The sequence below is a fragment of the Schistocerca nitens genome, chromosome 2 (genome assembly GCF_023898315.1).
Source record: "Schistocerca nitens isolate TAMUIC-IGC-003100 chromosome 2, iqSchNite1.1, whole genome shotgun sequence".
Classification (NCBI taxonomy): domain Eukaryota; kingdom Metazoa; phylum Arthropoda; class Insecta; order Orthoptera; family Acrididae; genus Schistocerca; species Schistocerca nitens.
The window spans coordinates 251,375,748-251,447,836 of record NC_064615.1 but is presented as its reverse complement, the minus strand read 5'-3'; the positions used below and the strand labels follow the sequence as shown (position 1 = coordinate 251,447,836).

At 40.7% G+C, this 72,089-nt stretch overlaps 1 protein-coding gene across 1 annotated transcript; it reads right to left on the bottom strand.

Moving 5' to 3' along the window:
* Nucleotides 1-21,903: 21,903 nt before the first annotated feature.
* LOC126234958 (juvenile hormone acid O-methyltransferase-like) lies at nucleotides 21,904-65,929 on the bottom strand. Its single transcript, XM_049943696.1, has 5 exons — nucleotides 65,747-65,929; nucleotides 48,504-48,724; nucleotides 40,937-41,069; nucleotides 26,613-26,760; nucleotides 21,904-22,010 (listed from the first exon to the last, which is right to left on the bottom strand). The coding sequence occupies exons 1-5, from the start codon at nucleotides 65,927-65,929 to the stop codon at nucleotides 21,904-21,906; spliced, it is 792 nt and encodes a 263-aa protein (XP_049799653.1).
* Between the last annotated feature and the right edge of the window lie 6,160 nt (nucleotides 65,930-72,089).

Genomic DNA, 72,089 nt, shown 5'->3' with positions numbered 1-72,089 from the left:
GTTTATAGATCAAAGACTACCCTTTCCTTGCTTGCTGTTTGTCGTTAACTTTGTTTCGATATAATCAGCAGTTCGTGAACTGTTAAGAATGTCCACATTATGCAAGAAGTCCTGCATATTTCGATACAATGGTGACCAGATATCCTAAGGTGGTGTCCGGCAAAACCAAAACTCATGCCATTCAGCACAATATAAAAAAGCCTTCTTTCAGGCAATGACTAGCATTACTCAAATTACACAGAAATACTAATTAAATTAACAAAGAACTAAATACAGCATGAATAACGACATTATTATGGCAAAGGATAGATTGCTACTCACTATATAGAGGAGACGTTGAGTCGCAGACAGGCGCTACAAAAGGACTGCTTCAGCCTCCTTCCAGGTCACCATGACCAACAATATCCTCACCCACAATTGCTTCACCTTTGAGGGCATGACAAAAATAAGTACGGGATACAGCGATGGGAACCCACATGGCAACATCATATGCCAACCTATTCATGGACCATCTAGAGGAATCCTTCCTAACCACAGAGAATCTCAAATCCTTCACCTGGTTCATATTCATTGATGACATCTTTCTAATCTGGACTGAGGGCGAGGATACCCTGTCCACATTCCTCCAGAATATCAACATCCTCTGCCCAATTTTCTTCACCTGATTCTCCTTAACAAGCCACCTCCCTTGATGTTGACCTCCGCCTCAACGATGGCTACATCCCTACCTCCATCTGTATCAAACCTACCAACATCAGCGATACCTTCACTTCGACAGCTGCCACCCATTCCGTACCAAAAAAGTTCCTTGTATTCAGCTAGCCACCTGTGGCAGTCGCATCTGTAGTAATAGTAGGGTCTCACTAAGGCCCTGACACACCAGAATTGCCCTCCCAACCTTGTACAGAAACAGATCTCCAGTGCCCTGTCTGTCTAGTCACCTACCACCTCCTACATTACCACATATGGCCACAAAGTAATACTCAGGACCGATTGTCCTCAGCAATTCGGTCCCATAGAACATATTACAATTAAAAAAAAAGAAGCACTCACCTCACGACTCAGTACTACCCAGGACTGGAGCAACTGAATAAAATTCTACATCAGGGTTTCAAAGACCTCTCATCATGCCCTGAAATGAGGAATATGCTACCCAACATCATTCCCAACTGTCCCACAGTGGTATCCCGCCATCCACTGAATCCACATAATATCGTTGTCCGTTCCTTTTCTACCTCTGCTCTCAATCTCATGCTTAATGGCTCATATCTTTGCAATAGACCTAGATGCAAGAGCTGTCCCATACATCCTCTTACAATCATCTACTCCAGTCCAGACACAAGCATAACTTACCCCATCAAAGGCAAGGCTACTTATGAAAGCACTAAAGTAATTTACAAACTAAGGTACACACCAATGTGCTGCTAGTTCTAAGTAGACATGACTACCAATAAATCGTCTGTCAGCATGAGCGGCCACTGACAAACATCCAGCCCAACAAAATATGCGCCCATTTCAACGACTACTTCACAGTCCTTCCTCCCAACACCAGGTTTCTGAATTGCACAGATGTGAACTCTCACTGCAACATATCCCACGTTCTTGTAACCCCCCTGGCCTCAACTTAACCAGTCTCTGTCCCTGACTCACCTCTACCCCTTCCCTACTCCCACTACCGTGTTTTATATTCCACCAATATATCCACTTCTCTTTCTTTCCTTTACTTCTCTCCTTTTCTGCTCACTTCCCCGCCACCCTCAAACCTCCCAACTGCACATAGTAGCCCTACCCTGTCCCCACCATGTCCTGTATGCTCCTACAAACAACACTACATCCTCGTCACCCTTAACCTGCTATCCCTAACCTGCTTGTTACCCCCATAACCACAGATTGTTTCTCCCATCTGGTTTCAGTGCCTAGAGACATTGGCCTGTAAGTGTGAGTTTGCTTGTGTAAATGTTTTTGTGTTTTCTATTTTAGAAGAATGCTTCTGTCTGAAAGCACAAATGTGTAGCAGTCTTTTTGTTGTGCCCATCTGCGATTCAACATATCCTCTATATGGTGTCAAACTCTCAATTCTCATAATAAAGAGTTAAATACCATGCACTGTATTGCATCCAAAAAGGCTTAAGTTTTCCATAGTTGATATGATGTACAATTCTCAATCTCAATTTCCTCAGAATACAACTTACATTATGGTGATAATACTACAGAAAGTTTAAAATTTGTCTCGTTTCCGTTTTATTGCTGGGTTTCATATAGCCTCAGTGTATTGCTCCACAGGTTTCGTGTTAGATTTGCTTTTAAGATTGCTGACACATTGGATTAATTACTTGCACATAATATTAAAACTAACAACAACAAGTTTGTATCTAATGTTACACATAAAATCTTTTGGACTGACTTCAAAGCTTTTTATACCGACCAACCAGCTACAAACTTCAAAACTAAATACAAATTATATACAGAGACAGGAAGGAAAACGCAGATTATAAATGCACCTTCGCTTCCCACCTAATTGCAAAAAGACTCAGTGTTACTAATAATGACAATAACCTCACGATTTTGTTCAAAACGGAGAAGGGTACCCATGGGCATCCTGGAAGAAATTGAAATATGTAAATATGTGCGGAAGCATACGAACAAAAATCTTAATAAGCAAAAAGCTTTAAAAACATTGTTTTTCTTGACGGTTTCCAGAACATGTTCGATGTGTTGAAATGTAACTGAAAGTATTAAACAAACAGAATTGTGACCTTCCCCCCCCCTCCCTCCCCCTTGTTGCAAACAACAGGTCGTGTAGACATCTTGCTTTTGTGCAAAGATGCACTTCCATTTGTTTAATATCGATAGGTTTCCAAACACGACTCTTAGGTTCTTTGCTTGTCGCCTGCTGTCTAAGCTCTTTGTACATTATTACCTCGTATGTGTCATTCTCTTATGTATCTTTGTAAAGCTCTTATATGTCATATATTTCCGTTTTTTTTTCACTTTTAAAGCAATGTATTTATGTCCTTATTTCTATCTGGCTCCCCTGTCCACCTTGTCTGCTCTCTACATGCCCTCCCTGAAAACGGCTACACCTCCTACTTAAGTATCGCCATTTAACGTGTCTCATCAGTTTGTATGTGTGTTCTCACGACGATAGACATGTAAGTTCACTTTATACGTATAATGTCCTTAAATTGTAGACGAGTGGACATGGAACATTATTTATTTTACGATTTTGTTTTGATGATCGTTGTGGATGATTTGTTATACAACATTATTTACTTTCTATGTTTGTTTTGACCATGTTTGTTCGAAGTTTCCTAGTTATATGAGTTAATTCATTGTACTTTGTTTTTCAGTATTGTTCAGATAGCCACTGGAAAACGGTATTGGAGCAGAAACCAGTCGTGGTGATTAAAAGAGAAAGAAGGTGCAACTAATGCTTTCATTTGATTGTTTAGAAGACCTGTTTGCTCCTTGCATTTTATCCCTGCTACCTAGAATATTTCAAAATGTGTATACCATTCAACATTGTCAAAAGCATTCTCTAAATACACAAAATGTTGGCTTGTCTTTCTTTAACTTATCTTCTAAGACAAGTCGTAAGGATCTGTATTGCCTCGGATTTCCCTACATTTCTCCAGAAGTCAAAGTGATCTACCACGAGGTCGACTTCTATCAGTTTCTCCATCGTTCTGCAAATAATTTGTTTCATTTTATCGCAATCATGACTCACTAAGCCAATGTTTCGTTAACATTCACACTTGTTACCGTTTGGGTTCTTTGTAATAGGTATTATTGCATTATTCTTGAAATCTGAACATATTTCACCTGTCTGTTATGTCTTGCGTACCAGAGGGAATAGTTTCGTCATGGCTGGCTCTCCTGAGGTCTCAGAAAATCTGAGGGACTGTCATCTGCTACAGTGGCCTTGTTTTGACTTAGATCTCTCAGTGCTCCGTCAAATTCTTCTCATACTATCATATCTCCCATTTCATCTTCAACTAAATCCTATTCCCTTGTTAAGATACTGTCTTCCATAAATCCCTGTCACATTTCAGTTTTCTCTCCTTAATATTTCCCCAAGTCATGCTTGCCTTCACAGCCTTGCATATTTCATAGAACCACTCCTTCATTGCTATTTTTCACTTCTTGTCAGTCTCATTTTTCGGTACCCTTTTGTCTATTTCACTTCCTGCATTTTATGTTTTCTTTCTCCTTTCGTCAGTTAGGTTCTTTGCATCATGTGTTACATTTCTACTGGGCCTTACGTTTCTGTCTATTTGATCCTCTTCTGCCTTCACTACTTCACCTCTCAAAGCTACTCGGTTGTCTTAACCTCCCTTTGAAACTGTCAGCAACTTCTGGTTCTTGCAACTTACTAAGTCCCTAATCCTTTAATTTCATACACTTTTTCACTTTCCCCAGTTTTAGTCTACAATTCATAACCAATAAATTGTGGTTATGAAATTCTCTCGAGCTTCTAGCTGTATCACGTGGTTTAAAAACCATGGCTTGCCGCTAAGCAAAGTTAGGATCCGGCCACTGTCTCGCGAAGAGACCATGAGGATAAAATCCGAGAGATTAGAGATTAGAGCCCGCACAGAAGCGTACCGACAATCCTTCTTTCCACGAACAATACGAGACTGGAATAGAAGGGAGAACCGATAGAGGTACTCAAGGTACCCTCCGCCACACACCGTCAGGTGGCTTGTGGAGTATGGATGTAGATGTAGATGTAGATTGAAGCATGTACAACTGGCATGCAACTGAAACATTAGGTCTGTGGTGCTAGAACAAGCAACTGTCATGTCACAGAAAGGTAGCGTGGCTATATAAGGCCGTCAGTAGCAACCTTAAGGCTGCGTTTGTGCTGCCATCTCAGTGTTCACTTCTCGCTGGCATGGCCCAGCGTTGATGAAACAGCTCTCTGTGTTTAGCGATCCACTTAACTCGCATCATCGCTGCTCGCCCTACTGCTGACAACGATTCTCGCCAGGCGATGACATGAAATTGGTTTATGTTTGGTGCTGCATCACAGCCTTATGTCCTGAAACTTGGGCTGTGATTGGCTGCTTCAAGGTCATTTCAGCAGGGCCGCGTTTGACGCTGGTAGCACTCTGCCCAGCACATGAACAGCTGCAGGGTAATTACTTCCAGTGGGCAGCCGACTGGATGGCAGCAGCATAAGTGCAACAACGCTACTGGCTAGAAGCAAGGTGTGATGTGCCAGCAGCGAGCTGTGAGGTGCCAGCGGCAAGGATGTAGCATAAACGTACCTTTAGACAGTCACCACTCGACAAAGGTCAGCGAGTACTCAGCCGAAAGCTTGTGGATTTTAAAACCACTTGATAGGGTTGGAAGCTCAAGAGATTTTCATCAATATATATCGCCACAAAACCTGTTATGTTTCTTTGCACACTGCTGTGTGGTTCTTTTGGCTTGGCTCTGAGCACTATGCGACTCAACTGCTGTGGTCATTAGTCCCCTAGAACTTAGAACTACTTAAATCTAACTAACCTAAGGACATCACACACATCCATGCCCGAGGCAGGATTCGAACCTGCGACTGTAGCAGTCGCACGGTTCCGGACTGCGCGCCTAGAACCGCGAGACCACCGCGGCCGGCTGTGGTTCTTTAGTGGGGACAGGTGCGAGGGACAGAGGCTGTTCATGAACTGAAAATTCAGATGAAATTTATTCAATATCTAATATCAAACAGTAAAGGATCTTTGCATCGTGTGTTAGATTTCTACTGGGCCTTACGTTTCTGTCTATTTGATCCTCTTCTGCCTTCACTACTTCATCTCTCAAAGCAACTCGGTTGTCTTAGCCTTGTATCTTCAGATACAAAAGATTTATAAATCTGCCACTATCCAGTACAAAGTCTGTTCAGAAGGTGTCGAGCCTCGGGCACTGTGCATGTCGGTAATTGCTATTCTAAAGGTAAACACACAAAACATGCTCAGCCTATGAATGTTCCAAGTTACGTACAGCTGCCGCTGGAGCTCTGGAGAGGGGATGCTTGCATCTCATTGGCAGCAGCGTAATCGTTTGAGGCAGCGTCCTCGTACCAAGGTGGCGGCTGTAGGAAGCGCGGCGACGTAACTGGCAGTGTGGGTATTTGAAATTGTGGCCAACGGTAAACCGGACGATACCGCAAACGCATGCAATCGTAAATTGTGGTTAGAGTGTACATCTAGCCAGGGAAATGTTTTGAAGTTTAAAATCTGGTTTCGGAATCTCTGTTTTACAGTTATATGGGCTAACTGAAACCTCCCAGTGTCTTTCGGTTTCTCCAACGTATACAACTACCTTTCATGATTTTTTTCGAGTCTTACATTCTCGCTCTTCAGCTGCATTAATTACAGACGCTGTGTATCACATCGGTACTTTTCATTTTGCTAACATTAGTACTTCATACTATTCATTTGACGTACTTTACAATTTCACCACAACACACATATGCTCCCATTCCATAGACCTCACATTACAGACGGAATAAATTTAATGTCTCGTCTTGAGTATAATTGTGGTTGACATTATGAACATCTTCAGTTCACTACAATTTCCAAGAGCTTATGTTTGTTGCATAATATTCTGCATTTCCATACTGTTATATACGTTTGGAACACGTAATGTCTAACGTGTACAAACTCCATGCATTACTACCGAAACCATATGACCTGTATTTCAGTAATGCGCAAGCCAAGGTATGAGTTTTTGTCAATTAATAATCCTAGTTCTACATCCTCTCCCATGACATATATGGTCGTTTTTTAGTGTGCTCACATATTCACTTCAAGCTAGATTGTTACATGGTTCGCTACTATTCAGTTACACTTTTTTATAAAATTAATTTTTAAATTTTAAATCTTTTTAATTGTATCATTAGCTTCTATTTTAATTCAAGTTTTTGACACTCATCTAGGTATGCCTAAATGGCTCTGTTGTAAGTCAGCTACCATGTTCGATTATTCTAAATCGACTTCAGTTCGTCATACTCACGTAATATTTTAGCTTGTGATGGCCGTTTATTTTTAACCGCTAGACATTATTATGATTCAGTGTTATACCATTATGCATTAAGAAACTAAATCATTTCAACTGTAACATTAGCTTCAATTTAATTTCAAGTTGTTGCCACTCAGCCAGGCTAACGTAAATGGTTCTGTTATTGTATGTTCGATTATTGTATTATAACTACACTGGTCATATCCATTTTAGGTTGCGATGTCTGCAAACATATTCTTTCACAACTTACATTTTATTTTGTGATTTAGATCGTTTTCATGTTTACATTGTACTACACAAGTTAATGGTTGCAAATATGCTCTCTGTTTTGTTATTGACTAACTAGTATCTCTGTTGCGTCATACACGATGTTGCCTCATGAAGCACATTTCATACTATGTAAAACATTTTATGTAATGTCAATACGAGTTTCTTCTCCATATAAGTAGCATAAATATATCTTTGTCAAGTTATCCATGATATTCGGGCATGTAGGTCATCACTATGAATGGTTTCTTTGTAAAGTTGCTCTTTGACTTCATTTCTATGGTCAGTGCTAGCACCAACTATGGGTCTTCGTTTCCTTCTTCGGTAGCATAATCGCCTCGGTCAGTTGGCACAGTTTTTCTTCGAACACACAACAGCACTGTCAAGTATGCCTACATGAGATGAGACCTGTATAATATTCAGTCAGTGTCCTCACTTTCGTGAGCGTTTTACTAAAATTAGATATAAAGGTATGATGTTGACTGAAAATTCCGTTATGGATCACTAATATACAAACTTATTTTAATACACTTTATCCCGGAGCTTCTGTCTGATGATGAAATTTTGACACGCGTAACGGTTAAAACAAAAGTTGTGCGATCAAGACCTTTCCATATGTCATAGTTGTGCCAAATCTAAAGCGTCGCCTGCCTCAATCATGGATGCATTTCTCCGTCACGTAATGGAATCGGTCGAACAAGCACCCTGTAAGCTGCCTCTTTCGTGGATGAGTTACATTGCCTTAACCCTCTATTGCACAAGAACAGTAAAACTAAGAATTTTCCAATAACAACTTTGGATTTATACTTCATACTGCCCATGAATGAAAAATAGATGATGATAAACTTTCTAGTATATATATTTTGGAAAATATCACTCTGTATGTTCAAATATACACTGCGCAAATACGGATGTAATGAGTTCGTACATATTAGTTCGTATAAGGTACTACATTTTTGGAGAACAGAGTTCAAAATTTATGGTACATCGACAAATTAAGACTTTAAATTAAATTTTATTTAAAAAACGAAAATAAAAAACATTATAAAAGTTGGGTATACATCAGTTAGCAAAATGTCACTACTATGCAGTTACATATTTCCAGAATTTATACATTGTGAAAATTGTAGAAACAATTTCTATCTGGTACAAAACACAAATAGGTGTTACATTTGGTACACATTACTTTTGTTATTTTTTGACATTTATTATATTTACATCTGGCAGATTTTTCACAGTAGTTAGGCCAGTGATCGATTCTCTCCTTCCTGATGTCAGCATTTGCTGTATTTGGCTGCCTTCTATTTTTGGTGCCACTGCCTGGTGAGCTATCCAGCGATTGTCTCTTGGATGGTTTTCCTGACCAGCATAAGGATTCAGCAATATCAAGCTTGAAATCAAACAAAGCCATCTGGGTTTTCTCTTCAATACTATTTTCATGACAGGCTCTCTTGTAAAGTAGCCAAGCAACAACACAACTCATGTCTAATAAATGGAAGAACAGTCTCATGTAATATTTCTTTGACCTGATTTTCGTTCTGTACAGAGCTAATAAGGAGTCAATAGTGTCAACACCTCCCATAAACTTGTTGTACTCCTTCACAATCTTTGGGCATTTTATTTCGATATGTTGCTTTGTTTTTTTGTCATATCTTGCAACCTGGCTTTCTGGGTGAGTGCCTGAAAAGGTGCCCAGAAGGCTGACACACCTGTTGTCTTGCCATTACACAAGAATCAGGTCATATCCAGAAACAGATGCAGTGGATTCAACAGATGTGCCTCTTCCCTGCTTTTTCATTTCAGCATCAGATGGCATCTTATTGTTTCTCACTCTATTCAACTGTACTGTTCCCAGACAGTGAATACCACATTTTACCAGCTCAACTTGAAGCTCTGGACTGGAGAACCAGTTATCACAGAACAGTTTATGATTTTTGTACTTTGGTATTCTTTCAGCCAATCTGAGCACTACATTTCCACTGGCGTTTACATTAGGAAGATGACTGGGTTGATTGACGGGTCCAGAATAGATTTCGAAATCATAAATAATACCACTGGCACCTGCTATGCAATATATTTTGTAGCCCCACTTTTTTGGTTTCTTGGGATTATACTGTTTCAAGCTACTGTGACCTTTGAATGGCACAGTTTGTTCGTCCACTGCAAGGTGTTCTTCAATTGGTATTTTTGACAATTTTTTTCGCAGCATATCTGAGTATACTGTGCACGTCAGTGGCACAGTTACATCACATGAGCCAGTACAGAGTTCTGAAAATATGTATATTTAAATATACACAGTGCAATAGAGGGTTAAGATTATTCCTATGAAAGTCAGTCTATCAACTGCTTTTCCTGCTATTTGTTTTTTGTGGCCGTTCCATGTAAGGTCGCTCTGGATAGCTGCTACTCGCAGATATTTTAGGGTAGATGCTCTCTCCAGCAATTTGCCATCAACAGTGTAGTTGCGCAGTAGTGCATTTCTTTTCCCATGTATGCACAATATATTCCATTTATCTACGTTCAGGGTCAACTGCCAGAGCCTGCACCATTCATCATTCCTCTATAGGGAAATCTGCAAAGCGAGACTGTCTTCTGGCTTTGCTACTTTATTGTAGACAACTGCATCATCTCCGATCAGTCTCACAGAGTTTCCGACACTTTCTATTAGATCGTTTATAAACACTGTAAATAAGAATTGTTCTGTCAACTTCCTTGGCGTACCCTGGCCTTAACAAGCGTCGATTTTGTTCCGTTAAGAGTGGCGTAATGAGTTCTGTCACCAAGGAACTCTTTAATCCAGTCGCAAATCTCGTTAAGAGTGGCGTAATGAGTTCTGTCACCAAGGAACTCTTTAATCCAGTCGCAAATCTGGTCCGATATTCGATAAGTTCGTTTTGTTTTTTTCAATAATGGCCGTTAGGGACGTTGTCGAATGCCTTTCTAAACTGAAGGAAGACGGCATCAACGTAAGCACCGTTGTCTACAGCGCTATTAATCTCGTGGCGCAACAGAGCGAACTTAGTTTCGCAAGATCTGCGAAATCCATGTTGATATTTACAGAGGAGATTTTCGTTCTCTCAATATGTCACAATTCCTCAGCTTAAAACGTGTTCCATAATTCTAAAATAGATTGATGTCGAAGATATAGGCCTATAATTATATGCATCGGTCCTAAGACTCTTCTTGGAAACGGGAATCCCCTGGTTTTTTTTTTTTTCAGTCGCTAGGTGCCTTCGTTTCTCCAGAGATATACGATAAACTGCTGCTAGAAGAGGAACAATTTCTGTCGCATAATCTTTGTACAGTCTTACAGGACTGGTCCTGATGCCTTTCGCAGTGGTTAACAGACAGAACTCGCATACGGTACAAACCTGCGACGCGCCATCGAGATCTAGGTGTTCCGTAATTTTCCCAAATCGCTCCAGGCAGCTGCCGGGTGGTTTCCTTTGAAAGAGCACGGCCGATTTCCTTCCCTATCCTTCACACAGCCAGAGCTTCTGCTCCGCCCCTAATGACCCCGATGTCGACGGGTCGTTAAACCCAATTTTCCTTCCACTACTAAGCGACTGTAACTGTTTTTTTACTCCGGTATCGGTCACCTCCATATTTGCCATTTCGACGTTCGTACGATGATTTAAAGGAGGGACATCATTACTTTCGTCCGCAGTGGAAAAATCTCGGGGGGTCGAATCAGTATTTCGATCCTCTTGATCTTTCGTTTCCATGCCAGCATGATGTCTGAGTGACTGGATAGATGATTTCTAACAGCTTACTGATTTTACGCAATATTGAAACATCTTAGTGTTTTTAATCAGATCGTTTGACAATACTTTACTTTCAAAGTCATTGAACAACTGTCTCATTGCTCTCTTTACGCTCCTTTTCACTTCCTTCAGGTTTTGTTTGTCAGTAAGTTTTTTACTTTTCTCGAATCTGTGATGAAGCTCTCTTTGTTTACGTAGCACTGTTCAAACACGCCTATTAAACCCAAGATGATCTTTCCCGTTCCTTAAGACCTTGCTCGGAACATTCTTGTCTAAAGCGTAGTGAACAATGCTTTTGAATTTCTTCCATTTGTGATCCACAACTTCATCCGTAGCCGTGAATAATTGATGTTGACTACTCACACACTCTGCAATTTGTATGCTACCACTCTTGCTAAGCAAAACTATTTTTCTTTTTTTTATGTCACCAGTCTTCTGAATGGTTTGATGCGGCCCGCCACGAATTCCTTTCCTATGGCAACATTTTCATCTCAGAGTAGCACTTACAACCAACGTCCTCAATTATTTCCTGGATGAATTGCAATCTCTGTCTTGCTCTACAGTTTTTAGACTCTGCAGCTCCCCATTGTACGATGGAAGTTACTGCCTGTTGACTTAACTGATGTCTTACTATTCTGTCCCTTCTTCTTGTCAGTGTTTTCAATGTGATGAAGTGATAGTCGGGAAAAAACCTCCAGCTGCAACGCTAACAGCAGCTCACTCAAAGGTAGTGTGCCGAACCTCCTCAACTGCCACATGCTTTCACCGCAGCGTCCTGCAAACTTGGGGGACTAGTGTAGCATGTTTTTAATGGCACAAGTGCACCTGTGCTACTCATGACATTGAGTTGTGTCTGAAATGAGGTGAAATTGAAACTAGTAGTGGAACTGAGACGAACACACCTAAGGCCATCTTGGTCCTTACGAAGACCACACGCCATTTGAATAACAAATAGTTAGCACAATGGAAAAGAAGCCAAAAGGTCTTGAATCGTACACTGCACTCTACATGTAGGCTTAGAATTGTTGGCAGACCATGCATGCTAGTGAAGCAGCTCTACAGCGGATTCTTGTGAAGCTATCTTGCATCACAGTTTTACACAAAACTCCCGTACATTATGGGTGCACACCTGACGTCCAATAACATGCCAGATGCGTTCAGATCAAACTAATTTTGTGACAATGATACCAACATAAGTGCTCCTCAAACCACTACAGCATGATTTGAGCTCTATACCACAGATAACTAACTATAAGGGCACTTGTGCTAGAGGTCTATTGCCACTCATTATAACGAGTGTCAGAAAATGTGATATGAAACAAAGCACAATGGGCTTCAGGATATCTAAAAGCCTGCCAGGTTGCTACATAACATTTCACCAAATGCTTCTACATGATACAGCAAAACTGTAATAAACAGCTTCCATGTTGCAGTGAAATTGTAACAAAATACCACTGTTACATGGAAATTGTAGCAGAATACTCCAGTTACAGCAAAACTGGTAATAAATTGAGCCATGTTCCTGTGGACTTCCAACAAATTAATACTTGTTTTAACAAACTCAGTAACAAATCGCTGCAGCTACAGGAAAAATGATATTAAACTACCTCATATAACAATGAAATTGTAACACAATACCCCATGTTACACCAAAATTGTATTAAAATGCCCCATTTTACAGCAATAATTATAATCAGTTACCCCATGTTACAGTGAACTCTTAACAAATTACCCCATATTATAGAAAACTGTAACAAAACTCCTCATGATTCACTAAAACTAGTAACAAATTATCCAATACACCTCTGTAGTGCAGCAAAAATCGCTGAACACAACTAGCAGAGTTATATAATAGCTGTAGGACAGATCACAGACCCTACACAATAAGTCAATACAGGTTTTGCTTCACTCACATACCAGTCGTTCTGATACGGGACTATTAATAGATGAGACGTCATAGCTTTCGCAGGTATTTGTTGTCATTGCCAAAGACTTCTTAGGTCCAACACAAATGTATCTACTAGGTTTTTTTCCTGACTTCATTCAGTATAATTGTTGTGGGACGATTTATAGCTCACAGACATTCCATAAGTGATGCAGTCTGCATTCCTGCCAAATTTCGCTTTTCCTACCGGATTACCCCATGATACCACAGCGCAAGTAAGTCTCTTGTGCTAAGCATGTAGTCCACGTTGGACACTTATAAAAATTCTAGATGGCAATCCATGGTGGCAGACCTTAGAGCAGCCATGTTATGACTCAGTCCAAGACAGCAATGGAGGGCATCTTTGGTGATGGCTGACCTGGGGCTACAGACATATTTTGTGTTGTTACCAGTTCAAACTGGTTGTTGTAATTTCCCTGGCATCACATTCTTATGCTTCCATCACTCATTTACAGTGTCTAGGCATACTGTGCACCATACTGAGAGGCTGATCATCATAAAGCACTATCAGAGATTCACAACCCTCAAGGAGAGTAAAAAATGGACTTGCACAGTTGATTTTACATACTAACCTCACTCATTGTTTATTATTACTATTATTCTATGTGTGTGTGTGTGTGTGTGTGTGTGTGTGTGTGTGTGTGTGTGTGTGTGTGTGTGTGTATTGTCACAGTTTTCATTTATTGTTTCTCCATCACACAACAGTCCTCATATTGAACATGCAGTGCCCAATAAATTGGAGCAGCTCCAGAAATCAAGTCAGCATGCAGATAGAGATCCTGATATAGTGCTTGATATATCAAAACAGCACACAGAGTTGTTTCCAAACTTAAAGTTTCCTGTGTATCCAACGTCTGCATTGAATGTTGAGCCACCAGCATTGTATAATGCACTTGGCACATGTGAGCAGAAATCATGTCAGCATGCACAATCTTTTACAAACATTGAGTTTCCACTGACACCAGTGTCTGCATCACCCGCCAAGACACAGTGTCCCTATGAAAATAATGTTACTCTTTTCAGTCTGCAAGCTGAATGCAGGTGACAGTAAATGTTTTGTTGCAGGTTTGTCCTCAGACCATGAGGTCCACAGTAGTAATTTTTGAAAATCCACGATTTATTGACATGGGAGTAGTGCTTTCAGACTGTGAATGATATCGATTATGTAATAATTTAAGAGAAATGACTGTAGAGTTCAATGGCCAAACTTCTGAAGTGTTGCTGGAGTGACATTTAATGTGTGTTGAGGACTATCTAAGAACAGTGAAAACATAAAACAACGAGAATAGCACACAGTGCACTCCCTTTCAGAAATCTACATTCAGAAACTTGATTTGTACTAGCTTAGTCATCCTATATATTGTGCACAAATATCTTGGTTGGTGGCCTTATGTGTGTGGATTTTGTGGAAATCTGTGGGATGCAGTTACAGAGCAGGCCTGTTAGAACACTTCAGAGGAAGCCTTTGCTACAATTTTTGATGGGAATGGTGCTTCAGTATGCAGTGTGTATGATGCATCAGTATCATTACCCAATGATGGTGCAGAATTTCATACAAATTTGTACTTATTTGTGTATCCTGTCACGCTAGTTCCAATTAAGCTAAGTGAAAATAAATGGTCGACTACATTCCAAAACTGTGTTTCATTTCATCAAAAGCCTCAAACACACTGAATAAAGTATGCAGTTCAGATTATTTACGTACAATTAGCAGAACAGAACCATTTACATGTTTAGTCATCTACATAGAGAAGCATTCGAGACGTATCTCACGGAGGAGCTGGTTGTACATAGAGGCAGGAGCATGTAGAAGAAGTGTAGCTCAAGTTTAAACGAATAGAGTCCCAAGAGCAGAGTACATATTTACCTAGTAGAACAGTTTTTAATATGACAGACTATGACTTTACAGTACAGTTATTAATATATCGAAGAGCCGTAGCACAATTTTAAATGAGACGAAACTTAACTTAGTGATGACATCGGGCTATTAAATCGTTGTTTGTTCAAGGTTCCAAACTCTTCAAGTTCTCCACGTAAGACGCGAGTAATGGTTCGAATCCTCGTTCGGCACAAAAATTTTCATAATATCCTTTCAGGCTTTAGCATGAGCATACCTGACTGTTGATGGAAATTTATTTTGATTTTTAACTTCTCTTCATTCGTTGTCAATAGCGATATGTGACGGTTTCTACTCCCAGTGAAACACGCATCTTTTCGTCACATAATGTCAGGTTCAAACATGCCACTCCTACCTACTCGCGAAAAAGAATTCGATAGCTAACGTGTCTTCGTGTGTAGTAAACAACGGTATATGTGGGGTTCGATGCCCAGTTATCACTGTATTCTTCGTCCCATCTAGTTCAAAACTGCGCACATCCCGCTCCTGGTGAAAGAGACCGATTTTACGATTCGTGGATAGAAAACAACGGCTATAAGTGTCGGATTCGAAATCCCGGATGGCAGAAATTATTCATTTTTCCCGTCATTACAGTTTCAAACATCTCGCTACTGCTGAGAAAATTTCATATCTGGAATTTGACTGTGCGTCTATAACAATCAGATTCGGTGCTGGGTTCGAATCGCCATCTAATACACACATTACGTCATTTCAAATTTGTTACTTGGGGATGAAACCCGTATAACATATTTCGTGGTTTTTTTACAGGGACAACTGTCCAATACCAAAATTTTTGTCATTTTGTTTAAATTTCAGGTTTGTTAACTGATACTGGCTAAAAATGTATTATAACGTGTCTATTATGGTTAGTCAGTAATGACGATTAGCGTTGTAGTCGACTCTCGCAACATATACAAATTTCATTTTTAGTGTCATTTTGTGTTAGATAACAAGTGCGGTGGGTGGTTTTCGAACTGCACATAGATCAACGTGCTATCATGGATACAGTGGAATTAAAAGTAATACGTTGCTGACGAAGTGATTTCGACAGACCGCTTTAAGCTGTTGATCATGGTTTTTTTTTTTTTTAAGTTGTTAGTTCATTAACATGAGCGAGAAGTGTTTGAGCTGCCGTAGGAAAGTCAGTTCTGGGGTTCTGTGCAGCTGTTGTGGCAGATGGTTACTTGGGGTGAATGTAGTGGCATGGAAACCGGGGAAGTAAATGGGTCTCTCCCATGGTATTGCAGATTATGTGCAAGGGATAGGAAAACAACGGAACAGGAATGAAAGATTAGAGCCCTTCAGGCTGAACTGGATAGTGCTAGGGAGGAACTGATGAGGTTAAGGGCGGAGAAGGGTGAAGACAGGTGTAAAGTGGGAGCAAGGAACAGGGGACACAGAAAGAGAACAGTATCTGGCAGTTTCCTCATTGGCACAAACAACAGATTTGCCTTGCTACCTCAGTCAACTAAGGAAGAGGCTCAAGTAGATGTATGTGTTGTCAACACTCAACAGACTTTCACTAGGAAGCCAACTGCTGCAAAAAAAGTAGAAAGTAGGAGGAAAATTCTATTGTTAGGTGGTAGTCATGGAAGAGATGTGGGCCAGATCTTACAGGAAAAATTAGGTGACAGGTATCAAGTCAGCCAAGTGACAGAGGATGTAGAATCCTTGTGCAAGGGTTTTACAAAGCAGAATCGTGTTGTGGTAGTGGGTGTAGCGGGAAACATTATTAATGGGGATCAGGGCTACAATATTGAGTGTGACCTGGCAAAAATAGCATCTGCAAAGAACCATACAAATGTTGGCTTGGTTTCCTGCTGTCATGCAGTATGATCAGCCCCAACTGAACAGCTCTGTCAGGAGGGTCAATATGGAGCTAGATCAGCTGCCTCGGCCAGCTACTTTGTCAGTCGTAGGTTTGATTCCTGTTGATGGTATTGGTAGGTGGAACTTCACAAGACATGGCCAGCATCTCAATAGGAAACGGAAAGGTAAACTGGCTGGGATAATAGCAAAATCTTTAAAGAGGGGGGGGGGGGGCGAAAATCATGGGAGTACTCATTTAGGCTAAGATCAGTGTCTAATCATCCTACATTGATTGAAATTAAGCTTAATGAAAAGTTCAGACAGGCAGGTACTAGAGATGTGAAAATATCACAAGATTTTCATAACAGTGCAGTGAAAAATAATGTTAGTACATCACAGAATTCAAATGAAAGCACAGTGAAAAATAATGTTAATATATTGTATCAGAATATCAGGGGATTATAAAACAAAGTAGGTGAGCTTCTTGTTTGTTTAGCAGATTTAGAAACTGAGGGTGGAATAGATGTCCTGTGCCTGTCTGAACATTATATAGTCACAGGTATGGAAATGGTGAATGCAGGTGGATATAAGCTTCCAACACATGTAAGTAGAAACACTATAGAGAGAGGAGGAGTTGCTATTTATGTTAAAATCTGTCATAACGTGAAAAATTTGAAAACTAAAAAATTTGCATACAGCAACATATAGAAGCATGTGCATGTGAACTTAAACTAAATAATGGCACATTTATAATTGTACCCATGTACAGACCCCAAATGGGAAATTTTGAACTATTTTTGAAAAGCTTGGATTCTTTGTTGTGCTATCTGTCGTACAGAGGAAAGCAAATTATTGTTTGTGGGGATTTCAATGTAGATTTTCTGGAAGATTCTGATAGAAAGCTTGACCTTGTTGACATTAGTTGTTGATTTTCCTACTTGGGTGGTACGGGAAAGCAGCACACTAATAGATAATGTATTCACAGACCAAGATAAATTTAATCAAATAAATACTTTTCCCATTAAGAATGGTCTTTCTGGTCATGATGCACAGTTAGCTACAATGTATGATATAGCTCCATACAGTAATGCAAAACAGTCATCCAACATTTTTAATAATCATTTTTAAGTGTTGTAGGGAAAATAGGATCCAGCTGTTTATTAGAAAATGCGAGGCAGAATATGGAAGAGGCAGTATCTATGCAATTTGATAAAACTGAAATTCAACCCACCTCTCCTACTGAAATTAGGAAAATAATAAATTCACTCAAAAGTAAAAGCTCACATGGAATTGATAGCATTTCCAACAGAGTACTAAAAGCTTGTTCCCAACAAACAAGTAGGATTCTCAGCAACATATGTAGTAGCTGACTGAAAGAGGGCATTTTTCCAGATAGACTGAAATATGTTATTGTTAAACCATTGCATAAAAAAGGGGATAGGTCTGATGCTAACAACTACTGCCCAATCTCACTTCTGACAGCTTTGTCCAAAATTCTTGAAAAAATAATGAATTCAAGAGTAGCATCACATATTTGTAAAAATGAAGTACTAACAAAATGTCAGTTTGGTTTTCAGAAAGGCTTTTCAACATAAAATGCTATGTGTTCACTGATATCATCCATTGGGATATTCTGTGATGTCTCAAAGCCTTTTGATTGTGTGAATCATGAAATTCTTCTAGATAAGCTTAAGTATTGTGGTATGAGTGGGTCATTGCACCAATAGTTTAATTCATACTTAACTGGAAGAATGTAGATGGTTGAATTAACAGTACATAGTCTACAAAAACCAGCAATGTTCAGTCTTGGGTCCCTATTGTTCTTGATATATATTAACGACTTGCCGCTCTATATTCATGAAGATGCAAAGTTAGTTCTTTTTGCTGATGATACAAGTATAGTAATCACACCAACAAGCAATAATCAGCTGATGAAACTGCAAATAATGTCTTTCAGAAAATTATTAAGTGGTTCCCTGCAAGGCAGAATACTAAACATTTCTGGGTGTGTGCATTGATGAGAAATTGATTTGGAAGAAACACATTGATGATCTGCTGAAATGGTTAGGTTCAGCTACTTATGCTATTAGGTTTATAGTAAATTTTGCTGATAAACATATCAGTAAATTAGCTTACTATGCCAATTTTCATTCACTGCTTTCATATGGTATCATATCTTTGGGCAATTCGTCATTAAGAGAGAAAGTATTCACTGCACAAAAGCGTGTAATCAGACTAATATCTGGAGCCCACTCAAGACCACTTTGCAGACATTTATTTAAGCAACTTGGGATATTCACAGTACCTTCGCGATACATGTATTCACTAATGAAACTGGTCATGAATAACCCATCCCAGTTCAAAAATAACACCGAAGTGCATAGCTAGAACACTAGAAGAAAGGATGATCTCCACTATTCTGGATTAAATCTCACTTTGGCACAGAAGGGGGTGAATTATGCTGCCACAAAAATCTTTGGTCATTTGCCAAATAGTATTAAAAGTCTGACAGATAGCCAACCAACATTTAAAAGCAAATTAAAAGAACTTCTGAATGACAACTCCTTCCACTCAATAGATGAATTCTTAGATATGAAGTAGTAACTGTAAAAAAAAATTATTATTTTGAGTAAAGAAAACTTACATTAAAGTGGCACGTTCCACATCATTACGAAATGTCGTTTTCATGATCTATGGAAGAAGGATGTATGTATGTTAATAAAGCACTCACCAAGTGAACGATGGTTGATAGATAATTAGAAAATCGTTTATAAAACGAGAATACAAGAATGACTGATGTGTTATTGTTACGTTCATTCTTTGTGTCAGGTACTAATGAGAGCGGTAACACTTGCCAAATGTCACTTTTTTTAATACCTTTGAGTTTACAGGCATTAAGAACTGACTCAGATGTTCAAATGGTTCAAATGGCTCTGAGCTAGAACTTAGAACTACTTAAACCTAACTAACCTGAAGACATCACACACATCCATGCCCAAAGCAGGATTCGAGCCAGCGATCGTAGCGGTCGAGCAGGTTCCAGACTGTAGCACCTAGAACCGCTCGGCCACTCCAGACGGCGACTCAGATGTTCCCTGATATTTGTAGTATCGTGTTATTCACTTATATATGGAGCTATCGGCATATAGTACAGTGTTTTCTAGTGGTCAATTGTGATAATCATTTTGTACAATCAGATGACTACAGTGAAACGAGATTAACAGATCTGCAAGACAGTTACGTTAAGTGAGCTGCCTGCAAGTAAGGTGAAACGTAATTCAGGTCATCGGATACTTTTGAGAACAGTAGTACGTCTCCAACAGATATATGTAATACTGTATGGCTGATATGACCTTAAAATATTGGTCTAAGGCTGTAGGTTTGCATTAAATCATCGTCTCGTTCACATTATGAGTTCTTACCTGTCGTCAATGCTGCCAGCAAACGTTTTCTTAACTCGCATACTATCCGAATCAAAGTCAGTTTCTTGGAGGTTAGCGAGCACTCTTTCAGGACGGTAGAAATGGTAACTGCCGAAACGTTGTCGAACATGAATTTCATAAACATTTGACACCACATATCTCTGGAAACCCATCAAGAGCTTATGTCATGCAGAATCGACAGTGTAATGGTAGTTGGAATTAGACGCATGGAAGATTCAGTTTCGGAAATCGTTAGGGAATTCAATGTTCCGAGATCCACACCTTCAAGATTATGCGAGAATACCAAATTTCAGGCATTACCTCTCACGCGCAATGCAGAGGCCGATGGCCTTCACTTAACGGCCCCAGAGCAGCGGCGGTCGCATGGAGTTGTCAGTGCTAACAGACAAGCAAAACGGCGTGAAATAATCCCTGAACTCAATCTTGGACGTACGACGAATGTATCCGTTATGACAGTGCGGCGAAATATGGCGTTAATGGGCAATGGCAGCAAACAGACACGATTGCCTTTGCTAACAGCACGACCAGCACGACGTCAGCTGCAGCGCCTCTCCTGGGCTTACGACCATATCGATTGAACCCTAGAGGGCTGGGAAACCATGGCCTGGTCATATGAGTGCGGAATTCTGTTGGTAAGAGCTGATGATAGGGTAGTGGTGTAGATTATACGAAGCCATGGATCTAAGTCGTCAACAAGGTACTGTGCGAGCTGGTGGTGGCTCCATGATGGTGTGGTCTGTGTTAACATGGAATGTGCTGAGAGTTCTGGCCCAACTGAACCGATCTGAAGACCATTCACATGCATTAATGGACTTTATGTTTCCAGACAACGATGGAATTCTTATAGAGTACATCATGTCACTCGGCCACAGCTGTTTGCTAGTTGGTTTGAAGAACATTTTGCACTGTTTAAGCGAATGATTTGGCCACCCATATCGCCTAGCATGAATCCCATTGAACCTTTATGGGAGATAATTGAGAGGTCATTTTGTGCACAAAATCCTACACTGGCAACACTTTCGCAGTTACTGATGGCTTTAGAGGCAGCATGGCTCAGTATCTGTGGGGGTCCTTCAGTGACTTGTTCAGTCAATGCCAAGTCTAGCTGCTGCACTACATCAGGCAGAAGCAGATCAGGCACGATATTAGGAGGTGTCCCACTACATTTGTCATTTCATTGTATGTCAGGCGCTGGAAACAGAAATCATAAATTGAAAATATTAGTAACGTCATATTCTATACAACTAAGAGGTCAGAAACTTTCCAGTTCTAAAATTAGAGTGGAGACAAGTGTGATAAATGTGAAACCATGTACTCAGCTGTGTTGGGAGAGCACTAACTGAACTAAACCATAGGTAACTAACAACTACCCATATTTCTAAATGATGACATATAATAGTGACACAAATACTCTGCTAGCTCTGACGTGCACAGGTGTAAGTGGTGTGTGAGGTACGTGGACACCATGTTGCATCATGCAGAGCACTCAGTCCCATGGTTCTAATACAACCTTACACCATTAGCCCCTTGAGTCTACAGGACACAGTAGTAAAGGCATGTGGTAGCTGAGGAGGTTCAGTTCACTCTCTCTCAGTGAGCTGCTATTAGCACTTTGTTGAGCTGTGCTACATCCCATACTAGACTGACATGGCATCCAACTACTGTTCCATCGTAGATACTCTGTGAGCAGTGACATGTGAGGCTGAAATAGTCCACTTTGGCCAGAGATGAGACTGTACCTTGCATCAGGCAACAGTAGCATGCAGCTGACCACTAACTGGCAGCAAGTGCAGATGGCTCCAGGGCACGGAGTAGTGAGGGCAGTGTGGTGTCGAGTACCTGTGGACTGATGTGATATGGTGCGAGTTCTGTGTGTGGGTCTGCATGGCACGTTTAAACAAATTATACACAAGTGCTTTACTCTGTCATTTCTATCCTACTACACACGACTGTGACAATTGTTTGACATATGTAGATGTTACAGCAGTAAACTACACAGTTTTAAAGTTAGGGCACGAGGTGTATTTCTGACAATCAGAGGACTTCAATCATTTTAAACTTAAAGTAAACGACTTTTCTAATTTCAAAAATGGTTCAAATGGCTCTGAGCACTATGGGACTCAACTGCTGTGGTAATCAGTCCCCAAGAACTTAGAACTACTTAAACCTAACAAACCTAAGGACATCACACACGTCCATGCCCGAGGCAGGATTCGAACCAGCGACCGTAGCAGTCTCACGGTTCCGGACTGCGCGCCTAGAACCGCGAGACCACTGCGGCCGGCTTTTCTAATTTCTTACAATTTTGAACTTAGAACAATTTGATACAGATAGGAGAAGTATCCCACAGGTCTGCCATCTAGGATCCCCATCTCAGACTTTTTAGTTTCACCTCAAGAGACAATAACCCTTTTTTTTTTTCATCATTCTACTGACTGGTTTGATGCGGCCCGCCACTAATTCCTTTCCTGTGCTAACCTCTTCATCTCTGAGTAGCACTTGCAACCAACTGCAACCTACGCCCTCAATTATTTGCTTGACGTATTCCAATCTCTGTCTTCCTCTACAGTTTTTGCCCTCTACAGCTCCCTCTAATACCATGGAAGTCATTCCCTCATGTGTTAGCAAATGTCCTGTCATCCTGTCCCTTCTCCTTATCAGTGTTTTCCACATATTCCTTTCCTCTCCGATTCTGCGTAGAACCTCCTCATTCCTTACCTTATCAGTCCACCCAATTTTCAGCATTCGTCTATAGCACCACATCTCAAATGCTTCGATTCTCTTCTGTTCCGGTTTTCCCACAGTCCATGTTTCACTACCATACAATGCTGTACTCCAGACGTACATCCTCAGAAATTTCTTCCTCAATTTAAGGCCGGTATTTGATATTAGTAGTCTTCTCCTGGCCAGAAATGCCTTTTTTGCCATAGCGAGTCTGCTTTTGATGTCCTCCTTGCTCCGTCCGTCATTGGTTATTTTACTGCCTAGGTAGCAGAATTCCTTAACTTCATTGACTCCGTGACCATCAATCCTGATGTTAAGTTTCTCGCTGTTCTCATTTCTACTACTTCTCAATACCTTCGTCTTTCTCCGATTTACTCTCAAACAATACTGTGTATTCATTAGACTGTTCATTCCGTTCAGCAGATCATTTCATTCTTCTTCACTTTCACTCAGGATAGCAATGTCATCAGCGAATCGTATCATTGATATCCTTTCGCCTTGTATTTTAATTCTACTCCTGAACCTTTCTTTTATTTCCATCATTGCTTCCTCGATGTACAGATTGAAGAGTAGGGGCGAAAGGCTACAGCCTTGTCTTACACCCTTCTTAATACGAGCACTTCGTTCTTGATCGTCCACTCTTATTATTCCCTCTTGGTTGTTGTACATATTGTATATGACCCGTCTCTCTCTATAGCTTACCCCTACTTTTTTCAGAATCTCGAACAGCTTGCACCATTTTATATTGTCGAACGCTTTTTCCAGGTCGACAAATCCTATAAAAGTGTCCTGATTTTTCTTTAGCCTTGTTTCCATTATTAGCCGTAACGTCAGAATTGCCTCTCTCGTCCCTTTACTTTTCCTAAAGCCAAACTGATCGTCACCTAACGCATTCTCAATTTTCTTTTCCATTCTTCTGTATATTATTCTTGTAAGCAGCTTCGATGCATGAGCTGTTAAGCTGATTGTGCGATAATTCTCGCACTTGTCAGCTCTTGCTGTCTTCGGAATTGTGTGGATGATGCTTTTCCGAAAGTCAGATGGTATGTCGCCAGACTCATATATTCTACACACCAACGTGAATAGTCGTTTTGTTGCCACTTCCCCCAATGATTTTAGAAATTCTGATGGAATGTTATCTATCCCTTCTGCCTTATTTGACCGTAAGTCCTCCAAAGCCCTTTTAAATTCCGATTCTAATACTGGAGCCCCTATCTCTTCTAAATCGACTCCTGTTTCTTCTTCTATCACATCAGACAAATCTTCACCCTCACAGAGGCTTTCAATGTATTCTTTCCACCTATCAGCTCTCTCCTCTGCATTTAACAGTGGAATTCCCGTTGCACTCTTTATGTTACCACCGTTGCTTTTAATGTCACCAAAGGTTGTTTTGACTTTCCTGTATGCTGAGTCTGTCCTTCCGACAATCATATCTTTTTCGATGTCTTCACATTTTTACTGCAGCCATTTCATCTTAGCTCCTCTGCACTTCCTATTTATTTCATTCCTCAGCGACTTGTATTTCTGTATTCCTGATTTTCCCGGAACATGTTTGTACTTCCTCCTTTCATCAATCAACTGAAGTATTTCTTCTGTTACCCATGGTTTCTTCGCATCTACTTTCTTTGTACCTATGTTTTCCTTCCCAACTTCTGTGATGGCCCTTTTTAGAGATGTCCATTCCTCTTCAACTGTACTGCTTACTGCGCTATTCCTTATTGCTGTATCTATAGCGTTAGAGAACTTCAAACGTATCTCGTCATTCCTTAGTACTTCCGTATCCCACTTCTTTGCGTATTGATTCTTCCTGACTAATGTCTTGAACTTCAGCCTACTCTTCATCACTACTATATTGTGATCTGAGTCTATATCTGCTCCTGGGTACGCCTTACAATCCAGTTTCTGATTTCGGAATCTCTGTCTGACCATGATGTAATCTAATTGAAATCTTCCCGTATCTCCCGGCCTTTTCCAAGTATACCTCCTCCTCTTGTGATTCTTGAACAGGGTATTCGCTATTACTAGCTGAAACTTGTTACAGAACTCAGTCTTTCTCCTCTTTCATTCCTTGTCCCAAGCCCATATTCTCCTGTAACCTTTTCTTCTACTGCTTCCCCTACAACTGCATTCCAGTCGCCCATGACTATTAGATTTTCGTCCCCCTTTACATACTGCATTACCCTTTCAATATCCTCATACACTTTCTCTATCTGTTCATCTTCAGCTTGCGACGTCGGCATGTATACCTGAACTATCGTTGTCGGTCTTGGTCTGTTGTCGATTCTGATTAGAACAACCCGGTCACTGAACTGTTCACAGTAACACACCCTCTGCCCTACCTTCCTATTCATAACGAATCCTACACCTGTTAAACCATTTTCTGCTGCTGTTGATATTACCTGATACTTATCTGACCAGAAATCCTTGTCTTCCTTCCACTTCACTTCACTGACCCCTACTATATCTAGATTGAGCCTTTGCATTTCCCTTTTCAGATTTTCTAGTTTCCCTACCACGTTCAAGCTTCTGACATTCCACGCCCCGACTCGTAGAACGTTATCCTTTCGTTGATTATTCAATCTTTCTCTCATGGTAACCGCCCCCTTGGCAGTCCCCTCCCGGAGATCCGAATGGGGGACTATCCCGGAATCTTTTGCCAATGGAGAGATCATCATGACACTTCTTCAATTACAGGCCACATGTCCTGTGGATACACGCTACGTGTCTTTAATGCAGTGGTTTCCATTGCCTTCTGCATCCTCATGTCGTTGATCATTGCTGATTCTTCCGCCTTTAGGGGCAATTTCCCACCCCTAGGACAAGAGTATGCCCTGAACCTCTATCCGCTCCTCCGCCCTCTTTGACAAGGCCGTTGGCAGAATGAGGCTGACTTCTTATGCCGGAAGTCTTCGGCCACCAATGCTGATAATTTATCAAAATTTAGGCAGTGGCGGGGATCGAACCCGGGACCGAAGACGTTTTGATTATGAATCAAAGACGCTACCCCTAGACCACGGGTATTGCATTATTTAAGTTCTACGCCATTTTACAATGCAGAACTCTACCCTACTTCCACAGGGACGTGATAGGAGTGAATTTCCTGCAATTATATACACAGGGCAATTGCTCTGTAATACCAGGGAGTGACGGGCAGAGAGAGGAGGAAAATGTGGCAACAATGCATTATATCATTTATGACATCACAGGGGAGTGGAGGTAGAAACCTGGCAACAATGAAGAGTGCACTCGTACTCCCATAGCTATACTGCTTACTAGTCAAATGACAGGGCGACATTGTTACTGCTACCTCACCTGTTGATAATGAATATTCACTGTCGATAACCTCTGTCATTGGTTGTCTTTTATTGTGTAGTGGCACTCGTGTTTATAATGTGTGTGTGTGTGTGTGTGTGTGTGTGTGTGTGTGTGTGTGTACATGTGCTTTGTCCTTTCGCAACGCTCTCCCATTGCATTTATGCCTTGATAATTACAGGGTTAGCACCTGTTACAATATCAGCAGTTGTTAAAGACTTCATACGGCCGCATTCCCGTATGTTGCTTGAACATTTTATACACAGAGAGAAACCCAAGTTTCATTGACTATGAAGTGGTCTGCCACAATGGCTTCTGAGGCAGGTGGTCTAAAAAGCATCTGCTTAACATTTTTGGCCCGCCTTTGATACTTAGCATTACCCAGATGCGTATATTGCATTGTTTATGAGACGTTGGTCCACATGAGAGGTAAAGTAGCTGCTCACCTCTGCGCTGTACCTTGCTCGGGAAGAGGACCCTCTGCGGAGCCACGTAGCAGCGGAGGACCTGGAAACCTTCATTCTTCAGCAACTGACTGAACTCGCTGACTGGGTCCTCACAGTGCTCGTACGGAGATATGAACTTCTTCAAGTCCTGTGAGGAAGGGAAAAATCCATGACCATAGAATGTCCACTACTACACTGGCATAAGTTAGACTTCAGAAAAAAGAAAACAATGCGTTTTGTTAATTTTTTTTATCAACAGCAGGTACAACATTAGCGTTTAAATTAGTGAATGACACCACTTCAGTAGGCTTAAATGGAGTACATACTGAACACTTAAAAAAACTGAGACACAAGATGATTGACATGAACAGTGACAGTGACTGTTAGGAAAGAAAAAAAAAACAGAGTTTAAATAAAGAACTCTGGCAACAGCCAGACGATTGGGCAAGACCCAACAACTGGCGACGAGAATCCTCCGAACCCAATGCCCGACGGCCACGAACTTTTAGTTAACATTGTGCTAGCGCCTCAGTTCTCTCTGGTCTTTACTTTGCAGGAGAGCTTAATTGCTTTAACAGTTTCTTGTCGTTTTTGCTACTCAGGTGGGCGTTGCAGGAAATTCTCTTTGTACATATTTTTGTCTTTTTATTGCATTTGTGCCTTCCAACATGTGCCCCCCCCCCCCCCCTCCACCTGTCCACCTGCTGCTCAGGCGCCGCAGCTACAAGCGTTAAGGCCGGTTCCCACTAGGGCTGCCGCGCGTCAAAACCGCGCGTCAGCGGCGTGGTTGCCATGGAAACGGCGTCAGCGGCAAGGCGCGGCGGGCTCTGCGTCGCGGTTTGCCCATGTCGAACCGCTTCCGCTGCCGCATGACGCGCCCCAGGTGCGCGCCGCCAATCACAGAACGCGCTGAGCGTGACGTCAGGTACGCAACCCCGGGCCACAAGAACTTTCGCCGAACCGCTGGCGCGGACGCGGCGGCAGCTATGAAATACTTATCATCCGATTCCAAGGAAACTATTCGATAGAAAAATTTGATTCTTGGGCATGTTACAGCCTGATATCTTCTCTCGATAAAGGGCCGAATTTCTTTTCGATATTCGTCGTGGTTACTTGCTGTATCGCATTTACGTAAACCTTTACACGAAATTTGAATGAGTGTGCAGAGGTAAAAACGCATTGCGTGGACTTTGCGTACAGTTCATTTTAGGTAATACATTATTGCGTATGAAATTTAGTCAACATATCGAAATTGTTTTTAAAGGTGAGAGCAGATCGATAGCTATCACCGTTCTCGAGATATTGCATGACATGTCGGCGGACGGGCTATGCCGTGACCGCGCGCGGGTTGCACGCGGCGCGACCGGCACTTCGTCCTGCTCGTCGTAAACCGTGTGGTTGTATCAACCGCAAATTTCGTAAACGGTTCAAGAAATCGAAACGTGTTTTTTTTGCAAACGATAACTTGTGAAAAGTCATGTATTTCGTCGCATGATAAATATCTTAATCTGTTTATCTACCGAGATATGAAAGTAACTACAGTTTTTCAGAAGGGATAGATGAATTGTTTTAAACAGCATTTAATAGCATGTGGAATGAGAAGTTAAACCGAAACTAATTTGCTGGTATGTCATAAAATGTAATTTACTAAATATCTACAGCTGTTGATTATTTCCTTTGGTAAGTAACACTTTTTTTTCTTTCTCCAGTGAACTTTACTGATTCAACACGCGTTTCGCCTTTTACTTTAAGGCATCTTCGGTGTAATCTAGAATGATTCAGTTTTGTTTTGATATGTGATACTTGCAGATTATAAAACAGTTCACATCTTTTTTTACGTGAATGATTACTTACAGTGAATCGAGTTTTTGGCGGACATATACGTTTCGCCTCACCTGGTCACATGCTTGCCGCTGCCGTTGCCGCACGCCGCGCTGCCGCGCTCTAGTGGGAACCGGCCTTTAGATGCCGCACAGCTAATGCAAATGCTTCAGGTGCAGCAAATATCTACGTTGCTGAACATGATGCAGTACCTACTGACCAACGCTGACACGACCGACAGAGCAAGCACCGCCTACTGCAGCTGCTATAACATCTTCTCGACAGTTTTTTGACCAAGAAGAGGAGTGGCTCGAGTGGCTCTCGCAGTTCGAGGCACATTTACTAGCCCACAATGTTGCAGGTACTGTGAAACTTCCCTACCTGCTATCCACGGTAGGAAGTGCAGTGTCCAGATTAATTCAAAAACTCTTTCCTAACGCCACTCCACGTTAATCTGCATACGCCAGTGTTATCTCTTCGCTAACTAACTATTATGACCAACAAGTGAATGTGTTAGCAGCTAGGTATCAATTCTTAAATTGCAAAACACGGTCAGAACATACTCATCGTGAGTCGGTAACAGATCTGCAAGGTATGACAAGGAAATGCAAATTCAAATGTGCTTGCGGTGCTTTGTATTCAGATGTTATGTTGCGTGATGTGATCGTGATCGGTGTACCTGATGTCAAACTCAAAGAACAACTTTTGAAACAGTGTGATCCACCATTTTAGCAGGTAGTGTTAATACTAGATCAGTACGATTCCGGTGCCTTGCCAGTTCGCTACACGGGCGACTACACAGGCGAACAGAATTAAGTCTTGCCCTCAATGTTATACATGGCACAAATGACAAGATTGCTCCTCCCGCAGAGCTCAGTGTTACCCTTCTGCTAGGAAAGGACATGTGCAATCCGCATGTCTGCAATGAAGCAAACATAAGAATTCGGCGCACTCACAAAGTTCTAGTCATAAGGCCCATTTCATTAATGCAGTATATTCAGAGTCTGCAATGGGCATCAGCAAAACTACCAAGCGTGGAGTTTCTTCAGTGATATGGCAGTCAAATAAAATTTTTGTTCATTTACTTACTTGTGGGAAACCTGTGAAATTTCATTTGGACACGGGTGCCTCTGTCACATTGCCCAATCGTCACACATATGAACTGTTAGGCTCCCCACAACTGTTTAAAACTAGCACACAACTGATGGCTTGTAATGGATATGTACTTTGCCTGCCATGTATCGCTCACAAATGCAAACTGTGACTTTTAGAGTGCTACAATCACGCGAGTGTGAGAACATATTTGGTCTTGATTCTTTTGATTTGTATGGCTTTAACATTCATGTCAATGTGTTGTCAGTGTCTGCATTAAATGCAAAAGACAGTGTAGCTTGCTTGCTAAAAGAATTCCCGGAACTCTTTTCTGAAGGCTTAAACAAAGCTAACAGTTTTGTATCACAAATTATACTGAAAGACAATGCTCAGCCAAAATTTTTCCAGGCCAGAACTGTTCCATTGCACTATGGGATAAAGTCGCTGCTGAACTTAAAGACTTGCAAGATAACGGAGTTATTGCACCCATTTCAGCTAGTCAATGAGCAAGTCCACTGGTTTTGCTCCACAAACCTTTACGTCGCATTCACCTCTGTCTTGACTTTAAGTCTACAGTTAACCCACAAACTGTCATTGATACTTATTCATTGCCACACCCGGAGGATCTCATGGACAAATTAGGCTCTGGACGCTATTTTTCAAAAACTGATTTGTGCGACGCTTATCTTCAAATACCGCTCGATGAAAAATCTCAAAAAGTGTGTGTAGTGAATACTCATTTGGGCTTGTTTAAATATTTGCGTTTTCCTTTTAGCAGTGCTTCCACACCCGCCATTTTCCAGTGGTATTTGGAACAGCTGACTACACAAGTGTCCAACTGTTCAAACTAATAGGACGATACTGTAGTAGCAGGTCGTACACCTGAAGAACATAATGCAAATTTGCGTACTTTGTTTCGTGTGTTATCTGATGCAGGATTAAAGTGTAGCTGGAAAAGAGTAATTTTTTTAAAGGCTGAAATGCAGTATCTTGGTAACGCCATAAACAGTCAAGGTGTAATCTTCTTCAGTGGCATTTGTTAGCCATACGAGATTTGCCAGTTCCTCACAGTGTTCCGGAACTGCAGTCAGTTTTGGGGAAAATGAACTATTATATTCGGTTCATACCGAATGCTGCACGGATCACAGCTCCATTGCATCGTTTTCGTCGCCAGAATGTCCCTTTGTGTGGACAGATGAATGCCAAGCAGCTTTTTAAAAACTTAAAGCTGCATTGCTCAGTGATACATGCTTAGTTCACTTTGATCCTGTCAAGCCAGTTGTGTTGCAAGTTGAGGCATCTTCTTACGGAATTGGTGCAGCGCTTTCGCACAGAATTGGTGATAAACACTGGCCTATTGCTTTCGCATCAAAACTGTTGTCCAAAGCTCAGTGTAACTATTCACAAATTGAAAAAAGGCTTTGGCTATTGCGTATGGTGTCACCAAATTCCACCACTATTTGTATGGCAGAAAATTCTACTTAGTAACGGATCACAAGCCTTTGCAGTCCTTGTTTCATCCGATTAAACCGGTTCCTATACGAACTGCCCAAAAATTGCAAAGATGGGCTTTGTTGTTGTCTCAATACCAGTACAAGAGTATGTATCGTCCGACAGCTCAACATGGAAATGCGGACGCCCTTTCACGTCTTCCGACTGGCCCTGACAAAAACTTTGACGCTTCTGCTGCGTCTTGTTCTCACATAAATGCTCAGGATTCTGAACTGCTTCAATCTTTTTCTCTCCACTATAGGAAAATTGCACATGCAACGGAAGCTGATTCAAATTTGAACATTTTGCTAGGATACATTCGCACATCTTGGCCTCGCTCGTTGCATAGCATAAAGAACTCCGTAGTGCGCCGATACTTTGCACTTCGGCATAGCCTCGCTGTACATAAAGGTGTAATTCTTATTCAAAATGACAGTGGACAGTCACGTGTGTTAATCCCTAAAACTTTGCAAAAAGAAGTGTTGCATTTACTTCACAAAAGAACAATGGGGGATTGTTCGTACGAAGCAGTTACCGCGTCGACACAGTACTTGGCAGGGTATGAACGCCCAAATAGAACAGATGAAGTCACAGTGTCACGCATGTGCAGAACATCAGTCCGCTCCACCACAAATATTCTCTGCTTGGCCTAAGTCGCAATCGCCATTACAACGTGTGCACATACACTCTGTGGGACCTTTTAGGAATACTCATTGGTTGATTGTGCTTGACTCATATAGCAAGTTCCCTTTTGCTGTGCCAATGAACTCGACAACATCGCCGACCTGGGTGTCCGAGCGGTTCTAGGCGCTACAGTCTGTAACGGCGCCACCGCTACGGTCGCAGGTTCGAATCCTGCCTCGGGCATGGATGTGTGTGATGTAAGCATTTCTGTTTCTTATTTATATAAATGATATGCCTTCTAGTATTACAGGTGATTCAAAAATATTTCTGTTTGCTGATGACACCAGCTTGATAGTGAAGGATCTTGTGTGTAATATTGAAACAGTAACAAATAATTTAGTTCATGAAATAAGTTCGTGGCTTGTGGAAAATAATTTGATGCTAAATCACAGTAAGACTCAGTTTTTACAGTTTCTAACTCACAATTCAACAAGAACTGACATTTTAATCAGACAGAATGGGCATGTTATAAGCGAGACGGAACAGTTCAAGTTCCTAGGCGTACGGATAGATAGTAAGCTGTTGTGGAAAGCCCATGTTCAGGATCTTGTTCAGAAACTAAATGCTGCTTTATTTACCATTAGAACAGTATCTGAAATAAGTGACACTTCAACACGAAAAGTAGTCTACTTCGCATATTTTCATACGCTTATGTCGTATGGTATTATTTTTTGGGGTAATTCTTCTGATTCAAAAAAGGTATTTTTGGCTCAAAAACGGGCTGTTCGAGCTATATGTGGTGTAAGTTCGAGAACCTCTTGTCGACCCCTATTCAAAAATCTGGGAATTCTGACATTGCCCTCACAGTATATATTTTCTTTAATGTCGTTTGTTGTTAGCAATATTAGCCTATTCCCAAGAGTTAGCAGCTTTCACTCAGTTAATACTAGGCAGAAATCAAATCTGCATGTAGAATGCAGTTCCTTGACTCTTGTGCAGAAAGGAGTGCAGTATTCTGCTGCATCCATTTTCAATAAGCTACCACAAGAACTCAAAAATCTTAGCAGTAGCCCAAACTCTTTTAAGTCTAAACTGAAGAGTTTCCTCATGGCTCACTCCTTCTATTCTGTCGAGGAGCTCCTGGAAGACCTAAAAAATTAAGCAAATTCCAGTGTTACATTGTTGATTGTCTTCATTTAAACTTATGACTTGTCACCTGAATATGTTTTTTTTTCTATATTTCATTTTATCTGTTTCTAATATCGTGTTATAATTTCATGTATTGACTCGTTCCATGACCATGGAGATTTCTCCTTAATTTGGTCCCACGGAACAATAAATAAATAAATAAATAAATGGCAGTTGTGGGGAAGGCGGATAGTCGTCTTCGGTTCATTGGTAGAATTTTGGGAAGATGTGGTTCATCTGTAAAGGAGACCGCTTATAAAACACTAATACGACCTATTCTTGAGTACTGCTCAAGCGTTTGGGATCCCTATCAGCTCGGATTGGGGGAGGACATAGAAGCAGTTCAGAGGCGGGCTGCTAGATTTGTTACTGGTAGGTTTGATCATCACGCGAGTGTTACAGAAATGGTTCAGGAAGTCGGGTGGGAGTCTCTAAAGGAAAGGAGGCGTTCTTTTTGTGAATCGCTACTGAGGAAATTTAGAGAACCAGCATTTGAGGCTGACTGAAGTACAATTTTACTGCCGCCAACTTACATTTCGCGGAAAGACCATAAAGATAAGAGAGATTAGGGCTCGTACAGAGGCATTTAGGCAGTCATTTTTCCCTCGTTCTGCTTGGGAGTGGAGCAGGGAGAGAGGATGCTAGTTGTGGTACGAGGTGCCCTCCGCCACGCACCGTATGGCGGATTGCGGAATATGTATGTAGATGTAGATGTAGATGTAGATGCAGATGTAGATGTAGATCTTTCAGTCTCTCTTCCCCCAGATTTACAGGTCCAGAGGACAACTCGGCCACAGCAGCCGCCAGAGGGTGTCATCATCACAGCGCGGGACGACCACATGGAGCCTTCGCCTCTTCCACCTCCTCTCGTCCTACCCATGGAGCTGGACTTGCCCACACTGCAGCAGTCGCTGCCTTCTTCATCTGGCTCATGGCAGCAGAAGATGGACGGTTACCCTTCTGGTCGTTTTCAGGGAGAGGTTTCCGCCAGAGCGCAGGCCGGATGGGGGGGTATGGCCGGAAGCTTGACGTCCCCTGCAGCCACAGCTCCCGGGCCCCACGATGCGCGCCCACACTTCTGCCCCCCCCCCCCCCTCCCACCTGCCACTGTGTTCACACGACGGCAGTCCACCGCTTTGGGGGAAGGAATGTTCTAATGTTCTGGCGTAGCCACAAGCGCCGGAACGAAGACAAAGAATGCAAGACCAGAGATGGTGGTGAAACGACATTGGCCAATGATGCGCGGAATAGGACCGCACCACGACAGGAGCGCCCTCAAGCCGAAGTGAATATAAACACCGCTCCTGCCAGCCTCGGCCACTGAGATCAGCTCAGTATACGGACATTAGTGGACAGGATTCGCAGAGTATTAGCACGGCCCAGGAGAGACTGCTACGAGAAAAGTTAGTAGTGATCCACAAACTGTGTGACAGACTTGCCTCAACATTGCATACATCACAGAACTGTTTCATATTGCCTGTCGCCCATCGCTTGCGACACTTGTTCTAAATCCCAAGTTAAGTATTGCGACACTTATTGTAAATCCCAAGTTACGTATTGTCAATCTGCTTTATTGAAATAAAACTGCAAATGTTATTTGCTTGAACTGTTATACAGCATTCCGAGAATGCAGAATCCCTTAGGCACCCTATACGAGACTAGTAGGCAAGTTCCAACAAGGATTATAGTGTTATTGTCGACTGCTTACCGTCTATTAAACTTATCATACCTTACGAAAATGGCTAAGTATGGAAAGAGAAAGTGTCATTTTCGGACGAATACATAAAAGAGTTGTCTTTTGTCAAGAAAGGAAAACTTATCAAGAAGCGTTGTATGAGATTTGTAGCTGTTTCATCTCAGTAGCTCACGGAGGTAAGTCAAATGTGAGGCATCACATTTCTACAAAGAGTCACACAAATAGATTCTCAATAGCTTCGATATCAACGCCTATGTCGTCTTCATTCATGATTAAAGAAGATACCCAGGAAGAATGGCTCTTTGCTGCTGCAGAACTAACAACAGTTTATAAAGTTGTCGAGCATCATCAGTCCTTCAGTTCTTTGGCTGTACCGTAAAAGTGAATGCCGCCATGTATACTGACTCGAAAAAAATGTCGCCACAAAGCAGTCTACAGCCAGGACCGAAGCAAAGATGATTGTTAAAAATATTCTCGCACCACACTCCGGGTCCGAATGCATAAAACAATTGGAAGAAGTTTCATTTTAAGGCATAGGCACCAACGCATCGGACCACAAGCCTGAAAGGTGTTTTCTTTAGTTGTTCAGTACTTAACTGGAAGTGACGGAATCCAACAGAAGCTTTGAAGTTTGATTCGCTGAATAATGAAACACTGGAGACAACTGAAAAGTTTTGTATAGATACTTTAAGACAATTGCAAATTCCGTTAGATGTATTAGTCGCTTTTTCTGCAGACAGTACCAATACCAACTTCGGAGGACTTCATCAAAGCGGCCGGCGGAATATGTTTCATCAAATGAAAGAAAAATTACCAAAGGAGTTTGAAGGAATTGGATGCCCTGCCCATATTATTCACGACAGTACATCAAACGTTGCTGGAGTGTTAACTTTCGACATTTAAATAATGGTCATCAAAATATTTAATTGTTTCTCAATACACATGGAACGACAGAGAACGTGGAAGAGTTCTGCTTACACGTTGATGTCAGTCACCAGACTCTTCTGCCTCACTCAAATACCAGACGGCTGTCGTTAATGCCCGCAGTTGAGAGAATTGTTAAACTTTGGATTCCACTGAAACAATTTTTGACCCCGAAGACAGATCACCAAGAATAATTTCAGACTTTTTCAGTAGTCTGATCAGTGAAATTTACTTCAAATTTCTGCAGTCAGACTTGGTTCAGCGTGGAGAAGAATAATATATTAATCGACACTCAAAGACGTCTGAATGAAAAGAAGACTGCCAATTTTAATGTCATGCAAACCAATATGAATCTGAACAAATTAAAGAATGAGAAACCTAACCAAGAAATAATTATTTTGATTTCGAAATTTGAGGTAAAGAAAATGGCTTACTGTACCATAGCATTTGATTACTTAGATAAATGGACTACTTCTCTTAACAAGTGTCAAGTATTTGACTGGATGACGCTAGCTGAAACACCAGATTGGGTGACGATTGAAAAATGGTGTAAAGGTTTCAGATGAAAATTGTTTTCAGGAATACATGTATCTGAAGATCTTTTTAGGAACTAAGCGTGACTCAGAAGAATGAAAGTCTAAACACTCTGTGTAAGGAAGGTGGATTTACTTTCTTTAGGAAACCGAAAATTCTGAACGCAAATGTCAGCTGCTAAAATTATGGAAGTATCTATTTTCTAATACCGCACATAACGCCACTGTGGAAAGAGTACTTTCGGTGATGTCTCCTTGGTGGACTAATGAATTAAATGAACTGCTGCCAGGGACTGTGGAATGAATCTTACAACCCCAGTTCAACTACGAGCTGACGTGCTTGGAGTTTTGTAAATTTTAAAAGAGAAAAAAAGACTTGCTGAAAAAGGTGAAACATTCCGAAAAATATGGTGTACCAACTACTTCTGTCGCAACAAGTTCCATGGAGTTGTTTTATATGTAAAAAGTAATTACATTAAATAAATTTTTTACTTCATTTCTACACTGACATCTCAGAGCGTCCCGACGAGGTCCCAGCTAGATATAAAAATCCTACTTCGAATATTAGCAGACTTCATGACAGTACAGTACCTTGTTTCTTCACTTGCACGGAATGCATCACGCTCAGCATTTTAGACCTCCGTGCTCTGTATGGTCATCAACGTCACTGAACCACTCACTACATGGTAAGCGCTTGATTTACACACCAAGCATGTGGCACCCACCAATGATTAACAGTTGATTTCAATCAGAAAACAGCTCGTGTGAATCAGACCTTAAGGCCAGGCTGGTGCTGCAGGTGGTACTCGGGTTTTGCCCACGCCAGTAGCATGAGCTGCGTCACTCTTGCACAGGTACATCAGCTATAATTTGCGTAACAATTCTGTGAGACGAAGCGGCCATTCGGATGAACTTTACTAAATTTTCATATGTCGTAACCACACTTTTATTGTTTCCAAAAACATCTTACGTGTTTCAACATTCTGTCATTTTCAACACTGCCTTAGAAAATGATGTTGTGTCGAAACACGTGGGATGCTTTTGGAAATAATAAAAGTGTTGTCTAGAAACAAGAAAAGTTATTAAAATAATTGTAGTGGAATCAGCTGCAGATTTCAGTGTATGTGTGCCTACTGTTGGTCCATAGCACGGTAGCTCTGCACACTTTCTCAATTTCTAGAGTGTAGAGTCAGCACAGAATAAGGTGGCTTGTAGGTGCGCAGTCGGCAGGCCAAGTGTGGGGAGAGTGGTAGTGGTGTGGGTTACTGGCAGGCGCTGTAGGAGAAATGCCAAGCGCTCGAGGGGAAGTGCCATTCTAAACTGAAGTCTACCTTCACATTTTTTGTAAATATTAAGTAGAGCGCCTCCACGCCCACACTCGCATGGTGATCATTCAAACAGATTTATCCCTCTGCTTTGGTTAGTAGCTATCAAGAACTCCACTGAAAACGCAACAAAAGTAGCTATTTATTTTCACCTGGCTTGTTAACGACCTGTAACTTTCTGAATGGCGACATGAGTGGCGAATTTTGACTAAAACCTACAGATTTCTCTTGTTGCCACTTTAAAATTTGCTTCTTTTCCTAAAACCCAGCAAAGTTAACACAGTGTCACCGCAATAACATCTTGTGCAGACACAATTGCAGGAGAATTCTGCAACAGTGGTTTATTAAGAAGTAAGGAAATAAGGGGAACAAGGTCAACAGTTTATTAAAAAGCACATCCTCAGTAGAAAAATAAATGTGTAATGTCTTCGCTTGTGTAGTTTCAAAACCCACAGTATTTCTCGTTTAACAGCTATTGGTGGGCCTTAAAAATTACATTATTTCATCGAAAAAGTCTGTAGTTTAGTGGAATAATACGGTAGCTAATGAAGTTTTGCATAAAAACCATATGGTAAAGTACTCTCCACTTTTCATGCTGTCATTTGCCAAAATCTCATTTCAATATCTCAAACCGTTTTTAAATATTAAGAATGTTGTGGATGTTTCATTCTGGTTTTACCGCTGGTGCGCTGCGATCTCAAATGAGTGTGCTACGTGAGATCAATTTTCTCGAGATTGGTAACAGATAGACATCCACCCAAATCTAAAGAAAGATTCAATATGCTAGCCAAATTTCATATGCAGTAACACATTATGTAACATGCGCCAAACGCAAAATCATAGCGATCCCTGTTTTTCATTGCAAACTTTTTCGAATTTCACTCAGTGTCTTACTTCCATACAAATATCACAGTAACTGTGACCATTAACGAAATGATAGGCTCATCCTCATGAAGCTCGCATATAACGGTATAAATAACGCAAAATGAAATTATTTTACCAAATAGTTTCCGTAAAATCGTTTGAGAAAGACCGCAGGGCGCACGCCTCTTTTCTGTAATCGCAAACCGGAAGAAAGTGGGCAAACATTTAACGGCCTCCCCTTCTGAACAAACGAATGAACTCGCCCAGCGTTTTGGACGAAAACTGGTCACTGCGGATAGGTCACCGTATCTTGCGCAGACTCTATCGTATTCAAGCGAATCTAATGCGCCATGAAATGTAACATGTACTGCAATTTTAAAAACATATCATAAAAAAGAGTTTTTTGGTACATCACTGGTAAACTAAATTTATTTTACACGACAATAGATGTAAAAGTGAACTATCAAAATAACAACAATTTTATGTGACCCACTGTTAAGTGACACAATCATAATTAAAAAAGAACCTCTAACTTGATTACTACAGGACATGCAAACAACATTCCTTATATTCCTGTAAGTAACCTTTGAAATGATTATTTATACTAACGTTCAGGTGCTGTAACACAGAAGTCGGAATCCTCCAGGAATAAGGTCACTGGCTGAGCTTTGAATGAGTCAAGGCATAGAATTGATGGTAGTTTGGAAAGCCCACCAGGACGAAGTTCTCATACGTTTCGGAGCCACAGAAGCATTAAAGTTTCAGTCATTCATTCCTCCTCTTTATTTAGAACAATTATGTCATCAGGCAAAAAATATTTCATTTTTAGGCGTTTTTAGGCTTCTTTTCCCGTTGAACGTTAAGAAAGCGAGAAGTTTGCGCCCATCTGCTGTTATTGCCAGCATCTCAGTTATTTGCTGTTTCTCACACCCTGATGATAACTTCTTTTGCCCCCAGTCGTCAATCGTATAATTACCTGGCGTATCAAACCCAATTTGCATCTCAACAGCGTTGGCTATTTGGCCCATCGAAAAGTTCTTCTGTTTCCGAAGTGTGGTGACATACAGCTGAAATTTGTGATGCTTTTTCTCAAAATCCAAAGGAAGCTTTTGGTATACTTTCCTACGGCGTCTTAGAGTCCAGCCAGCCCATTTCATAAAGCCCCTCGGCATATTAAGAAATTTTTGCTTCATTTATTATAATGTCACTAGTCACAGGTTGCACATTCTTTCTCCTTACATTTTTTAAGGATACCTGTCGCAGGATTTGCTTTAAGTAACAGTTTAGGAACACAATAGACACCAGCGAAAAGCGTTTATTGAATTTGCTAAATTAAATTTTCAGTTTTATACAAAAGGTTTGTCTCAGCTAAAGTAGTTTTTAGTGCCTTTTTATTTGTACAGTTACAGAAAACTGGGTTCATTTGAATTGTTAGTTGATCTGAAAGTGGCGGATGCAACCAGTGCTGTACACAACGTAGAGCCATAGATAATAGTTTTTCTTCAGTCTGTCAGCCTACTTCGTATTTGCTAATGATTTTTCCGATGGATTTAAATGAGTCTTTTATGGAACTCTTTTGATCTCCTTTGCCCACGATACGGCTTTGAGTTGTTCTAATTGCGTCTCAAGCCTGTGAGTGAGTCTTGCACCTGGGCGTTTATGGATATTCCCAAAAAATTTCAATCTTCTTTCCCTGTTGTCAGCTACGAGATTCGATACTTTTTTGGTTGTTTTTCCGGATTGTAATCTGTATCCCATTTCTGTTGTTTTGGGTGCAGAGTATCTTTCTCAGAATTTTCAGTTCTTATTTAGAATATATTTCAGATCATATTTTCAGTGTAATGTAAGCTTTTAGCTACCCTACAAGTATTCGGGGTTGATTACTATGTTATAAAGCCCGATTTTCGTGCGTATGGACGTACACATTTTGTTGTCTAAATGCTTGAAGCGTGAATTTCTCTCGATTTGTCTATATTTCATGATTAGTTGTTGAGTAAGATGGTTTGAGCAGAGGTGCTATGTTATTTTTGGAAGGATATTTGGAGACCAACTCTTTTAGCAGGTTCTATTAATCTGTGTGTCTCATTGCTGTCGTCCCGTCGTCTGCTAGTTTTGGCAGATCGTCTTCGAAACTTATGCAAGAAATTGAAATGTCGGTTTTAGGTCTTCCAAGTCGTATCGGTTTCCAAAATCCTAGTTTCAGGTGACTTTGTCGAAAGTGGGATAGAAAACAAAGCATCGCCGGAGAGAACGCTGGTGTTGGTCAGAAATAGCTTTGACGTTCACTCATCAATTTTATTTTCGAGGTTGTGTTGGTGAGTGGTCTTTTTTTTAAATTTAAGGGTTTTGGATCGAGACCTTTGCATTTCGAGGACGACTGTTGTTATTATTAACATTTATTGTTATCAATCTGCTTCGAGGCACTGTATCTTCCCATTCAACAGCTTCTGAAGCATGGAAAAATGACTCCTCAAATGCCTCTGTGTGTGCTGTAATTAGTCTAATACAGATTGCTGAACCAGCCACTGATACCAGAAGACTCTTGTATAATAGCACAGCAGAGGGATCGAAACGTCGAGTATTCAAGACCGTTGAACAACTAAGAAAATCTTAGCAAAAGCTTACATATTTCTATAAGAATAGTCTTCCTAGCTGGTCACATTATTTGTGGTTGAGAGAAAGGTAGAATTTTCTATGGAATTACTAGTGATCGTTTCTAAATAATTTCTAAAATTTAGTAGTGAATTGTTTAGACCTGTACATTACCTGCATGTACTCTGACCAGCGCGAGTCTTTCGCCATGTCTTCAAACGCAGCGCTAAACACCATGTTAGCTATTACGCTGAAGACAACTTCTCCACCAGGTACCAATAGTTTGTAAATATTCTGGACAGCATGCCTGCGACAATATCCATTTATTAGACGAAGCTGCCGCAGTGGCGAACACATTGGCCTCTACTCAGTTATAAAAAGGAAACATAAAAGAAATATGGTAAACTGTTTCATGGCGAAAATACACGACGGAAAATAATGCGCTTTTAATATCGGTTTATGATTGTTTTGTGTAATACATTAATAAAACTGACACTTTAACTGGTAAAACTATTAAGACCTTGAGATGAGACAATGGGAAAGATTATTTAAATTCAGCTGTTTATCAATTTATAAGACAGAAAGGAATCATTTTAAATGAATGTCCTTTCTGTGTAGACGAATTAATTGGCACATCTGAACGATAGAGCATGTTAGTTACAGATATGTCAAGATGCCTGCTAGATGAAACAAAAGTTGATAGGAGATCCTGGCCTGAACTAGTTTTTGCAGCTGTGTACCCTAAGAGCAGAACTTTAACTAATACTATTCAAAGGAAAACTCTTTATGAGATATCGTTCGGGAAGCAGTTTTCGTATGTAACTAGAACAGTTGAGAAAGTCAACGAGGGCTCGTAAAGCAGGCTTGGGAATTTTCATAGGGTACAGTGAAATTGAATGCAGAGTATTGATTTACAATGAAGTTATCATTGCCATACATGTTGGTAACATGGAAGAGGACATCAAGTGTATTGATCTGAAGGACTCTAATTCAGTGAGACATCATTTTAGTGACTATGATAACGATATCAAAAACATAGACAATGAATCTATAAACGAGCAAATGGAAGAAAAAGGTATTAAAGGGCGTTCTGTCAGTCATAAACGAGAACAAGAATTTGAGTCGAGGAGGTGTCAACTAGGGAATGTAGAGTGCTTGATTGATTTAATGACTGTGTCATGAGTAGTTTCATTTCTGTAAACTTCTGTAGTGCTGATAGTCCAGAAAATATGGTTTTTTTGGGGGGGGGGGGATTATGAGTAGTAGTGAGGGAAAAGTTTGGGAGCAAGAAATGGATAAGGAAACTGAATGCTTAAGTAAAAATAAACATAAAAAACTACTCATTAAACAAGTGAATGTAAATGTTCCTGTAAAGTGGGATTTTACAAGAAATCTGATAGCACTTACGAAACAAGATTAGTTGTAAGGGTCTTTCAACAAAAGAAACTGTGGATGATGTTTATTTATCACTTGCTATGATACAAACTTTGAGACTTTTGTTGTCGTATTGTTGCCAAAAGGGCTTCATTGCAGAACAAATAGATGTAAAGACGGCATTTGTAACTGTTGAAGTTTTCTCAAAAATTTATGTAAAGCAACCACCAGGATATGAGTATGTAACAGGCACTGTCTGTAAGTTTTTTAAAGCATTATATGATCTGAGAAAATTTCTAGATCATTGTATGATTGTTTGGATTAGTCTTTAAAGAGTATACATTTTAAAAGAACTAAATATGATAAGTACAGATTAGGTAATCTTCGTGCGCTACTTATAATTTGCTTAATTGCAGTAAAGGTAAAAGGAAAATACAAATAACCAAGAATCTGTTACCGAAGCGATTTAGAAAGTACAAATTATCTTGGGATAACTACTGATTTTATTTATGAAGAGAGTGTAATGGCTTTTACTCAGGACAGCTATACTGAATCTCTAGCTATTAAATATTGGATTACACATACAGAGTTGTACAGTGCACCAATGGAAGTTAATTCTGAAATTAGAACCAGCACAAGATTCAAGTCATTATATTAAGTACACGAACTTGATAGGTGCTCTGCTGCATATTAGGCCAGAAACACGACCAGGTGTAAGTTACATTGTAAACTAATTGAGTACGTTTTTAAATTATTAAGATGATACTCACTTTAAGTATTTTTTGTGAGTGCTGCTATACTTGCATCAGACAAAAGGATTGAAGTTAACATATAGATCGACTGAAAATGCTGATCTCTTAAATTTTTTTTTTAGATGTGGATTGAGCAGGTGATTGTTTAGATCTTAAGTCTACATCAGGCTATGTAATTACATTATTTGTAAATATGATATTTTGGAAACATAAGAAACAAGGAGTGTTACATAATCTTCTACTTTCGCTAAATACATAGCACTGCCAGAAGTTGTCACTGTGATTAAGTTAATTCGGGATATTTTTAAAGTTTTTGATGGAAAGTCTGATGATCCTGTTAAAGTATGTGAAGACAACCCGGGGGCCACCAGTGTTGCTAGGTACGGTAGCTTTATAAAAAATTCAGAATATAGTGAAATACGCTACAATTTTGTGAATGAATGTTGTAGGAATGGAATTTTATACGTTTGTCAAGAAGATTCAGAACAGAATCTTTGAGCAAAGATAGATGCCGCCGCGGTGGTCTCGCGGTTCTAGGCGCTCAGTCCGGAACCGCGTGACTGCTACGGTCGCAGGTTCGAATCCTGCCTCGGGCATGGATGTGTGTGATGTCCTTAGGTTAGTTAGGTTTAAGTAGTTCTAAGTTCTAGGGGACTGATGACCACAGATGTTAAGTCCCATAGTGCTCAGAGCCATTTGAACCATTTGAACCAAAGATAGATTTGTAAAACTTCGAGAAATCTTGAATGTAATTTGACTGTGACAGAGGCATGTTGGAGTGTGGTACATTTATATCGATAGCATCAACAGTGTCGAGAGTGCTCTCAACAATGAGTGTGTAATGCACGTACAACAGTCAGTCACTTCCGTGACTTGACTGGGTTGGCTGTGTAAAGAGAGATATAAATTGTATTTAACTTTTCGTTATCAAATATTTTGAAGAACTGGCATTCGAAGATAGGTTAGTTTCGATAACAAAGTAAAGCTTGCCCATTCTTAATTCATGCAGATTTTAATCAACATTTTAATAGTTTCTTTAAACTTACCAGAAGACAGTCCGCAGTTGATATGAAGATTATCTGCCCATCATCAGCAACAATGGATGTTCAGCTAACAACGGATTTCTCTCGACTGACAAGGACAGAAGGAAAGTGGCTTTAGAAGCAACACAGAAGTGTGTTCCTCTACAAATGCAGTACAGCTGGTTCCTGCCTTCCAGCGTGCACGGGAGTGAACCAAACTCTCTGGCTCTGGCACATGCTGACACTGGTGCAAACAACAACTTGTGATTACTGTCAGTTTTAATGAAACTTTTTTTCACTATTCCGCCTTTGTAAGCAGACTCTATGAGAGTTTTCGTCAAACTGGAACGCCCCATCAGCATGATGCAACAGTTCCGCATAGCAACACGAACTTCCACACGAGACAGCAGTCCACTGTTCAAAACAAATAAATCCTAAGTTCTACCTATTTCAATTACTCCGAAACTAGTAATCAGATTTTGAATAGTGAAACGTCATTTAATTCGCCTTTTTGAATTACGATACTAGCAGCGGAAATTAAGATACTTCAGTTTGAAAAACAGAAGTTGATATCAATATCTCAGTAATTAATACAGATATGAAAAGAGATTTTACGTCATTTAGTGAAGAAATTTCCAAAAATCAGTTGGGAGAAAAAAGAATTACGATAACGTAAGCCATTCGGGAAATATCAAAAGCATAAATAAATCACGTTGCATGCATAGTAAAAGTGGAGTTCATAATAGCACGGTTGTCTTCGAATCAGTTGACAAGTGATTAGCAAAAAACGTAATTCTGAACCAACATCTGTTTGTAGTAAAGGCCATGACCCAAATTTTTCGGGCAGTGTGAATGTTAGAGTCGGTCGAACTGTTGCTATTGAACGAAATGACCTATTATACCGATCCAATTAATGACAAGTATATTTGTTTTCATGCCATTGTTCGTCGACGCCTTTTACAATCATGACTTTTAATGCATAATTTACATAGGTAATTAGCTTCTGTTAACCGAACAGCTCAAACACTACAAGTTTTATGATGATGGCGAAAACGGCAATAGGGCTGCTACGTTGTGTCATGCAAAACCGGTCGACTGTAGGCAGTCGAGAGTACAGAGTATCACGATTCCATACTGTCAGTCATCATAGATCAGTGCTTCCCAACCCTCTTAGAACAATACCCCTGAGTACAATTAGACATTAGCTAGTACCCCCCCCCCCCTGCCCACCCCCTGTCGTCTGTTGCCCCCACCTTGCTGCCCCCACCCCCTGTACCACATTATCCCCAACTTCAGCACCTAACTAAACTGTAGAATTAAAGACTTTTCTTGGAACATTTTTATTTTTAAAATGATGAAACATGGATGATACTTAGTTTGTGTGTGTGTGTGTGTGTGTGTGTGTGTCCTTGAATGAGGAAGGAATTCCTGGTGCATCGAAAGTGCTACCCACAACACCTTCTCAGATAAGAAAGGTAATAGTGAGGGTTAACATTTGCTACAAAACATATTTCCCCTGCATTACTCTTCTCCGTTGCGACACATGCTTGATATGCACACTACAACTCCATTTAAAATCAACCAAGTTAACATGTGTGCACTATACTTATCGTTCGTAAATCGCATAATTGCTGCACTCCATGTTTCTGAACTGGCACAAATTGGAAGACTTCAGGCTGTTAATGCTTTATGTCTGACTATATCCACTAACAGTAATAACAATAATAATAATACTTTGTGCTGTATAGTAGCCCTTATGTACTTACTGCTGTGTTGTGGTGTCAGTTAATTCATTTATCTGTTTCGAAGCGAGTAATGAAACAATTCCTGGACTACTGCAGGTACTACCTACAACCTGAAGAAGACACTTTCTTGAGATATTTAGTATTTTTTACGTATACGTCTCACTTTTATCATCAGTGATATAGCACAGTTTATGTATATTGTGGGTGGACTTCGTGAGAAACCTGTAACCTCTACTGCATTAATGCTACTAACTGAGAAAAAGTAACAATTGATAGCTTATATAATCAGTATTACAGTCTTACAAAATTTTGATAGTAGTAACGATCTTTTGAAAATAACAGAATCGAATCAATTAGTTTCTGTCCCTCAGAAAATATCATTTTAGGGTCGGCCACACACTTAGAAAACGGACGGAACATTGCTACAGCTGAACGAATGATTCGTGATAATCGTCGTTCCGGAACTGATGATATTATGTAAGAGTTGAACATGAACCACGGTTCAGCATATGCAGTCATCCATGAATGGTATCGCGATGTTTGTGCTCACTGGGTACTACAACAGCTGACAAACACAATCGTGGACGTTTGAAAATTCGAAACCACGTTTAAGGAGTTCTGAAGAGGAAGAAAGATATTCAGTTGCTTATTAATCGTTACGAAGAGCAGGTCGGTCACTACGAACCACAGAGGAAGAGGCGAGCATGGTTTGAAAACGTCCATTTCCGTCTACAGAAAAAAGGTCAGAATCCATGTTTCTGCAAGAAAGATTATGACAATGCTTCTGGATATTAAAGATCCATTGCTGATTCATTTCTGTAATAAAGTTCAAGCAGTGACCAATGACAGCCACTGAGAGGTATTGCGAAATCTGAAACCCAACACCAAAATGAAAAGGAGAAGGAAATTTTCAAAAGATAATCTACGATTTTGCTTCAGAATAATGCTCACCGTGATACAGCTGGTAATAACAACCAATTACTTTATAAAATTTCTATTTCTAGCTGATGGAGCACCAACTGTACGGTCCTTATCTTGCTCCAAGTGTATTTTACTTCTTTAGTCTGATGAAGGAGCATCTGCATGAATCAATTTTTTTCTGAGATAACGATGTTTCGGAAGCGGTGCAAAAGTTTTGTACGTGCACAGTACCACAAAGGTTCTTCTAGGATGAATTTAGGAATTGCCTTAAGAGAAGGACCAAGTGCATGGAGGTTCAGGCAGGTTATGTAGGGATATGATATTACTTGCAATGTTGTTCTCCCAACAATGTTGTTCTCGCTTTAAACAGTAGTCCACACCTTTTGACTATCCCACCTAGTTACGTGGTATCCAATGGCTTTGCTCTAATAAATGATACACCTTATTGGTGACCTTATAACTATCCTTGTGTAGTCTACTTTTATCGATATCAAAAGACATATTGGGTTCGTAGGGTTTCTCCACAAGTTTAATAAACACAACAGTTACCAATAACAGAGACTTTGGTTATCAATAATGTATTCTCCTTCCCTACTTACAAAACTCTGCCAACGCCGGGGTAACTTTTCGATTCCGCGACTATACAGATCACGTGGTTTTGAGGCAAAGAACTCATCGAGCCACGTTCAGAGCCCCTTTTCATGCGGAAAGTAAGTTCCTTGAAGGGTGTTCAATAGACAGCTGAAATTTGAAAATCTGAGGGTGCACGATAAGGTGAATAAGATGGGTCCGGAATGACTTCCCAACACAACTCTTGTATAGTGTTTTGTGTCAGTCTGGCAGAATGCGAACGGGCGTTAACGTGGAGTGGCATCACTTCACCCAATCTTCCTGGTCGTTCCTCTACGATTGTGTCTGCAAGACGTCTCAGTAATTGACAATAATTGCCAGCAGTGACGGTTACACCTCAGGGAAGCAATTCGTAGTACACCGTACGGTCGCTGTTCCAGCAGATGCATAACTTTATCTTTTGTGGATGCGCGCAGGTCTTCGTGCGGAGAGTTTCTGCTTTGTTTGGGCTGAACCATTCCGTTGTTTTCCTTATGTATGCGTAAATATAGGAATTGTCGGTGTTGTTGACGAACCAATTGATGACGAGCAAGCACATACGGTAAGCCGGAATTTTTGTGATCTTTGCCTGGAGCGTGCCGCAATCATATACACGATTTTTGAACATTCCCCTATTGCATGCGAATGGTGGAATGAGGGGACAATCACAGTTCATCACATTTGCTGGCTTTTGAGTGCACTGACATAGATCATTGGGGATTAACGCGTTTAAACGATCTTCTCCAAACACCGAAAGCCTTCCTGAACATGGAGAGTCATTAATGTCAAATCGATCCTCTTTAAAATTAGAAAACCATTTTCTTGCCGTGCACTGTCAAATGGTATTTTCCCCACAGAAAGTGCAAATGTTTCTGGCTGCCTCCCCTGCTACCACACCTCTGTTGAACACAAACAGAAGAATACGTCGGAAATTTTCCGATTTCTGCACTTGGCCTTCCATTTTCTAGAGTCTACAGCTGCACACACTACTTCTGCGTGACAAAACAACAACATGTAAACTCAAATAACAACAGTGAATTACAAATAAAAAAATGACAATCGATAAATTAATCCACAGCAACAGGAATACCAACATACAAAACAAAAAGACTACACACTTATGCACCAACCTAATAAATATCTATAAACTTAAAATATGTATCGTTGATTGGTTACAATATTTCTTACACGTAGCGGTATTACAGTAGCAATCCACAGCTAGAATGAACAAGTGTAATCCCTCCTGGATTACAGTTGGAGAAGTTAAACAAGACTGAGCAGGTGGTGTAGTCCATAAGGCGGCAAGGCTAGTACGTACCTGTTGTCGGGAACCCAGTGCAACAGCATCAAACAGAACACCTTGCCAAAGGGCGCGTACTGCCACACAGCGGAGTTCTGCAGGTCCGGCTTGAACACATTCAGCTCCTCGTACACGATGGTGCCGGGCAGCGCGTTGTGGAGCCTGCAGAACTCCAGGTTCTTTGTGCTGGTGTCACAGGCCACCAGCTTCGTGCAAGGTGGCAGCCGTGGGGCTAAAACCTGCCAGTACAGAACTGCACTTTAATATTTGCTCTTGTAAGCCACACTGCATGTAAATTTGAGCCGGCCGCTGTGGCCGAGCGGTTCTAGGCCCTTCAGTCCGGAACCGCGCGCCTGCTACGGTCACAGGATCGAATCCTGCCTAGGGCATGGATGTGTGTGATGTCCTTAGGTTAGTTAGGTATAAGTAGTTTATGAAACATCCCCTTTGGAAAATTATTAAATTACTATGCTGGTAAACTTCTACGTTATTTGATACAAAGACAGCTGAGTAAAACTGACGTACTCAGTCATCTCTCTACTTATTCTGATCATCACTAAACTGACACACAATAATTTTTTTTAGCGCAACGCAGTCTGACTTTCAATAATCCCTACAAAAGAATGGCCCTGACTAACAATAACCTATATCTTCCGTGAATCACTTACCTCACAAAAATCTTCATTACTCGAACTACTGCAATACAGCGAGCGCCACTACTGCCAGCTAAATAAAAGATTCAAACTACTGAAGGCACTAACTACTGATAGGCATAGTTAGCAAATGAAAGATTTTGATAGAGAACAAACAATGTATTTACCTTAATAGTGTTCAAAAGTCATAATATATATATATCAGTTCAAGACATCCGGTCTTACAAATTTCCTTTTTCTGACCGACAAACGTCCAGATCGTCCGCTCTCAAAACTCTGCCATCTCTCTCCCCACAACCACCACTGCTGGCGGCTCACCTCCAACTGCACAACGCTACGCGCTGTTCACATCCAACTGCCCAACACCACACAAGCGAATATTCCAACAATGCCAACCAGCCACAGACTGCACACAGCACAGTCAGTGATTTTCATACAGAGCTCTACGTGGCGTTACCAACATAAAAACCTGAACAGCCTACTTTCAAGTTCTATGTTTAGGGGACTTATGACCTCAGATGTTAAATCCATAGTGCTTAGAGCCATTTGAACCAGCACTTCTCTGAAAGTTACAAATGGTTAACAGGCCAGGTGAAAATAAATTCCTGCATTTTCGGCGGAATTCTTTTTAGATACTAACGAAAACAGAGTCGATAAACGTTTTTGAATGGGCACCATGCAAGTGTAGGGGTGGAGGGATCTCACTTAATATTTGCAAAAAATGTCAGTGTAGGCTTCAGTTGAGATCGGCACTTTCCCTCCAGCGCTCGCCATTTCTCCTATAGCACCTGTCCACAACTGCCACCACCACCTCTCTCCCCACACATGCCTTGCCATCTACGCATCTCCTCGCCACGGTATTCAGCACGGACTCTACCCTTTGCGCAATGTTGGAAGGCCTGGGCTGGACGAGCTGAAACCTACACGGTGTGTGACTGTAGCTGCGGTGCTCTCCATTTGGCAGCTGTCTGCCCTCTTCTCAATCTTTAACGAATCTGAACCACCGCTGGAATACCTGCCTATCAATTTGCACCTTCTCAGAAACCATTTACAAAAATGGCTCTAAGCACTGTGGGACTTAACATATGAAGTCATCAGTCCTCTAGACTTAGAACTACTTATGGTTAACTAACCTAAGGACATCACACACATCCATGCCCGAAGCAGGATTCGAACCTGTGACCGTAGCAGCAGCGCGTTTCCAGACTGAAGCGCCTAGACCGCTCGGCCACAGCCACCGGCTCAGAGATGTGTCATGAGTGGAGAATTTTGAGTAAAACCTATACATTTCTCTCGTTCCCATGTTAAAATATGCTTCTTTTGCCAAATCGCAGCATAGTTTACACAGTCTCACCACGCCAAGATGTTGTACAGATGCAGTTGTTACAGAATTCTGAAACAGTGATTTGTTAAATTTATTAAGTGAGGAAATGAAGAAAAATGAAGTCAGTATCATATGAAAAAGCACATCCTCGATAAAAAATAAATGCGTAATGTCTTGACTTATGTTGTCCCAGAACCCATATTACTTCTCGTTTCACCACCTGCCTCAAAAAAGCTTGCAGTAGAAAGATTTGTTGAGACTAGCGAAGACGAACAAGTACTCACCGCTCTTAAGGTATGTCTTTCAGAGTCCACGTCTACTGAACGTTATTTTCCATATTCGTCCATACTACCATCTCTCAAAATATAATTTTTTTAACACCCTGTATAAATAATCCGTGCTTAATCGTGAGCCCCAATTTTTTTCTTACCTTCGAAAAGGATATATCGATCTATTACTTGTCATAGGAATTTAGGGCATAGCTGTTGTGTATCAGGTTGTACTGTAAATTTGAGGACGAACAAGCCACATGCAAATCAAACAGACATATTTCCTAATGACTTAAATATATTGTTCTACATACGAAATTATGTGTCTCATTCTTTATTAAAATTCATAAACGGGTGCTATAAATGTGAAGCACTTGTTGTTAGTGATGAGTTCACTACAAGCTAGATGAACAGTGCCATAAACTTATATTTACTCAGAGTGTGCAGAGGTGCATTAAAGGAACCATGAAATTTGCCGTTTCACATTCTCGGTAAAGAATAACGATTGTTTCATACAGCTTTATCTGATGACTTTGAAAGTTCGTTCCTAAGCACCACAAATCACAGAGAAGTGTTTAAGATGCTTCTGGCAATTAAATTTGACATTCTTTCTTTTCTGAGGCACGTACCTGTAGTAGAGATGTAACAGAAATCACTTCGAAAATATGACATATTTTCGAAATATTTTCTCAAACAGTTATTCTAAAAAAAAAAAAACAATCGCCTTACAAAAAATAACAGGTGGAATTTGCTAACATTTTCAAAGCAATTCTCAATTTTCGAGTAGTAGTGTGTGTGTGTGTGTGTGTGTGTGTGTGTGTGTGTGTGTGTGTGTGTTTGTGTGTGTGTGTGAATGTGTGAATGTGTGTGTGTGTGTGTGTGTGTGTGTGTGTGTGTGTGTGTGTGTGTGTGTGTTTACAAGCTTTCTCTTCTGAATGTTTGTTTTTCTGTACCGTGTGATATAAAGTTTGTATTTTTGGCATCAGGTTGCTCGAGAGTTAAGCAAGTAACCGCGTTGGAGGTTAGCTGTGTTTAAACCTGTATTTAACTTCCATGGATAATCACAGGGAGCATGGTACGAGAGCGCTGCCTAACTTACGTTTTAACATTTTCTTTAAAAGACAGAGGTAGCCTGTTTCATCTAAAAGACGATGTTTTACTTATTTATTTTTATTTATTTAGCGTATGGCTAATACAGACATATTATGAAATTAAATTACCTATACATATGTACAAGAAACTTAAGTTTGTCTTTACAACTGAATATCCAGTCCTTCAATCCAGCGCACTGCATCTGGAGTTGGTACCAGGAAGTCCTCTTTGGCGCCGTGATAGGCTCGAATCTTGCATTCACTGACAATGTGGTGAACCGTCTGGTATGGAGCCCCGCAGTCACAAGCTGGATCAGACAGCTTCTTCCACTTAAAGAGAGCATCCCTGCACCTGCCATGGCCGGTACGGATTCTGTTGAGAGTAGTCCAGGTCTTGCGTGGTAAGTCGAATCCACTTGGAAGTTTAGCACCTGAGAAGACGTTATGCAGGTGCACATCTGTCACTGCTTCCCACCGACCTTTGCATTCTTCAAGAGGTTTGAAATTCTTAGCAACCATGTCAGCAGCGTCGCACAGAGTTGGATGGCGTGATTTCAGTCTCTTGCGATTTAAAAGTGGCAGGTCGCTATGCACGGGTAGGTTAGAATTCCTGGAGATCTTGTAGAATTCTCTCATAAGGGCAGTACATCTGCGTAGATCAGGAGGCATTATACCGGTTAACAGTGGAAGCCAATAAACTGGAGTAGATCTGATTGCGCCAGATATTATGCGCATTGTCGGATTCAGCTGGGTATCAACAAGCCTTGTATGATGACTGTTCATCCAAACAGGTGCACAGTACTCAGCACTTGAGTATACCAAGCCCAGAGCTGAAGATAGCAGGGTGGTTGCTGAAGATAGCAGGGTGGTTGCTGAAGATCCCCAGGTAGTTCCGCATAGCTTATGGAGGATGTGGTTTCGAGTCCTCAGCTTTTGAGCTAAGTTAAGGTGTTGTTTGAAGCATATTGTACGATCCAGGATGATACCAAGATATTTTGGGTTCCAATTATGAAGAAGAATTCTGCCTCTGAAAATTACTTCCAGTTTTCGTTTGCCAACCGGTTATTTAGATGGAAGCAACACACTTCTGTTTTACTCACACTGGGTTGGAGTCTCCAGATTTTGAAGTAATTATCTAATGCAGACAGGTCACTGGCTAGAATCTCTTCTGTTGTCTTCATTTCCTGGTGTTTTACGGCTAGAGCCAGGTCATCGGCATAGCAGTATTTTCTGGACGAATTGTCAGGTAGATCAGATAGATATAGGTTTAACAATAAGGGTGAGAGAACTGATCCTTGAGGCAATCCGTTCTTCAGCTTCCTCTCCTTACTTATGTTGCTTCCACTGATTACCTGGAACTTACTTATTATTAGCTAAGTAAAACAATGTAAATTGTATCACTAACTATAAAGGTAATTTGTTGTGACAAAATACGGAGTGTTTCGAAATGAATATGGGGGTTTTAAGACTTTGTAGCATTTATTACATTCAACTACTGATTATTTGCCCATTTACTAACTGTTGGTTGGCTAGTATTGGTGAGCAGCTTATTGGAGAATGGGACACCTTGAATGGTCTCTCGTTCTTGCCATCCAGATTTACAAATGAAATGACAATTTCTGAGACTGGTCTCATACAGATATGATTTTATGTGTATAGACTGAAGCAGAGAGTGAAAAAATGTACCAAGACCGGGAATTGAACCTGGGTCTCCTGTATGCTAGGCAACTATGTTAGCCACTATAACACCTTGATACAGCTGCTCACACAACTGTACCGATTAGCTTGGCACACCCCCCTACCCAACCAAAACTCTCGTTGTTCTGGAATAGCACCTCAGCATCGAACATAAATGGAGGACCAAGCCTGAAACGCAGGTGCAGTCTATATACATAAAATCATGTCTGTATGAAACCAGTAAAGACTCTGAAATTGTGTCATTTCATTTGCCCATGCCATGGGATATCTAGTTTCAGCCCTTGAGGTTGAAATTTGTAATGAACCCATCAATGCCGTTTCTAATTTGCCCCTCCCCCATTCACCAGGATAAGATGGAAGATGCACAGTTTATCAAAATGGTTAACTTTTTCAGAAATTTCATTCCAGACTTTGCTCAACTAGCTGCCTACTTAAACCAACTTCGTCGTACGAGAGAGCAGTTTCAGTAGTCAGCTCTTGGTAAATGGAAATAGGCTCTCAGTAATGCCCTCATGCTAGCCATTATAGATTTTCAGCAGCAATTTACTATCCAGACTGATGCCTCCGGTTCTTGAGTTGCTGCAGTCCTGTTTCAAGAATAGGATGCTGAACATGAGCCAGTCATGTATCCTACTCTTGGCAGAAGAGGTTAAATACTCCACATACAAGTTTGAAGCACTGGCAGCTTTATGTTACCTGGAAAAAATGAATTTCTATATGGAGCTAAGTTGGGTATTGGCTAAGCGCCGCATGATTGGCAGAATAACATGCTGGACAGTTCGAATTTCAGCTTTCCACTTTGCCGTAAAACCCACAAAGGATTCTGACAACCATCTAGCCGATTGCTGAGTCGAATGTTTAGTGTGCATCAGGAATCTTCTCAGATCATAGAATCAGGTGTCCGCCTGCTTAGCTGAGTGGTAAAGTGTTTGCCTACCATGCAGTGGGCCCAGGTTCGATTCCCAGCTGGGTTGGGGATTTTTTCCGCTCATGGAGACTGGGTGTTGCGTTGTCTTCATTAGCCTTTCATCATCATCACCGACGCGCAAGTCGCCCAATGTGGTGTCGACTGAAATAAGACTTGCGATCCGGCAGCTGAAACTTCCCCATTTGGGGTCTCCCAGTCAACAGTGCCACATGATCATTTTCATGTTATCAGGTTATAATCTTCAATGTAGTGCAGCTATACTACCTGATATTCCATCAGTTTTCTCGAATTTGAAGAACCGGCAGGAACAGGATCAAACGCTCAGGAGTATTCCTTATTGGGAAGCAAGTAGCTGGGCGTCATCTTAACAAAGGTCCTTATGTCATTGTACACACTACACTGGGAAGTTAAAGATTTGTCTCCCTAAAGAGTGAAACCCAGCTGTATTTAAGTACTTTCATTACTCATGTGGGGCTCATTTGGATACTTTTAAGATCTTAATGAATATAAAAGTGCGCCTTACTTGGCCATTCCTTAACTCAGACGTCAGATAGTTAAAAAATTAGAAAAGGAGTGTCAGGAACATCAGTATGCTCAACCCGATTCCAATTCACATCGTGGCTTCTTCATTCTACTGTGGAGAAGAAGCTGTTGGAGCATTTTTCGTGGTTTATTTAAGACAGTTTTCATGCAATAAGAGTGACAATAGGTATAATTTTGATGCAGTGGATGCTTTCACACAGTTTGTGTGTCTTGTCCCATGCACCTACTTTCGCTTCTACAAAATTTAGGAAATTCTATTTTGGTTGCTCCATATCGTATATCATCACCATCCCAAACTATTCTCAGCCATCATTCACTAAACATATTAATCAGAACCTTAAATAAGCGCTGATTATTTATCGTTGCCAGTCTCAGAGTAACTGTGATAGATCCATCAACTGGCTTAATTTTGTTTCTAATTTTGCTATGCATGATGTGCATATGACCACACTTGCAAAATTAATGCTCGCATAGATGACTAAATCTCAATATCAAACCTTTCGTCTGCCAATGACCTCTTGCCTGAAAAAATTGATCCTTACACCATTAAAAGACACTGGAGCAAGACGATTAAAAACATTAATATTCCACATAGGCAGGAAGTTCAGACGTCTAACGACAATAGGTGGCCTACACCATTACGGAGTGGGGAGACCCTTTTCATAAAGAATTTCTGAGCTAAGAGCAAGAAAGCAGGAAAAAATTCTGCTAAGATATTGTTGCATTTTGTTGGACTTTGCTAGATTCTAAAGTTACCCACACCAGTTAGTCTCTCAGTTAAAAATTTTGTTACTGATACACATCAAAGGGTTCACACTTAGTCAGGTCAAAGTTAGGGTTCCTTCTAATGATTGTGTGTTCAGAGTGCTCAATTAAAAAGAAGAAGAAGGAAAGTCACTCAGATCAATTATTCCCGATCTCTCCTCCCCCCCCCCACCCCCTGGTCGTCCTTTAGGAGGGAAGGATTGACCCATGTAGTGCTTTGTGAATTAAAAAACAAGGTTTGATCTCTTTAACTGTGTAGGTAAATAAGCACCTCCTTTGCTTCCAACCAGAAGACAGGCACGCTCTCCACCATGCTGGCTCAGTAGCATTGTACATGAGCTTGCCTTCAGTCATTTACCACTGATAACTGCAGTATGGCCATCAAACGACAAGCGCTGTCTGCCATGTGGCATGTGGATACTATGAGCATTTGGTGAAGCTGAATATGAGTTTGATCGGGTGTGTTTCCTTATTCTACCAACATACATACTAGATTCAGTGGAACACGCCCTTGGAGCTTTGTCTTTTAATTGTGTCTACTGAATTGATACGCAAAGCGTGACTAGTGAGTCATAGTTACTGGTGCTTGTTGAACTTAATTGGTGAGTACCTTTTATGTGGACTGTACAGACAGTTGTTTGCAGCTATCTGCTGTGTCATAGGATTCTTTACACTATGTATATTGTATTTCTTTAAGCTTGAGTTAACCCCAATTTCATTTCAAAAGCTTACCAATTCCAGCTTGTTTAACTTACATTGCTAAAATTGTTTATGTCACTGTTATTAGGGATGTGCTGTCTACGTCTTGTCTATTGGGTTTCAGCATTATTGTTAATTTATGAATTTTATATGTGCTGGTTACGTGTAATTTATTTTGCACTCAGGATTAATGCAAGTTCAGTGTTACTATCTGTTGTTGTAGTTTAAGCCACTTTCACATTGTAGTTTAAATTTTATTTATACATTCTTTTATAGAATTACCTTCAGTTATAACAACTTAAAATCAATAGATGTGCGTTGGTATATTCTCTCTTGGCTGAGATTTGCGTTTTACCCAATTCCATGTTTGCCTGTTTGTTGCTAGTCTCAGGCTCTTTAATCGAACAAGTGCCACTTCTTTATGAGAGTATGGATAATGCACCTCTGATTTAGATATTTTAAAGAAATTATTCAGATAGTGAAGGCAGACGAAAATTTAGTAGTTATGGGTGACTGGTATACGATAGTAGGAAAAGGAAGAGAAGGAAACGTAGTAGATGAATATGGATTGGGGGTAAGAAACGAACGAGGAAGCCGCTTGGTAGAATTTTGCACAGAGCATAACTTAATCATACCTAACACTTGGTATTCAAGAAACGTAAAAGAAGGTTGTATACATGGAAGAACCCTGGAGATACTAAAAGGTATCAGATAGATTATATAATGGTAAGACAGAGATTTAGGAACCAGGTTTTAAATTGTAAGACATTTCCAGGAGCAGATGTGGACTCTGACCATAATCTATTGGTTATGACCTGTAGATTAAAACTGAAGAAACTGCAAAAAGGTGGGAATTTAAGGAGATGGAACCTGGATAAACTGAAAGAACCAGAGGTTGTACAGAGTTTCAGGGAGAGCATAAGGGAAAAATCGACAAGAATGAGGGAAGAAATACCGTAGAAGAAGAATGGGTAGTTTTGAGGGATGAAGTAGTGAAGACAGCAGAGGATCAAGTAGGTGAAAAGACGAGGGCTAGTAGAAATCCTTGGGTAACAGAAGAAATAATGAATTTAATTTATGAAAGAAGAAAATATAAAAATGCAGTAAATGAAGCAGGAAAAAAGGAATACAAACGTTTCAAAAATGAGATCGACAGGAAGTGCAAAATGCCTAAGCAGGGATAGCTAGAGGATAAATGTAAGGATTAGAGGCATATCTCACTAGGGGTAAGATAGATACTGCCTACAGGAACCACTTGTAAGAATATCAAGAGCTCAGATGGAAACCCAGTTCTAAGCAAAGAAGGGAAAGCAGAAAGGTGGAAGGAGTATATAGAGGGTCTATACAAGGGCGATGTACTCGAGGACAATATTATGGAAATGGAAGAGGATGTAGATGAAGATGAAGTGGGAAATATGATACTGTGTGAAGAGTTTGACAGAGCACTGAAAGACCTAATTCGAAACAAGGCCCCAAGAGTGCATAACATTCCATTAGAACTACTGACAGCGTTGGGAGAGCCAGTACGGACAAAACTCTGCCATCTGATGAGCAAAATGTATGAGACAGGCGAAATACACTCAGACTTCAAGAAGAATATAATAATACCAATCCCAAAGAAAGCAGGTGTTGACAGATGTGAAAATTACCGAACTATCAGTTTAATAAGTCACGGCTGCAAAATACTAACGCGTATTCTTTACAGACGAATGGAAAAACTGGTAGAAGCCGAACTCGGGTAAGATCAGTTTGGATTCCGTAGAAATGTTGGAACACGTGAGGCAGTACTGACCCTACGACTTATCTTGGAAGCTATATTAAGGAAAGGCAAACCTACGTTTCAAGCATTTGTAGACTTAGAGAAAGCTTTTGACAATTTTGACTGGCATACTCTCAAATTCTGAATATGGCGGGGGTAAAATAGAGAGAGCGAAAGCTTATTTACAATTTGTACAGAAATCAGTTGGCAGTTGTAAGAGTCGAGGGACATGAAAGGGAAGCAGTGGTTGGGAAGGGAGTGACACAGGGTTGTAGCCTCTCCCCGATGTTATACAATATGTATATTGAGCAAGCAGTAAAGGAAACAAAAGAAAAATTCGGAGTAGGTATTAAAATCCATGGAGAAGAAATAAAAACAGTAAGGTTCGCCGATGACATTGTAATTCTGTCAGAGGCAGCAAAGGACTTGGAAGAGCAGTTGAACCTACATCCTTCTGAATATGCTTATCGTATTCATCTCTTGGTCTAACTCTACCATTTTTACCCTCCACGCTGCACTCCAATACTAAATTGGTGATCCCTTGATGCCTCAGAATACGTCCTACGAACCGATCCCTTCTTCTAGTCAAGTTGTGCCACAAATTTCTCTTCTCACCAATTCAGGGGATAGTAACTGTTCTCGAAAGAACAGATACCATTGATGACAGTGCAGCTTCTCTAGGATAAACGATAATTAAATGAAACCCTCAGCTGCCGACAGGTGTTGTTGATTTACCTCGATGGGGACAGCTGAAAGTAAGTGCACCGACTGGGACTCGAACCCTGGATCTCCAGCTTACATTACATACACCCCATCGATCTGAGCTAAAGAGGACGCAGATAATCAACGCGACTGCAGGGAATTATATATATATATAAAGGCTACCCAGCCATTGACCTTTGTCTGTGAATGGGCATAGGTTACCCGAACTCTTCCGGGAATCGTCACTTTAATTTGCGCTAGTAATGAGTGGATCTGGTATTAGGTACATTACGTATGTAGATTGTGGACAGTTTGGAATGTGGGTCTCACGGGAAGCGTGCAAGGAATAAGATCCTGCAGTCGCCCTATTTATCGTGTCCTTGGTGGCTCAGATAGATAGAGCGTTTGCCGTGAAAGCAGTAGATCTCGGGTTCGAGGCCCGGTCGGGGCACACATTTTCAGCTGTCCCCATCGAGGTATATCAAAAATACCTCTCGCCACCTGAGGGTTTCATTCAATTATCACATGTTCTTTTGTTTTCTTTACTGCTAGCTTAGTATACAGATTGAACAACATCGGGGTAACCACTGCTTCCCTTTCACGTTCCTCGACTCTTATAACTACCATCTGGTTTCTGTACAAATTGTAAATAACTTTTCCCTCCCTGTATTTTACCCCTGCCATCTTCAGAATTTGAAAGAGAATATTCCAGTCAACATTGTCAAAAGCTTTCTCTCAGTCTACAAATGCTAGAAACGTAGGTTTGCATTTCCATAAGCTATCTTCTAAGACAAGTCGAACGGTCAGTATTGCCTCACGTGTTCCAACATTTCTACGGAATCCAAACTGATCTTACCCGAGTTCGGCTTCTACCAGCTTTTCCATTCATCTGTAAAGAATTCACATTAGTATTTTGCAGCCGTGACTTATTAAACTGATAGTTCGGTAATTTTCACATCTGTCAATACCTGCTTTCTTTGTGATTGGAATTATTATATTCTTCTTGAAGTCTGATGGTATTTCGCCTGCCTCATTCATCTTGCTCACCAGATGGTAGAGTTTTGTCCGGACTGGCTCTCCCAAGGCCGTCAGTAGTTCTAATCGAATGTTGTCTACTCCCGGGGACTTGTTTCGACTTAGGTCATTCAGTGCTCTATCAAACTCTTCATGCAGTATCATATCTCCCATTTCATCTTCATCTACATCCTCTTCCATTTCCATAACATTGTCCTCGAGTACATCGCCCTTGTATAGACCCTCTATATACTCCTTCCACCTGTCTGCTTTCCCTTCTTTGCTTATGACTGGTTTTCCATCTGAGCTCTTGATACTCATAAAAGTGTTCTCTTTTCTCCAAAGCTCTCTTTAATTTTCCTGTAGGCAGTATCTATCTTACCCCTAGTGAGATAAGCCTCTACATCCTTACATTTGTCCTCTAGCCATCCCTGCTTAAGCATTTTGCACTTCCTGTTGATCTCATTTTTGAGACGTTTGTATTCCTTTTTGCCTGCTTCATTTACTGCATTTTTATATTTTCTTCTTTCATCGATTAAATTCAATATTTCTACTAGGCATCGTCTTTTTACCTACTAGATCCTCTGCTGCCTTCACTACTTCATCTCTCAAAGGTACCCATTCTTCTTCTACTGTATTTCTTCCCCCCATTCCTGTCAATTGTTCCCTTATGCTCTCCCTGAATTTCTGTACAACCTCTGGTTCTTTCAGTTTATCCAGGTCCCATCTCCTGAACTTCCCGCCTTTTTGCAGTTTCTTCAGTTGTAATCTACAGTTCATAACCAATAGATTGTGGTCAGAGTCCAAATCTGCCCCTGGAAATGTATTACAATTTAAAACCTGGTTCCTAAATCTCTGTCTTACCATTATATAATCTATCTGAAACCTTCCAGTATCTCCAGACCTCTTCCATGTATACAACCTCTTTCATGATTCTTGAACCAAGTGTTAACTATGATTAAGTTATGCTCTGTGCAAAATTCTACCAGGTGGCTTCCTCTTTCATTTCTTACCCCCATTTCATATTAATCTACTACGTTTCCTTCTCTTCCGTTTCCTACTGTCGAATTCCAGTCACCCACGACTACTAAATTTTCGTCTCCCTTCACTATCTGAATAATCTCTTTTATCTCATCACACATTTCATTAATCTCTTCGTTATCTGCGGAGCTAGTTAACATATAAACTTGTACTACAGTGGTAGGGATGGGCTCGTGTCTATCTTGGCCACAATAATGCGTTCACTATGCTGATTTTAATAGTTTACCCACACTCTAACTTTTTGTTCATTATTTTCCTATTCATTATTAAACCTACTCCTGCAATACCCCTATTTAATTTTGTGTTTGCCGGCCGTGGTGGTCTAGCGGTTCTAGGCGCTCAGTCCGGAACCGCGAGACTGCTGCGGTCGCAGGTTCGAATCCTGCCTCGGGCATGGATGTGTGTGATGCCCTTAGGTTAGTTAGGTTTAAGTAGTTCTAAGTTCTAGGGGACTGTTGACCACAGATGTTAAGTCCCATAGTTCTCAGAGCCATTTGAACCAATTTTGTGTTTATAACCCTATATTCACTTGACAGGAAGTCTTGTTTCTCCTGCCACCGAACTTAACTAATTCCCACTATATCTAACTTTAACCTATCCATTTCCCTTTTTAAATTTTCTAACCTACTTTCGCGATTAAGGGATCTGACATTCCACGCTCCGATCCGTAGAACGACAGTTTTCTTTATCCTGATAACAATGTCCTCCTGAGTACTCCACGCCCGGAGATCGGAATGGGGGACTATTTTACCTCCGGAATATTTTACCCAAGAGGACGCCATCATCATTTAGCCATACAGTAAAGCTGAATGCCCTTGGGAAAAATTACGGATGTAGTTTCCCCTTGCTTTCAGCCATTCCCAGTACCAGCACAGCAAGCTCGTTTTGGTTAGTGTTACAAGGCCAGATCAGTCAATCATCCAGACTGTTGCCCTTGCAACTACTGAAAAGACTGCTACCCCTCTTCAGGAACCACTCAACACATACCCCTCCGTTGTGGTTGCACCTACTGTACGGCTATCTGTAGCGCTGAGGCACGCAAGCCTCCCCTCCAACGCCAAGATCCATAGTTCATGGGGCGAGAGGGGTGGGGGGACTCAAGAAGTAAACTATTATACTCAGGAATAACAGTTTACTAAAATGTAGGGATCCAAATAATTAACATTGGGTGGTGTGTATACCAGATGATCTTGTAGGTAAGCTGATTTGCTATACTCATCTCAGTTAGGTATCTTCTGGATCTAAGAAGTTCTTTCTTAAGCTGTGTGACAGATCTTGCTTCATTAACATGGAGCGGAGAATTCATCGAGCTCTAGCTTCATGTAAACAATGTCAAAAGGCGAAACTGCCAACATTGTGCCATCATGCTCCTCTATTTTCCATCATTCATTCAAATTTAAAGGAACTTTCTGCTTTTGACCTCTTCGTCCCTTTCCCAAGAACTAGCAAGTGTTTCTCATACATTTTTGCTTTTGTGCAACTAACATCAAAATCTGTCACTGAAACTCTCAAGATATTGCAGATTCTAAGTGTCATTTATTTCTCTTCTATTCAATTAATACACATCTTTCTTGGTTCAGACAATTCTTCCTGTACTGTAACGTCTAACTAAGCATTCTTTCTGTTATGTTACGACATGGATTTCCTGTTAATATGGTTATTTTGATTCTTTGGATAGGTAATAATTATAATTTTATGAAAATCTTTGTAGTGATAAATGTGCTGTGTAAAACGGGGCTGACACAAGAACAGGGAGGGAGCGAGTGCCATATCGATTGTGAGACAGTCGGACAGTGCGAGGCAGAACGCCGGTGCAAGTATACGGGTATGCACTGAGTAGCAAGTTACTGTCGCATCTGAGAAAAAATGTGCGCCACACACTGCCGAACACTTTTTCCCCAAATACACCATATATTAATACTGATATTGACATTGTGAAAAGAAAATGTTAAACTGTTTCAAGTGGTGTGAACCTCGTGGAGTGCTGGAAACTGAATTGGCAATGCAAATGCAGATAAGCAATGAGTGTTGTCTGCTGGATTAAACTGATTTCTGTGGCATGAGATACAAAAACTAATGTTTTCTGAAATCTTTCATTTGCAACATAGTGAGGTTTCTTGCTCATTAAAATATTAATGGTCGATATCAGAACAGCTAAGCTATTAGCCACATACAACAGTTAATCACTAGATGGTGAATTCACGAAAGTGATACGTAGGGCAAAACGGAGAAGCTGTAACTTGATGATCTGTGACTTGAAATGAATTGTACAGTCTTTCAGAAACTGTATCAAAGAACCACTGAATATTTGGGTAATAAACCGATCTATATTCCACATCACAACCATCACAAACTGTGAGAACACATATTTGACATTGTACGAATTCTACCTGTAATATGCAGGTCCTTTTCATGCCTTGTTAATAACTGCAGGATGTCTACAATATGAAGTCTAGTTTCATTTTGTCTTGGTTAACTCTGCTTAACTCCTGTTTTTATTATTCCGTTGCACGTTATAAAAGTTATCGCCCCTCCGACATTTAAATAATTTCAGTCATATAGCGTATATTCACATATGTGCCAGATTCAATATAAAGAGGTAAAATATCACGGAAAGAAGCCGGTGCATCTACTCTTATGAACTCCGAAACTGAAGTACAAGTAGGAGTGGAGGCTTTCAAACTTCCGTAATATCAGGAGAAACACAAAGTATTCTAAACTATACAGGGCATTTCACAATTCATGTTTCACACTTCTAGAGTTTCTAGAGAGGAATTAGTAGATGAAGTTTTACACTGAAACCAGTGTCCGGAAACGTAACACAACGATACTACAGAGAACATGTAAATGTACATACATTATGTGATCAAAAGTATCCAGACACTACCAAAAAACATACGTTTTTCATATTAGGTGCATTGTGCTACCAGGTACTCCGTATCAGCGTAATCATTAGACATCGTGAGGGAGCAGAATGGATTTCCAATGTGGTCGGGTGATTGGTGTCACGGATGTCATACGTCTGTACGCAAAATTTCCACTCTCCTTAACATCCCTAGGTCCACTGTTTCCGATGTGATAGAGAAGTGGAAACGTGAAGGGACACGTACATCACAAAAGCGTACAGGTCGACCTCGTCTGTTGACTGACAGAGACCGCCGACAGTTGAAGAGGGTCGTAATGTGTAATAGGCAGACATGTCTAGAACATCAAACAGGAATTCCAAACTGCAACAGGATCCACTGCAAGTACTATGACAGTTAGGCGTGAGTGAGAAAACTTGGATTTCGTGGTCGAGCGGCTGCTCATAAGCCACATATCACGCCGGTAAATGCCAAACGACGCCTCGCTTGGTGTAGGGAGCGTAAACATTGGTCGATTGAACAGTGAAAAAACATTGTGTGGAGTGACGAATCACGGTACACAATGTGGCGAATGCCCGCTGAACATCATCCGCCATTGTGTGTAGTTCCAACAGTAAAATTCGGAGGCGGTATTGTTATGATGTGGTCGTGCTTTTCATGGAGGGGTCTTGCACCCCTTGTTGTTTTGCGCGGCACTATCACAGCATAGGAGTACATTGAAGTTTTAAGCACCTTCTTGCTTCCCACTGTTGAAGAACAGTTCGGGGATGACGATTGCATCTTTGAACACGATCGAGCACCTGTTCATAATGCACGGCCTGTGGAGGAGTGGTTACACGACAACAACATCCCTGTAATTGACTGGCCTGCAGAGTCCTGACCTGAATCCTACAAAAAACCTTTGGGATGTTTTGGAACGCCGACTTCGTGCCAGGCCTCACCGACCGACATCGTTACCTCTCCTCAGTGCAGTACTTCGCGAAGAATGTGTTGCCATTCCCTAAGAAACCTTCCAGCACCTGATTGAACGTATGCCTGCGAGAGTGGAAGCTGTCATCAACGCTAAGGGTGGGCCAACACCATGTTGAATTTCAGCATTACTGATGGAGGGCGCCACGAACTTGTAAGTTATTTTCAGCCAGGTGTCCGGATATTTTTGATCACATAGTGTAAATACAATGTGATTTCTTGATGTCGTTACAAACTTTCTAGGATGGTGGAGAAGGATATACGTATCAATTTGAGGTAAGGGTCCCTGTACCGGAAACAAACGAATCGAATGTTACAGGCGGAAACTGTTCTGTTACCTCTGACAGTGTAATACAGGTGCCGGTACTGCTGTTGATAAGGTTGTAGTGTAGGTAACTTTCAGACCGGTAGTATGGATCAAAATAAGAAAAAATGTTAGTAAAAGTGGGCTCAAAAATGCATACCTTAACAGCTATGAGCTTTTGTTCAGTAAAGGAAATGTGTTCCACACTATCGAATTTGAACAAGTGATCGTACTATACTTATAATAATAATAAACACTACGCGAAGTTTTTGCTATTATTAAAACTGTTCTAAACACCTCAGACTTCATATGAAGCCATAGGCCTACAAAAAAAAAAAAAAAAAAAAAAAAAAAGTTGTCCACAGTAGCTGCGGATTTGAGAACCTACTGAATGGGAGATCGATGTTGGAACTAAACACAGATGTATTTACTAGCCTGTTTCTACTATTTATGCTTATTATCGTGTAGTTATTCGTATCCAAGATGAGCAGCCATTTACTTTGGCAAGTGTATTCATTTTTCTACTTCGATCTGGATTTCCTTGAGCGACTACACTTCCCAGAAGACAACGGAGTTGCCTACTATTTGGCACGTCTGACTGGATGGTAATGTTGCCAGGACTGAAACGCTGTACCCACCTTCCTGGCGACGTCACCGGTCCCGCAGCCAACCTCCAGCAGTGGCAGCGGCCTCTTCGGCCAAGTGAGATCTGACCACAGGGCGTCAATCTGTTTTGCGGCTATCAGCGTAAGGGATGCGCAGGCGAGATTATACACGTCTGGCTTATCCACGCTGATTATGTACACATCTTGCTTATCCATGCTGATGAGGTGTCTATGTTCCTCACAGCCAGGAGCAAGATGCTGATGCCTGAAAAAAATATTTTTTTGGAGATATCTCGCTTCTCTTCAGCCACATGCTAGTGGAAAGATATAATTAGATAACGATCGCTATTTTTGGAAGTGATCTTTAATCCAGGAACTGTGGATACAGACTACAGCTTTCTGCTATATTCATTCCTTAATGAAATTCGTCATAAATAATATCCTTTAGGCAAAAAAACGACGCACCACGGTGGAATTACCCGAGTTAGACGGAAATAGGTAGATGTCATGTACATTTACCGGCAAGCAGATGATTACAGTTTCAGAAGCTTCAAGAGGTCAACAGCGAAAGGATAAGGAGGAAATTTTTACCCAGGTCAATACTGAAAAATCCAGGGGATAGTTATTCGTTGGGAGACGAATATCTGAACAAAAATTTTGCGATCTAAGGTTCGGAAAATAAATTCGAAGGGCTAAAGTTGACCATAATGGAGGAAAATTTAAATTTAAGACGTTAATTTAGAGAAATTACGGAAAGCGATAAAGAATTAGACAGCATGGAGAAGAACCGAGAAAGAACATTACCGATGCCGGTCGGAAATATTGAGGAGCTCAAGTCCCTGCTAAAATTTCAGCAAGAACAATGCGAAGTAAACAGGCATCATGGAGGGCTAGCAAATGAGCGTCATGAAAGCTTCCTACGGGTTGCAAGATAATAGAATAAAATTGTTCTTTGCTAACGTCTTGCTAGTTGATTCTAGATGCGACCTGCGTATGCGACTATACGGACAATAAATGAAGAAGCAAAAACTTATGGCTATCTTGTTGATTCCACGAAATAACTGTTCAACAATCCGTTAGCTCATAATACCCCCACATGCATCTGCAGCACGAATAATAAATTGTAAATTAGGAAATCACTATTTGTAGGACCTCCGAAACAGTGGTTGGATTTGTAAGTGTTGGATACGCTGCAGTCTAAGGGCTCACCAAAACATTTGTCGCATTAACCCTGTGAAACACACTAGTCATAAATGCAGGCAGGAATTTGCTGTGAAAAATAATGCTCACTACTCACAGAGTTAAAAATTTTAACTAACTGAGTTTGTTCAGTTACTGTAATATTTGCCACAAGTTAATAATTATTTAATGGGCAAGGACTTAAATGTAACGGAACAGTACCTCACATTTCCACAAAGTTTCGGAAAATAATCAAAGTTTCTTTAGAAGAAGTTTTAAGTTCCACAACTGCAAACTAATTTCCTAGTGTAGATCATTCTCAAAAATGACAGTGGTCAAGAGGTCAGACTAGTTTACCTGACGTGAAAGCTGAAATTACTTCAGAGTATTCGCTAGCAACACATGTGAATATCACAAGTCCATAACTGAACATTTGAAATAACTTCTGCACATTCGAGAGAAGACCTATTGTCGCTCATATGTACTTCCGGTTCCCTTCGTAATGCTGTGCTACTTTTCATGTTTCATTTGTTATTTACGTGAAAATTCATGCTTTTACTATTGGAGTGCACGCTTCAGCCCGTGATCCAAAATAGGTGTTCAGTAAGACGTATCCATTTTTATTTTTTTTATTTACACGTCAGGTTCCGCAGGACCAAATTGAGGAGCAAATCTCCAGGGTCATGGAACGTGTCAGTACATGAAATTAAAACATAAAAGTAATAACAGATAGAAATACAGTGGTTGTGAATCTGTAAAAGTCAATCCATGAGTTTAAGTAAACGCAATCAACAATACAACAAGAATCAGCTTATTTTTTCGAGGAACTCCTATACAGAATACGAGTAGAAGGAGTGACCTATGAGGAAACTCTTCAGTTTCGATCTGAAAGCTCGTGGATTTCTGCTAAGATTTTTGAATTCCAGTGGTAGCTTACTGAAAATCGATGCAGCAGTATACCGCACACCTTTCTGCACAAGAGTTAAGTAAGTCCAATCCTAATGCAGGTTTGATTTCTTCCGAGTATTAACTGAGTGAAATCTGCTTGCTCTTGGGAATAAGCTAATATTGTTGACAAGAAATGACAGTAAGGAATATATATATAGAGAGGCCAATGTCAAAATACCCACACTCGTGAACACGGGTCGACAAGAGGTTCGTGAACTTACACCACTTATTGCTCGAACCGCCCGTTTCTGAGTCAAAAATATCCTTTTAGAATGGGGAGAGTTACCCCAAAATATAATACCATATGACATAAGCGAATTAAAAGTAAGCAAAGTAGACTAATTTTCGTGCCGAACGATCAATCACTTCAGATACCGTTCAAATAGTAAAAATGACAGCATTAAGTCTTTGAACAAGATCCTGAACGTGGGCTTTCTATGACAGATTACTATCTATCTGAACACCTAGAAATTTTAAATGTTCAGTTTCACTTATCATATGCCCAATCTGTAAAATTAAAACGTCGTATTTCATTGAATTGCGTGTCAGAAACTGTAAAAACTGTGTCTTACTGAGACTTAGAATTAGATTATTTTCTACAAGGCATGAACTTAGGTCAGGAACTGCACCATTTGACATCGAGCCAATGTTGCACACAACATCATTTACTACCAAGCTAGTGTCATCAGCAAACATCATAGACACTTCGTATGTGAAAAATGCTTAAGGGGTTGTTGATATATTAATTTTCAAAATTTATTTTACACTTAAAACGTTTAACATAAAATAACTTAAAAACTCCTGTTAGGATTGAGGGAACATTTTTACCCACGAACTCGTCTAATTTTTGTTCGACTTCTGTGTAACTTGTTAGATTCAGATAGATATATTCCAACAGAGTGCGTCGACTGTGAAGCTTCATATGTGGACCAGACTGGTAGGAAGTTTCGAACCGGATTCAGTGAACATTTGATTAACAAGTATGAACAAATTAAACAGAATTCGTCCTTTGCAGAGCACCTAAAATCTAGTGGCCGCCACTCTCCGAAGTCTAGCAATTTACATGCACTCCATATCGCCAGCGAAGGAAAAAGGCTAAATCTTTTAGAGGAAATTGAAATTCTGAAACACTTCGGTGCGGGGAAATGTATTTTATTGAACGATCAGTTGGTTAGCAGAAACCAGTCTTATTATGATACCCATTATTCCAACCCACGAGTAACTTTTACTGTGATTGTGACGCTAATTTCTTTCATTCATTATCTTTAACTGGTTTGACTAACGTTGTAGCGTCATTTTAAGTTTTGCAGCTTGACTGTTTAAACATTTTTTTAACTGTATAGGTTTCTTTTTACCGATACCAATTTTGTGTTTTTGGACCTATTTCATTAACATTCTTGCACTAAATGCATTTTTATAATGCACTGTTTTACCTAATTTGCCTTTCGCATTTGCAATTTAGTTACGCAATCTCCTTTTGTAAGCACATTGGTTAGCTAACGCCATGTAACTGTAACGTTTGCTACTACGGTCGTATAATGTTGCCTCTACGGCTCTATGTTTGTGTGGCCGGCTTGGAGGGTTGACGTATCCTGTTTCAGACATCCTTTTCCACTGTTTGTCAGCTGTATGCAACGTTCCATGCTGTGTACGCCAGAACGCGGTTGGCTACGTGTTACGTAAGATTTATTAATTTCCCTTGGTTTCTCATCGTTTTCCTGTCCAGCAGACACTGTAGTTTGTATTCCCGGTTCCAGACTCCGTAATGCTTTTATTCATCCCATGCCGATAGGACGATGGCTCCTTACAAAATTTTATCTTAATGCCATATATCGGCATTAATGGACGAATGCTGGTTTTCCACATTAATTTTTACGTAAGTTTACGTTATGGTTAATTGTAGAGACGGATGCACAGCCTGCAACTTTGCTTCTTTGTGTTTCTATATTAACTCCCCATTTAATCTGTGCACGCCTCACTATTGTCATTTGTCACCACCAGGTCAATCTGATGAGGCTCCAAAAGAGCGAAACACGTCTTTCCGGTAAATAAAAAAAGATTTTGCAACCGAGACTGTATTTATTTCAAGAAGCTCGTTCTAATTGCTTCATCAAAAATCTTTGAACACGCTGTTCACTTTCAACCAATTACTGCTTAATTTAATGCTACCCACACACATGTGTTGCTCACCCTTAATTGCTATAATTATCCCCAGCAGGTGTTTCACTATCAACACTCAGCTGCTGAACACCATCAACAAATAAACATGCTTGCACAACCTCTTCACTCGTACGATTAGCAACACTATTTCACTTCATTAGCATTCACCATATCCCCAGCTTCCCTCGGTATAACATTATCCGCGCAACAGATCCCCATCACTTAAAAACACTGCCACAGGAACTATTGCTTACTCATAATAACCTTAAACCACATTAAACCACAGAACGTACTCTCTGCACACAAATACCCTAAATGACTGGAGCATACACTTCCATGTACACCCTAAGAAAATAAAAAAAGACACACCACGAAGGAGTTATCCTAATGGAACGGAAATTGGTAGATGTGACTTTCATGTAAACGCCAACAAATGATTACGTTTTCAGAAAAAAATTGGATGGTTTATTCAAGCGAAAGAGCTTCACAAGTCGAGCAAGTCAGTAACACGATAGTTCACCGCTGGCCCTTATGCAAGCAGTTATTAGGTTTGGCATCGATTGACAGAGTTGTTGGATGGCCTCCTGAGAGATACTGTGCCCAATTATGTCCAATGAGCTAGTTATATCGATAAAATCCTCAGTTGGTTGTGGGGATCCACCCATAATCCTCCAAACGTTCTAAACTGGGCAGATATCTGGCGATCTTCCTGGCCATGGTAGGATTTGACGAGTATGAAGCCACGTGGTAGACTCTCTTACTCTGTGCTGAAGAATATTATCTTGCTGAAATGTAAGCCCAGGATAGCTTGCCTTGAAGGATAATGAAAAGGGGAGTAGAACATCGTCGGCATACCGCTGTGCGGTAAGGGTGCCCACTGTGAAATGAAATGGCACACCAGACCATCACTCCAGCTGTTGCGCAGTACAGCGGCTGACAGTCAGTTTGGTATCCCACCGCTGTCTGAAGCGTCCGCAGACACGACTTCACTTGTCGTCGGGGCTCCGTTCAAAGCAGAACTCGCCACTGAAGGCAGTGCTACTCAAATCATTGCGATTCCAGGCTCGTAAGCATGAATTCCAAAAATTTCATTAGTGGTGGCCTGGTCTTCTCTACTACGAGGCTTAAAGTGTCTATTAGAATAACCCTTGTAAAGAGCGTCACCATCAGGTATTCTTGACCCAGTCGGAAGTTCTGGAGCAGCTGGACGAAAACAGATGGAATGGTGATGGGCTGCCCACTATCACCAGTGGTGTTATGCTGGAGCCAAGGTTGCCCATGAGGGCCGGCAACCCATATTACAACACAGAGGACAGGGTAGTCTATGTCCAAGGCGTACCAAAAGCACCATGGTAAACACCGGCTATTTACATACAAGATACTGTAAACAGATATTTCGAGCACTACTTCCTGCAGAGGGAGCTCGAGCCATGGCCTGCAGGAAGTATCACTACGCCAAAACCTGATTGGCTGGAGACAGCTATTTAGGGGCTAGGACCAGCCCCAAAGTTCAGTTCACTCCAGATGCCGACGGACTTTGACCGCTGAAGATTACGTCTTCGCCTCTGGACTTTTACTAGTGTGTGTGTGTTACCACGAACCTTTGTGGAAAATTAGAAGTGAAATTTTGTCTCAATTAGGAGACTTTTACTGGCATCGTTATTGTTACCTTTCTTTTGTTGTTCAGTCATCACCCTTGTAAACTAACATAATTAAAAGTTGTGTTTGTGAAAAATTGCGAATTGTCAGTCACAACAAGTGGTGGCCAGTGTGTTTATGGAAGGAGCTGAAGAAGAAGCTCTGAAGTCAGCAATCTACAATCCCTCATGCTTTTTTTTATATCAAGATGATACATTCATAATCTGGCTGCACCGATGACATGACCTAAAGACGTCCCACAACACCTGAATTCACTGCACGAAAACATAAAATCACAATGAAAACAGAAGAAAATAATCAGTATCCATTTCTGGACGTGTTCATTAAGTGGAGACGAGATGTTAACACTGGGATACAGCATATGCTGTAAACCGACACATTTAGATTTGTACTTACGTAACTCCAGCCATCGCTCTACTTCAGAAAGAGA

Coding starts and splice junctions, on each gene's coding strand:
- LOC126234958 (XM_049943696.1), bottom strand. CDS start 65,929: ATGGATAAGCAAGATGTGTACATAATCAGCGTGGATAAGCCAGACGTG. Junction 41,070..48,503: donor CACTGGGTTCCCGACAACAG/GTACGTACTAGC, acceptor ATATTGTCGCAG/GCATGCTGTCCAGAATATTT. Junction 22,011..26,612: donor GAGCAAGGTACAGCGCAGAG/GTGAGCAGCTAC, acceptor CGTGCCATGCAG/ACCCACACACAGAACTCGCA.